The sequence below is a fragment of the Amblyomma maculatum genome, chromosome 11, assembly GCF_055883805.1.
Source record: "Amblyomma maculatum isolate TAMU_Amacu chromosome 11, ASM5588380v1, whole genome shotgun sequence".
Classification (NCBI taxonomy): domain Eukaryota; kingdom Metazoa; phylum Arthropoda; class Arachnida; order Ixodida; family Ixodidae; genus Amblyomma; species Amblyomma maculatum.
The window spans coordinates 100,455,048-100,518,427 of record NC_139354.1 but is presented as its reverse complement, the minus strand read 5'-3'; the positions used below and the strand labels follow the sequence as shown (position 1 = coordinate 100,518,427).

Sequence of the window (63,380 nt, the reverse complement as noted above, 5' to 3'; positions counted from 1 at the left end):
TGCAATCTCAAAAGGGGCTGCTCGAGTTGACAGCTCCTTTCTACATGTGATGAATGCAGCACGCAATCAGGCTGCAATATTGAGCTTAGAACTGCTACACCACCTGATACTGTTCATTTCTTCAGACATAGCCTTGTTGGCGTCGTCATCTGTGATATTCATGTCTTGTACTAGTGACATGGTTTTCTAGTTTTGTAATATCCATGCACAGCAATGTTCAATGAAATACTTTATACATTACACTGCCTATGTAACTAATTTCAGTGCAGTTATGTGCAAAACTGAGGCTTCTATATGTGCATACCATTCTGAACATCTTAATTTACTAGCATTCAAGGTTTCTGTCGAAAATGCGAGTGTTTTTGTGTAATCTCTGCATAGCAGGCTTTCTATTCTGTTGGTATTTATGGCACTCAGGGTTAAGCTGTTCCTGCTAAAAATTTTAAGTCAGAGTTTGTTGCAGAACTTCCCAGGGCATATGCTACTATGTTTTATTTCCTTGGTGTGTTTTGCATTACGAACAGTGATATAAAATGCTACGGCCAAATCAGTTTATTTTTGCACAAATAAAGTAGGTGCAAAAAATGTTTTCGTGTTTCTTGCAATCACACACATACACCCACAGTGGCCACACACAATTGTAATCATGAACAGGCTAGTCGACACCAGAAATGGCGAAGGACAGTGTACGGGAATGCGTTCAACTTGCTGGATGAGCTGTTGCAGCACCTATTTCGACTTGAGAAGGACAAAGTGCAATGACGGAGCGGCAAACTTGGTGACGAACTGAGAGGCATGCTGGCGAACACCATTTTCCATGAAGAGGCAACTGCTAAGTGCATTACATTCCTTGCTACCGCTGGCTTTCAAGCACACATAGGAAAGTCATAATTTGAATACTAGGATGCAGCTGCTCTGTGCCAAGAGCCCATCACACAGGTCTTCACACACCAACACTAGGCGATGTCCTCCACTGCTGTGACACAGTGGTTAGGGCGCTCCACTGCTGTACGAAAGATGCGCGAATGAATCCTGGCTATGACGGCTGCTTTTCCATGGAGATGAAAACCAAGGCGTTAAGGTACTGTGCGATGTCAGTGCTTGTCGAAGAACCCTCAGGTGGTATGCAGCTTATTGCCGCTGACGTCGCTGTTGCCGCTGAAGCTGCCGTCGCACCATCCGTAGGTGTGCCTGCCTCTGTGGACGCGTTGTGCCAAAGAGGCCAATGATGTTGTCCCGTATGGCTCTACCACGCAGGTAAGCCATTCGAGACCCTGTCCCTGTCAGGTACTCGGCAGGCAGGGGTGGCCCGTTGCTGTCATCTTCAGCATCGTCTACGTCGTCGGCAGCTGCGGACTCCCTCAGGCAGATGTTGTGCAAAGCAGCACATGCTCCAATGATAAAAACCGCTCAGTCCGGTTCGTAGTGGAGAGCCCGGTACCTCTGAAGGCACCGGAAGCGGCTTTTGAGAACGCCAATGCAGCGCTCGACGACACTTCGCATTGAAGCATGTGCTGCGTTGTACTGCCCCTTTGCTGAGTGAGATGCAGCATGTCCCGGCACCGGTGTCAGGAGCCAAGGCTTTAAGGGATATCCACTGTCTCCTGCACAGACAAAATATGACGTGCAGTTAAGGATGTTGTTGTCACATATCTTTCAGTTATTTAGTATATTGTAACATCTAGCCCGGCTTAATCTTGAAGCTAGGTACGAGTAAGTGCGCAGCACTGTTGCTTAATATATGTCACTGAGGCAGCCTTACGATTAACGGCGTTTTATGGCTCCTTACCCAAAAGAAACTTCCCGTCTTACAGCAAGCCTTGCTCCACCTCGAGGCGCAGCCACGAGAAGCGCCAGGCAAAGGCGTCGTGACAGGATCCCGGGCAGCGTGGGTCAACCGCAAGGATCCTCATGTTGCCATCGCAGATCTAAAAAAAAACACCATCTCAATCGAGAACTTGCGGCGTAGGGGCCACCGGTTACGAACGATCATATGAAGTCAAAGATGTAGGCTACTCACGATCATAGTGTTCATGGCGTAGAAACCCTTGCGGCTCCAAAATGCTGCCCGATTTCCAGCGTCACCCTTCGGCGCCTTAATCGCAATCAGCGTACCGTCCAAGCAGCCGACGACGCCGGGGATGCTGCCTCGTTGAAAGGTGGATTTGTCCACCGCCTTTTCCTCCGGGTGCGCTGGGAACTGCACCCACCCTTTCTGCGCGCCGACTTTGCAGATGGCTTCGGAAACACGGCGCACGCATGTGCTTACTGTAGGCTGTGCGAGGCCGACGGTCTGCTCGTTCCCTACGCACACTTGGAAACCCCCGGAAGCAAAAAAACGGAGCGTGCACAACACTTGCCGCTGCACTGACAATGCGTGCGCCCGCTCGCCTCGCAGGTCGTCCTCTAGATCACCGCACAACCACTCCACTGTGTCCTTCTCAAGTCGAAATAGCCGCCGGAAAAGCTCGTCCGGCAAGTTGAACGCATCCTCGTTCACTGTCCTTCGTCGTTGCTGGCGCCGACGCTGCCTCCGCCTCAACCACCAATACATCACGGCCACCGCCGCCATTTTCCCTCTATAACTCGCTCTAAAACGTTTTAGACCGTCTCATCGCGCTCTACAAAAATAGTCTAAAACCACGGGCATAATTAGGTGCGCGACGTCATCTGTTTTTTCGCCTCCGCGACGCAATCGGAGCATCCCGTGACGCAACATTTCAAGATGGCGACGGCGACCAATAGGAGCGGGCGTTTTAGAGCGCTCTCAATTATAGAGCGGTCCGTAATACGGCCCCAGGCCGCCGCCGGAAGCCAACTGATTCGCGGCCGATGTCTAGGAGGGAGATAGACGGTAAAAGAGGGAGCTACGTCTCGCCCAAACACCTATACTCTCTGACGTGTGCAAATGAAGTCCTTTCTCTCTCTCTCCCCCCTCAAAAAGGCGTTACCTCGATACTTACAAAATAAACAAAATATAGACAGAATACGAGATATTAGAGTAACAAGGGCCTTTAGCGCGCGTAATAAGGCTTTATGCGCACAACGTGGATGATTTCTGGGCTCGTCTTGTTCCGCTGAGATGTAGACATGCCGTCGGGAATGACTTGATAATTAAGCGGTCCGGTGCGCCGAAGGACTTGGTATGGGCCGGAATACCACGGTAAGAGCTTTTCATTCAGTCGGAGGCGGCTTAACGGCGTTCGAACACACTCTTGGTTTGCCGGCCTGTATTCTGCGTCAGGTTGTGGCAAGTTGTACCGCCGGGCATCGGTGTGTTGCTTGTGTTTGATGCGCAGCCGGGCAAGTCGTCAGGCTTCCTCTGCACGCGGCAGGTAAGAGGGAACGTCGGCGTTATCTCCTGTCACGTGCAGCAGCATCGCGTAGAGCGTCGTTGAGGGCTCCCTGCCGTATACACAAGCACGAACGGGGTCACTGTGGCTCTCTCCTGGATGACCGTGTCATACGAAAAAATCACATACTGGAAGATGGCGTCCCAAGTCTTGTGTTCGGTGTTGACGTACATGGCGATCCTGTCCACGATCGTTTTGTTCAGGCGTTCCGTAAGTCCGTTGGTCTGAGGAGGGTACGCAGTTTGGCGATGGCTTGTATCACTGCATTCCACGGTGGCTTGTATCACCTCTGCCGTAAATGACTTTCCCCTGTCCGTGATGAGCACTTCTTGGGCGCCGTGTCTCAAGGGAATATATTCGACAAAACATTTCGCTAATTTTGGCGCGGTACGACCGCTTTCGCTTCCGGGTAGCGGGCAAGGTAGTCGGTGGCCATGATGATCCACTTGTTGATGAAGAGGGAAAGGGGCTGAGGAGATCCATCCCAATTTTTTGAAAGGGCATGGTTGGGGAAGGTATCTGGTTCAGCAGCCCAGCTGGTCTGATCGGCGGCGACTTGCGTCGCTGACCCTCGCGGCACGTTTTCACCTAATCGGTTACGTCTGCAGAGAGTTGCGGCCAGTAGTACTTCTCCAGGATTCGATGCAACGGGCGCGCCAACCCGAGATGACATGATGTGGGCTCATTGTGCAGAGCTTGCAAAATTTCTTCCCAGAGTCTTTAGGCACAAGATGCTGCGCGGTCCTGTAGGGTGCGAAGTTCTTCATGATGATAAATGGCGCTTGAACACAGCTGGAGGAGAAGCGGTCTTATCATGCAGGTCTTTCAAGTCCGAGTCGGAGCGCTGTTGGTGCGCACAACTCCTGACGCTTACCGGTCCCAAAAAGGTGTCGTCGTCATCTTCTTTCGCGGGAGCGTTGGTGGGAGCGCGGGAGGAGCAGTCTGCGTCGGAATGCTTGCGGCCCGACTTATAGACTACGATCACGTCAAATTCTTGAAGTCGTAAGATCAATCGGGCAAAGTGGCCGGATACCTATATGGATCTTCGTTCACGATCGTGACAGATCATCATTCCTCTTGCTGGCTCATATGCCTACGCGATATCTGTGTTTTGGGCGTTGTACGTTGCGCTTGCAGTAATATGACTTTTCTGTCGTTTACAAAAGACGTCGTCGCCACAGTGATGGTAACTACTTGCCTTCCATTAATTCCCAATAACTACCGAAGATGCAGACTTCCAGGAATTTTGGCCTCAATTTCCAAGCCATTTTCATACACAAAGATCTTCCGTCGAGAGCAACAAAATGACCTCACGCTGCAACGGTTTGCTGCTGCGGCCACACAGGAGCATATTCTACATCGTTTACCATACAAATTGCCTCCTATAAAACAATTACTTGGCTGAGTGTGTATCGGTGCTTTTCGTTTTCCAGCGAAATCTCCGCAATTCTGAGCTACCCGGAAAGCGCAACGACATCGCATTGGGTCACTTTTAGTTCTCTTATATATTGCAAAGACTTCGCTAGCGCTTTTAAACGTGAAAAATGTTTAAAACCACAAAACAGTGCATCTCGATCTCAAGTCTCACACCACTTGTCCTGCTGGTATTCTCCAACCGGTAATGTAACCACCGGCTCCTTTTGAAAGGTTGCCATCAATTTTCGTTGCCCATTTTTCATGTCTACAAAGGAAACGGCTGGATTTTAGTGTGTGTGGATTATTTGACAAGATATGTGAAGATGTCAGCTCTTGTATATGTCAAGGCAAGTATGTGTCGTCGTATATGCTCCATTCGAATGTTCTCCGTCAAGGCACTCTACGTGTGATCAGGGACCGCCGACGGCAGCTCACTGCTGACCTTGTAGAGGAATTAATTCGGCTCTGGGGTTGTAACTACCGCCAAGCCACACCTACACACATTCCACTTGAAGACGCAAGCGAGAATCTGCAATAAGCACTTTATTTAGTTTAGACCTCGAACTGCATGTTGGATACAAGTATATTTAATTCTTAGGAACGCACTCACCCAGAATATCTAATTCAGATGCTTTGTACTAATGTGGTTTACTGCGTGTCATTCCTCATGGAAAATATTGCTCAAGGATAGAGGCACTGCTTTTATCAAGGAAATCACTGATATGTGGGAACATCTCACGATGAGATGTAAATGCTCGCGACAATAAATTTACGGCTATCATGGTAACTGTTTTCCTACAACGTGCAGTTGCTGAATAAGCGTTCCTTTTTCTTACCAATTGAGTATAACGAATAATTCACGAAAAACATATTCTTCTATTTTTCTTCAACGGGTTCTCAACAGAAGCTATCTTTTGATCATGGTATTAAGAAGTATTAAAAAAAATGACAGTGAAAGTACGTCACACAGAGCGCTAGAACTATTGTAATAATGGAATATATATATATATATATATATATATATATATATATATATATATATATATATATATATATATATTATATCTATATATATATATATATATATCTACTTTCTGTCTAATTATCTTCTCCCTTAACAGATTCAATTACTAATTTCTGTGATTATCCAAGTAAACATTAAAAAAAAGACATAAAGTACCATCCCCAACGCTTTCCTTGGCCTCGCCTTCTGTTGGCTTCTTTCCTTCGTATATATATATATATATATAAATATACTGCTCATCCCGTGTCCAGGTATCCCGATATCCCAATTCAAGCTGGAAAGTTATTCTTGCAGAAAAACCAATAAAAGTACCTATCCTACAGCGCACCGCACCTACATATTTAGCACAACTTGTTTTCACGCGATTGCAAGCCATTTTCTTTCATTGAAATGGTTTATATTTCTCGTAGCCGCTGGAAGCAAAAAAACGAATGGCCGTGCTACACTGACGAAACTTTTGAAAACTGAGAGGCAAAAAACAGAAAAGAACCCCTATTGCAAAAACCAGCGTCTCCAGTGCGAAACCAGTAAGATTTTCGCGCTGGTCTTGCACTGGATCTGCTGGGCACGCTGGAGGTCTGCGATATTCACTGGAGCAGTAACGGGAAGACACTGGCTGCACTGGTGCGATGGGAGAAAAACGCTGGGATTAGCCTTTTGACGCTAGGTGTGTCGCTGGCATCCGCGATGTACTGGGAGAAGCGCTGTATGTGCGCTGGGGCCTCACTGGTCCCAGTGCCCCACTATAGCCGGTGCGGCCTGCGGCGTCAGCCGGAGTAGCATCCCTCAGGGGCCAACAGGGCAACAGCGTACTTTCAATCGACCATCGGGGGGCATATGAAAAATATGGTTCAAGCAAGCGCTTTTTGCTGCGAAGTCGTTGCGCATTTGTAAGAAAACAAAGACAGTATCTTTTTTCTAGAGTTTCCATGTTTCGATAGGTCGTTTCGAGCGTTTCGAGAGAGACAACGACCGCCGCGCCTCGATCTCATGACACACTGGCGATTAACGCACAACTAAAGCTGGAATTGAATAATGTTGGCTATCATGCATAACCAACTTCACAGCTGATCTTAAGGGCACTTAAACACAATGATTACTGCCAAAATGTTCACTGCGGGCTCAATCGCAAGCGAGCGTAGCCTGCACCACGGCCCAGTATAAACAGCAGAAAGAAAAACTAAAACCAGGAAGATAGTAGTTTACCGAGCGATGGGCCCATGAGAGAAAAAGCAACAAAATACAGCGCTTGTAATACATAATATTTGGCGTGTTTCTCAAGCTTTTGCGCTCCTTCTAACTCTGCGTATCAAGCAGCCGAGCACTCAGTCATCGCAACGCTTTCCGCAATGTTTACATACAAATAAGGTTTAGTTACACGCAATTAGGGTCATCGCTGCGGCGCTTGCCGGTATTGAAGCTTGGTCGCACTTTTTTCCTTGAAGGCTTCTACTAAAGCTCCGTGTTCAGCGAAAATTACGCCCACGGTAGCAGAGCACCACCCAAGAGCCTGAGTTGGTAAATTTGCCAGCGATGACAAACTCCACATGTTAAAATGATTCCAGTGTACAAAATAGCGCGCATAGGCACCCAGAACATTAGCTGCAGGTCGAGAGAGCAGACAGCAAGCTAAAATGATCAAGAAGTTGCAATTGTTAAAGAGGTAACAATGGCTTGTAGACTGCGAAACATAAAGTCCCAAGCTTATAAGTGCGAGTCATGACATAAAATGCAGGAATGTTTCATTAACATCCAGTTCTCGGTGAGGCCGAGTGGTTATGTGTGCTGAGCTAATGATTGATATGTGCCTAGGGACTTAGTTCGAGGCGCACATGGTGCACTATTTTTGTCTTTTTTTTTACTTCAAATTTTTTTATGTACCTAACTTGTTTCGTTAATTTTTACTTTTTAATTTTTATCCCACGCCTTCTTTTTCTCCGGGCGAACAGTGCCGCCTGTGCGGAGCGTCCCAGTGCGCCCAGTTTCCAGCGTCAAACTGGGACCTTAATCAGGTATGGCGCTGGGTCGCTGGCACCCAGTTGCACTGGTTTTTGCAATAGGGACACAAACTTTATGGAAGCATCTGCCGTGATCAACATCTTAAAGCTTCCGGTAAAGGCCAATGAGTGGCAGAGGAATAAAACGCTTCATCCATAATTGCAAGCTATGGAAGAGTCTCATTACGCCTGCCAAGCACGTGCAGTTCGTTCTTCGTTCTCGACGCAAAAGAAGAACGGACTGCGCGTGCTTGACAGGTGTGCTGAGGCCGCCGCCTTTTTTTGCGCCGAGACCACGATGGCATGCCACACATAAAATCATATTGATAGCGTCACTCGAGGGCTCTGGCTTGAATCATGAGGGCCCGCAAATGCTTTAGAATTTGGTTTGCCTATTCGGTAGGTCAAAGTGCAAACATTCTTTTTCAACATCTGTTTGCGGACGACACCACTCTGAGCAGCATTAACCTTTCAGTAATATATGCTCTCCACCTTTCATCCAATTCATGAATAAGCCATTGTTTCCAAGGGCAGTACTGGCAGTAAAGAGGAGTATAAAACCTATCGTTTAGAATTGTTATAAGAAACATATTCGTATCATTTCAAGACGACCGTTTTGAAAAGAGTTTTGTAGAAAAGGCAGACACGATGGAATTTGTGTGGTGTATTCTTGGAGCATTGTCTAAAACTGAATACGACAGTTGCTAATGAACATATTTTTTAATGTAGAGAGCATATACGTGCAAAGAACCAAAACTACTGAGGGCAACTGCAGTCTTGTAGGCCCTTCTATGCTCCTTGTGGGTACCTATATTTCATAATAAAATTTGAAAAGGCACTATATATATAGACCAATATTGTTAACGGTACTTAGAAATAAGCCTTAATATTGAGAAGACCTTCAATTTCTGTCGACTGTAAAATTACGTACCGGAACGAGAATAAAAATAACGGAAACAAATTTCTTTTATCTTCAACTGTGCCCAGCAATTACCGTTTTATTATGCTTCTCTGAATCCGTTGTAAGTGCACGCTGTGGACATAGCATATGTATAAGAGACAAGGCTAGAAGTCACAAAGTACACACTTTGTTAAGAGAAAGTGAGGTTCATGGCTACAAATTCAAGGATGTGGATACAAACCTATCGATCTGGTGGCGCAAAGTGGTGCCGTCCTAACATGAAAGCAGATATTTGTGAATTGTTTCAACGAGAATAGTGCTGTACATATGTGTATGCCTAACGCAGCCCGTGATTCTTGTTTAAGCTTTGATTGTTATATCAAGGACAGCGTTATAGCATTTTCGTTTGCTATACAGAGCATAAAGTTACCATTAGCTAGGCAACTATCTAATTTGCACTAATAGCTTAAGACGCCACACAGCAGAGCGGGGAGACTGCCGTTTCAGCAACATGAGAACATTTTTCACTGAAATCCTGTATAGCTGGCTTTAAACAGTGGTAAACGTGGTAAAGAGACTAACCGACAGCATTATGCACAATAATGGCGGTTTACAGCAGCAAATTGTTATGCACACATACGTGTAAGATTTCACATTGCACACAAATTAGCGTAAATAGTGACGACGCTGAAGTAAGTGATCTTCGCCCCTTTGTATCAAGTATGCAGTTAAACTGATTTGGGTTTTATTGTCGTCTTGAGAGGAGGCGACAGGATTAAAACACGTGAGAACGGCTTTACGTCTGTCCACACTCTTTACGAGTTGGCTTTTTAACAGGTACTGGCATTGTACCATTACCCCATAGAATAAAAAACATAAGTATTATAAACATGTCAGAATTATTCCAATATGCATCAGCTAATGAAATTAAAAGTTAGCAACACTAATACCATCATTTTAGTCCAAGATTTACACATGGTTATGGCAGTTCAACTCAAGTAAACAAGGAATGTCGGGCTGTACCGCATATTTGAATGGGAGAGCGATAAAGGTAGAAATGAGCCCAAATCAGCGCGAGAATGAAAACACAAGCTAAAAAGCTGCATTTGATGAAGCCAATATAAATTTTAGTGCAATTTCAAACAAACAAAATGCTATCTATTAAATAGACCGCTAAAGATGACATTGAAGAAACGGAAAAGAGTATCGGGCAGTGAGTTGGAAACTGAGGTACATAGTGATTTCTTATAATATGAGCATAATGAGGGTAAAAGCAAGAGAAAAAAGGGCTCATGACGAAAGTAATGTACAAGAACATGGGAAGTTAGAAAGTCACAATGCCAAAAATGTGTAAGCACTAAACTTTGAAGATGCACATCATCACATGATTCACAGCTTGCTTAGAGGAAGTATTCAGGGAGTTGGAATGGGAGCAGTTAGGGATAAGAGTAGATGGAGAATACTTCAGTAATCTGCGATTTGCTGTTGACATTGCCTTGCTAAATAACTCAGGAGATGAACTGCAAATAATGATTGGTGACCTAGACAGGAAAAGTAGAAAGGTAGGCTTGAAAATCAATATGCAGAAGACTATGGTAATGTTGAAAAGCCTCGGGGAGGAACAGCAGTTTACGATTGTTAGCGAAGCACAGGAAGTAGTAGGCGAGTTTGTCTACTTAGGACAGGTAGTAATCGCAGATCCGGACCATGAAAAGGAGATAACAAGAATAATAAGATTGGGATGGAGCGCATATGGCAAGCACTCGCAGATTATGACTAGCAGCTTATCGGTATACAAGAGGAAAGTATACAACATTTGCATCTTGCCTGTACTCACCTATAGTGCTGAAACGTGGAGGCTAACATAAAGGGTTCTACTTAGATTGAGGACAACCCAGAGGGCTATGGAACGAAAAATGGTATGGGTTACATTAATAGATAGGAAGCATGCAGAGTGGGCCAGAGAAATAACTCAAGTTACCGACATTCTAGTGGAAATTAAGGAAACGAAATGGGCATTGCCAGGACATGTATTGCGAAGAGAGGATAATAGATGGTCGTTAGGGTAACAAACTGGATTCCAAGAGAAGAAAAGCCTATAGCAGGGGGCGGCAGAAAGTTAGGTGGGTGGTTGAGGTTAAGAAGTTCGCAGGTGTCAAGTGGATGCCGCTAGCACAGAACCGGGTTAATTGGCGAAATATGGGAGAGGCTTCGCCCTGCAGTAAGTCAGGCTGATGATGATGATGATGACATGAAGGGAGTTTCAAAACATAAATATATTACTACTCGTTGGATTGTCTCATTTTAAGATACAGAGGGAACGATGGTTTAGAATTACATTCACTTTAGAATGCGACTTGAAGGAGCAGTTACAGAAGAAAAGCTTTTCATATTTTGGGTCACAATAAATTTTATATGTTTAAGTTGGCATACATTACCTTTCAAACGTGCAATAATCATGTCGTTCTCAGTGATTTTGTGTCCTCCGAGCTTTTTAGCAATAACACCAGACTTGCTCAACATCGTAATCTGCTGTTACTAACAATCAGGACTAATTATGAAAAACAAACTACATGCTTTTCAGGCATATCTTTGAGGAATTAATTGCCATCCAAAATCAAATATCAGCGTACTCTCACTCATTTTCTCAGTACGTAAAGACTTACATTTTTTTTCTATTTTTGTTTTCTTCCATCGACTAAATATTTTTCTCTGGCTCTTAAGCTTCAGTGTTTATCTCATTTCATTCGTTTATCAGTAATTTCAATTCTCAGCTCGCTGCACATTAGTGGATTTTTGATTGCAGTTCTTGATTACTTAGATTTTCCCCACTGTTCTTCGTTAGTATTGTATTATAAGTTTTTCTCTGCATGCTCATATAATCTTTTCTTAATAACTGCCTAGTATGTTACATGCAAAATTTATTTTTTTTTTATAGGAGATCCCCGCGCAGTTTATACTTCGGGACGTCCTCCGCGATACTGATAAAAAACGAATTGTGTGGTTACCTTAGAATACTCAGGGGCAGAAAGAATCTGATTTACTTAAATACACGTGCTGCACCACAAAGTTCGTTACAAAGAAAGTTAAGTACTTGCTTCAAGCCATGTCTCTTTCGAGCAGTGTCAGCAAGATTTTTGCGCTGATTATGAAAAGTCTTGTAGTTTGCATAATATTGTGATTGAGTTAATAAGACAAAAACATTTAATGCCTCATTGATGTCGACGGAAGGTTATCAGTAGATGTGTCATGCTTTAGAGAGCGAGAGTTGAAATAAATTAAAGAACCTTGCCTCTACCGGAAATGGATCCTCCATCCCATGAATACCCTGCTCAGAGCTGTACCAATCGCACCACGCCCCGGATTTTTTTTTCTGACACGGTATTTATTACACGTGGGTATGCACAGAAAAGGGTTATGTACGCAGACTATTTACAAAACACTGAGCCGTTGCTCAACTGCACAATAGAAAACACACATAAAAGGCAGGCAAAGATAAACACCTTGTCACCAGCGCAAATCAGTCAGGTTGAAAGTCATTTACTTCGTAAATCTCCTAAGTTGCGGCATCATTCGGCTATAATGGAGTCTAGGTGGAACAACAGGTGCAGCGTTCCGGTATAAGATGCGTTTCTTCCGAAAGCTATGGATACCAACAAGGAAAAAACATTTCATATGGTTCGTAATCACATTGTATAACGGCAAGATACCGCAGACTACGAATTAAGAACAATGTTTTTCTTTAGAGTTTTTCGCAGCAGGTCCCAAAAGAGATTTGCGTCTTTGTAAGACGCAATTTACAGACGGCAATATACAGAAGATACAAAAATATTTTTTGTTATGAAGCCATGTGTTAACGGGTAGAGCTTCGTTGTGTAATTTAAAGAAAAATGTTTTCGTGCAAGAAAAAATCTGCATTTTGCGTACCATCTATAGAACACCATGGCCCTTAAGACCAAAGTATAAAGAATGGAACATTAATGGTAGAATGAGCATTGCTATCAATTCCTTGTATAGACTCTTGCGCGAAACAGAGTATAAGTGCTCATTCGAGAACCGTACCGTCAAAAACTGCACTAAAGCAAAACCTTCCTGCATAAATCCTAGTAACTCTGGCCGGTCAGTAAAATCTGAGCATACCCCTAAGTTTGGAAACAAATTCATGAAATTAACTTTCCGGAATACTCCAATAATCAGATTTGAAAAATCATGAAAAAAGAATAAACGGGCAAATAACTGCCTCAAATACAGGTGTACTAAGCCGAGCCCCCTTGCACAAACGGTTCTGAGTAGGTTATCACGTCGAATCGGTTCAAAATTTGATGTCCAAATAGAAGTCGCAAATATTCTGCGAAAACGCTGGACATAATGTCTAGCACAGTGGAGTACCTGAAGCACGTAATAAAGTTTTGTCGCCAGAACATGTTGCAGTTTTGTCGCCAGAACATCACTCGCTTCGAAGAGATCGTCATAAACTGCGCATTGGCACTCTCATGTTCTGGCAAGCAATTTTAAATGCTGAAGATTTCTTTGTCACTAATTATTGAGCAGTGATTAAATCCTATGCGAAGTAAAAAATTGGGGTTAATTCGAAAACAGGTGCCGGATATAGAACTATTCCAAAAGAAATGGAGGTCATCTTATTATTCAGCTATAAAGATGTATTTATTCCCGATCTAAACACTGATAATTAGGCCCGCATGAAGCTGTTTTACTCCACTTGTCAGAAACGATGAGTTCACTCGGAAGACAGCACTTAGACGAAAAGGAATTATAATGATTATAATAGGCTACCAGTAAAGTACATTGATCTAGGTGTATTATCTAATATATATTAAGTGTAACAATTAGGTGCAGGGAAGATGTTTCCCAAACATTCGAGCTTTTCTCTAAAGCAAAACGTGCTCACTGCCACTGGTATGGATGCGCAGAATCCTTCAACAGCAAAAAAAAAAATGCATATTTTAGCACGGGGTTTAACGCATGAAAGCCCATCGGCTATGAAGGATGATTGCAGAGGCTGGTTTCGGTGTCGTTTTTTTTTTCCTTATTACCACCACATCGACCATGCGAGATTGTTTAATGTGCAGTCAAATCCTACAGCGGAGGAACGCTTTTCAAAACGGTCGTGATTGAATCGCCCGTTCTCAAAATCAGCCATCGAGTGCCCTTACCCCTGAGATACCGCGGCAGAGGTTTAAAAGCAAAAAACAAAAGTACTCACAAAACTGTACCATGCATTCGGAAGGTATAGCAGGCATAGAGTGGCCTGTTCAAACTTCATTCTGCTATTAGGCAGTCTGCGGTGGCATATGTTTTAGTATCTGCAGGATTCGAAACAGACAATGGAATATGCGATTTCTGATCGTTTGCATTAACGTTTATTGACGGCAGCGACCTGTTTTGCTTTGACACGGCGCTAACGACAATACCACTTCGTTTGAGACACCGCGTGTCAAAGGATCTCAAGCGCAGAAGACCGCGACGGACGATGTCCTTGTCCAGAATGACATATACTCGATACGGACAAGTATTTTGATTTTTTTTAAATAGAGCTTGGGGTAATAGCCTGTTCATATTTCATTTGCAAAAGGCATATAAGCAAGCAAAATCACACAGGAACCACGAAACAAACAAAACATTCCTGTACACGCAGCATGCGCGCGCGTAAATCACTGCGGGCTGGCACGCGACGCGAAAACGCATCCACACTGAGCAGGTTTCGCCGCTGAGCTGCAAGGTGGTGACTCTGCTCGATCTCGAGGCCAATAGCAAAAGTGCACGACCTCGAGTACTACAGAAGCTACATTTGCTCAGTGCAGAAGAGAAAACAGGAATGAATGACGAACTGGATCAAATGCTTTTGCGAGGTCGACCTAAAGTACAGCAACCTGATCATGGGAGCAGGAGCACGATTCGAGAATTGTGCGCGCAATGTGTACATTACATTGTATGGCACGGCCCCTCAAGCCGCACGTCTGGTGAAGGCGAATGAGAACCGATATTGCCAACTGTTGGAAATTTGATAAAAGCTTGGCGAAAATCATGTAATCCACATTTGCAAGCGTGATTGGTGCATAGCCTTCCATTGAGCGGAATTTTTCTTCATCAGTACTCTGTGGATTAAAGACTGTGAGACATTTCGTAAATGTCTTGGGAAGGGCCTCTATATCAAGCCTCATCATTATGAGATCTAGCAGGATAGGATCAAGAACAGTTTTAAAAGCTTTGTAAAATTCAGAGGAAATTCCATCACCCCCAGGCGTTTTTGAGAGAGGTAATTGATCAATTGCCGCTTCTACCTCATGCTGCGTGAAAGAGCCACAAATTAAGGAAGGATCATCTTTTAATAAAGGGTTCAACCGGGTTGTGAAACGCGAGGTAATGTCAGAATTTTTCACGGGAGGAGTTGCACTAAACTTCGAGTAATAATCCACGAATACGGACGTAATCTCATTCGTACTCGTAACCAATGTGACATTACGCATTAATCCCGGAATCAGCTTTCCAATGACATGATGACGTTCATCAAGCAAAGCTTGCCGCGTCGGGCGTTCGCAGTGCAAAGCACCCTTGACACCAGATCGAATTAAGGCACCCTTGTATCGTTCCGCATCATGCCTTTGTAATTAACTTTTGACACTAGCAATTTTGTCCGTATAAGATCCAGGGGATTATCATTCTAGTTCATAAAGCTTGCACAAGCTTTTGTTAAGTGCCTGCCCCTGATGTTTCTCGTATGAATATTTAATTGAGCCAAGTTCAATTGCTATTGTACGTACTTCCTGCTTCAATATTTTTCAAGCGGCGAACAAGGGCAGACTCCCGGAAAGACATGGCTGGAGCTTTGAGCGCACACGAGTGATAAATTCTTCGTCATTTACCACTGATGAGTGTCAATTCCAAAGTTTCCACTGCGGCCTAAACTTTGAATGGTCATTGCCACCGAGCCGGGCTGCCACAATGCAGTGATCAGAAAACAAAACCGGTAAAGTTTCGCATGCAAACCCACAGGAAATTAATGTACAATATGCGTAAATCCAATCTAGACGAGCGTGAGAACGCCCCTGAATGTGGGTGAATGATCTAGAAGCACGGCAGGACTCTCCTGTATCAGCTAGTCCAGCATCCTCTGTAACACGGAACAAAAGTTCACCGCTACTGTCACTGCGTGCTCCTGAACTAGAACGATTCCTGGGGTTACAAACAAGCAGAGAAAGTCGCCCATTAGCACAAGATGTCGGTTACAGTTCAGTAAGCTGGCTATGTACTCAAAGAAACTTATGCACTGAGTCACAGTATTAAATGCGTAAAATGTTAATTATCCGCCATGGCTTCCTCAAGAGTAGAAGACCGCAACATATCAACGGGCCCTCGGCGTCGACATTATAAGTTCGGCCAGAACAAGGCAGTGTCTCTCGCAGAAACGGAAAACGACCTGCCGACAAGCCCACAGCATGTGCGACAATGGCATTAAAATCTGCCAAAAAGGACTATAGTGCCCTCTCGGTCTCCTCCTGGCTCTTTATCTTCGTCTCTTGGACTGCCACAATTTCTAGACACCTGCTGTGGAAACGTCGGGGAAGTTTCATCTGTCTCTGGCGCCACCTAAGACCCGGTACATTGAGTGTTGCAAGCACTCTCTCTTTAGAGACCGCCATGGTGATAGCACATAGTTTTGCCTACAATTCAATTTGCCAGTCGAAAGTCGGCGAAGCCGCCTCCGAACCACCGCCACGCCCCGGATCGAGAAATGCTCTTCATAATAGCCCTTGTCTACAATGGGGATAATAGTAAGATTCCGCGACTGACAGATACTAGCCTTTCCTTTCCTGTAAAAGAAATATAGAATGCCGGTGAACTTTGATGCGTTCAATGAAATGCTGGTTGTGTTCTACAAGGGGCGCACGATGTACCGTCATGACAGGTCATGACGTTACCAGGCGATTCATGCAATGGAGCGCAGACTAAAGAAGTGAAAATGTAACCATAATCTTAGACGGAGAACAGCTAGACATAACAAAGAATTTGAAAATTATGCGCTAAAATTATGTGCACAAAATTGGTGCAGCAGATGCAACGAGATGGAAGGCGGCATGAGCCTTTCCAGAACGTGTTGTGGCTGTAGGAAGAAGGAAAAGAAAATGCACGGGCCTGCTCCGGCTACTGGTTCTCTAGCTGAGCCACCTCCGTTGCCTCGTGCGGACAGGAGTGAAAGTAGAGAAGAACGAAAAAAAAGAGGGAGAGCAAGAGCGCGCCGCAACAGCCGTCGTCCACCACCTAAGCGGTGGCGGGTGCAATGACGGCCTACAACAGATAAAATGCGGTGGATGCAAAACATTTATTGTGAGTACCAGGGTACATTACAATGGTAGAGGTGGTTCCTGAACGCGGCTGGTGTCTGTCAGGCCGTGCCTGGCAGCGACCGCTTCAGCCCAGCCAACCAGCATCTTTTGCGCTGCTGAGTCCGAGCACGAAACCGCGATCTCCCAACCCTCTTGGTCCGTGAGGGCCCATTGGGGCGGTGACTTCAAATGTTCGCATAGAAACATTATGTGATCGAAGGTGGCTCTAGGTGCGCCACATAGAGGACACGTCGGGTCCTACCGGCACGGGTGTGCCAAGGCCAACCAAGCTTTGGAGGGAAAGGTTTTGGGTTGTAGCTGCCGCCAGGTTATTTGTTGGGGGTTTGAGAGAGAGGTGTGAGGTGGGGATAAAAGAGTCGTTGTTCTCGGTAATGAAGTTTTACATCATGATAGGTGAGAAGTCCGTCTCGCGTGCTTCCCCAGTCTTCGATATGCGCCGCTCGGTTGACGTGCACTCGAGCAGTTGAGCGGGCTGCCTCGTTACCTGGGTTGCCTGCATGGCTTGGTACCCAGACGATGTGAATGGGTCGAGGAGCTGTGGAATCAGAAGGTAAGACTTGATCAGCGAATTGATGTATTTTCTCTCTTGCGAAATTTTGAATGGGCATTTTAGAATCGCTGAAAATGAGCGGGAGTGGAAGAGGAGCTGGCTAGTGCTATGGCTATGTCGACGTTTTCGCTTTGACAGAGGCAGAAACTATGTGTTTGAAGTTATAAGAAATCACACTGATGACGTATACCGTGGGGTGACTGTATTCAGCCGCGACTACGTAGGCCGCTTTGGTGTCAGTCGCGTGGGCTTTGTGTAACGCCTTGGCTCGAGCTTCTCGTCTGGCCTTGTGGTGAGCAGTGTTCATATTTTTAGCTACGGGTTGTACGTTAAGGTTGTCCCGGATGCGTTGGGAGACTAGGTGGCTGTTTTCAATGGGCGGGAAAATTGGTGGAGTTTTAGCGCGGCGTGTGGTTTCGATGCTGCGGATGTAGAATTTCTTCTGAAATCTGAAGCATGATGTTTTGTTAGGATAAGTGGCTTGCGGCGCTGACCTACCGTCCCAGCCCCGTAGGGCCACGAACAGCTACCCTTCGTAGGGTCTGCTGAGATACCTATTAGATCCGACCAACTCAAAATCCCAATCGGTAATCAGATTATCAAAAACCAGGTAAGCGTTCAGGGTACAGACGCGGAATTTATGGACGCACTAATTAACGTGTACATTGGCTATTCTTATAATAGCCCCCTCCCAGAGTACGACGGCGCTTCCAACGAACCACTATTGGAACCACTATCACGTTGACGTTTTTTCGCTCGCTTAACCTTATTTCAGAAACTATATTTTCATTCCATCCTTCACGATGAATTTTTTTGCCACCCTCTGCAGTCTTCCCTCGCCGTGGCCACGATAACAAAGTAAATCATATAGCGTGCCTTTCTTTTTTTATGCAAAATCATTCATCGCTCACACAATAGTAGACTGGAATGAAATACCATCACGCATAGCTACTGACACTAAATTTAGAGTCTTTTCTAGATTTGCTAAAAGAAAACGCGAGCTAACAGATTTTGTATTTTTTATATTATTCGCATTTTACACGACATTTTCGCATATGTTTCCTTTTCATGTATCATATATGTTCTGAATTGCTTTGTACACTTTGGTGGGTTTGGTTTGGTTTGTGGGATTTAACATCCCAAAGCGACTCAGGTTATGAGAGACACCGAGGTAGCGGACTCCAGAAATTTTGATGACCTGGGATTCCTTTAACGTGCACTGACATCGCATACCATACGGGCGCCTTGCTTTCCCCTCCATCAAAATGCTGCCGCCGAGGGCCAGGATTCGATTCCGCATTCTTGAGAACAGTAGACGAACGCCGTACCCACTGCGCCACCCCGGCCGGGGTTTGTACATTTCATCTGCATTCCTTATCCTTTTACTTTTGTGCAACAATAGTGAAATTTCCTGACATTTCATTTTTTAGAGTGATTCTGCTTAGTTTATCATTTATGTGCTTATATCTCCATATGTATTATATCTTATATAACGCTAAAGGCCCTCGTACGAGGGCCTTAAGGGTTATTGTAAAATAAATAAAATAAATTACGCCGGTTGCTATCGTAGGTCTTGCTTGAATGAAAACATAGAGCTCGAACAACTTGACTGTTATATTATACACAGTAAATATTTCGCAAAATTACAATGACAGATCGTGCCTGTTACTAAAATGAAACCACCCTGTGCTTTAGATAAAGTGTTCTGTTTTATAATAAAGCTTCTACATCACTCTGAACTAATTTATGTTTCTTGCGAATTTCTTCATTTGCAGCTCGAATAGAAATCAGTCTAAATAATTCAACTCTTTCAAGTGACCCCGTTCTATGACACAATTGTGTCAAATTTTTCCAACGCGGGGATGGCGGTGAAAACTTTTATTAAAAATGGTTACATGGAGGTTGCTCTGGGGTCAGACTTAGTGCCCTTTCCATCCCAAACACTAGGTGGAGTCCCTAGTACGTGACCTCAGTGGCTTCAGCTGCCGCCATTACTCGTTTGACCTACGTCTTTTGGGCTTTCAGGTCGGAGCAGGTGTGTAGGGTCGCCTGCCAGTCCTCCCGGGTGGGGTTTGAGTTAGGTGCAAAGGCAGGACTGAAGGGGCATGCCCATACCGTGTGGAAGAGGTCCGAGGATATTTCTCCACAGTGCGAGCCTTCCCTGGAGAAGGCACTGTCAAAGTGTTGAAGTGATTCCGGGCACATCATGGTGTTCGTAAGAAGTTGTAGAAACCCGCGTTCCTCCGCTGTCGTTAACCCTTTAGACGTGTGGGGGTAATGATTGTGTCTCGTTTTGCACAGCTGAGTAATTTCTCTCAAAGTGTAGGCTGGTGTGAATTCTTCTGTGGAGGAGGAGGGGGACGAGGTTGCCATGTTAGAAAGCGCGCGGACGGCGGCATCTGGTGCCTCGTTTCCTCCTAGCCCCGAGCGGGCGAGAGCCCAGATTATTAAGCGGAGGGATGGACTTCCAACGTACGAGCTGTTTTGCAGTAGTCGGTAGGAGAGGTGCGAGCTGTTTTTAGTAGTCGGTAGGCTAGGTACGGGACCCTGCCCTGATGAACGTTCCTACACGACCGTAATGATTGTTTTGGAATAGGAGTGTGTTCATGCTAACGCACTGGCGACCTCCTCTGCCTGGGTTACGTTTCGGGCTTTAAATGTGAGTCCGTTTACCGTTTTGGACAGGTGGATCACTGCCGCCGTGTATCACCAACCTTGGTGCGGGAAGGACGCGTCCACATAGTACACTCCGGGTTTCCCTCCATAGTAGTGAGCTAAGGCCTCTGCCCTGGCCATACGTCTACCGTCGTTGTCATCCTTGGATATGTTAGTGGGTAGTGGTTTTAAGTGCAGGGCGTATCGCCACTCCTGGGGAAGTCTTTCTCTTTCCTCGGTAGCAGTTGTGTGTTGTATGTGTAGATGGGTTACAGGCGACTCTCCGACGGTGTTTGCGATAATAGCGTGTATTGGCTTGTGAGGTGGGCTTCTTTCAGCTATTCGAACGAGTTCATCATACCCAGATCTTGCGGTATCAGGTTCAACGTGGTTATAGGGAGGTCGAAGGCCTTTTCTGCTATTCTGTGCGTGATCACCTCGATGATCGTGTTTTTGTCATTTTAGTCGTGTTTTCTGAAGTGGAGATAAGGGGTCGAGTACATTATTCTGCTTGGTACAAAGTCATTGGCCAGTCATAGAGCATCTTTGCTTCTCAGTTCCTCATTCTTGTATGAGACTCTGCGGACCATTCGGCCCACCTCATCTCCCACCTTCTTTAGCTTTTCGAGCGTGGTCGTCGCTAGCTTACGCTGGTGAATGAAAAGACCTAGGGCTAATTTCCCGTCTTTTAGATATCGGGTCTGATCCAAGTCGCAATTCTATCTTGTCTGTGCATATTTTGGAGGGACGAATATGGACGAATTTGAATTTTTTCGGTGAGCACCGAAGGCCACAATTTTTCGTGTCCTTATTTACAGCGGTGGCTGCCTCCTGCAAGCTCTCCTCAATTCCTCCCCGAGAGCCCGGCGTGGAACATATGGAGATGTGGGCGTACAGTGCGTGCTGCTTACCCGAGATTTTCTGCAGGTTGAACGGGAGATTCTTCATTGGCATATCGAAAAGTAGCGGGGATAGCACCGCTCCCTGTGGTGTTCCTCTGGTACCCGATATAAAAGGACCGTGTTCGGCGTTCTGGATTTTTACGTAGGTCTGTCTCTGTGAGAGGAAGCGTTCTATATACTCGAACGTGTTCTTTCCACATCCCGTTTCCAAAAGGTGCGTCAGGATCACCTCGTGCGCCCCATTATCGAAGGCTCCCTTCAGATCTAGAGCTAACACTATCTTATCCCCATTCGGATGTTCTATCGGATTTAGTATCTCTCTGCTAAGCTGTAACAGAACGTCCGAGCAGATTTATTTGGCCTGAACCCGTACATCCAGTCGCCGAAGACTCGCTTGTTTTCTAGATACTCGGAGAATCTCTCTCACCATTATTTCTATCAATTTGCCCACGCACGACGTGAAAGAAATGGGCCTGAGGTGGCCCGTATCTATGGCTTTGCCCGCTTTTGGGATGAATGTTATGAGTGCCATTTGGTGAGAAGAGGAACTTCGCCCGTCCAGATTGATTTAAAGTGTTCCAGAAGGGATTGCTTTACCGTGGTCTCGGCCCTTCCTGGTGCGGTCCCGCGTTTCATTCTCGCTAGGGCCGCCTTGATCTCGTATAGTTTGAAAGGTTCATCTAGCTCAACCTTTTCGTCTCCACTGTACCTGTAAATTCTCTCTTTGGGTCTTGGGTTGTCCTCAAGTACTGGTCTCCGAGCTTCAGTGATAGCTGGGCCGTATTTCCTTGAAATGCGGGTATTGCTCTGTGCAGGTGTTGCTGCGTCTCGGTGCGCGTCTGGTTTGGATCTATAAGCGCACGGAAAAGACGCCATGTGTTTTTGCAGACATCTGGTAAGCTGCCGCGTTGCACCGCTCAACCCAGTTAGCGCCTGCGAATTGCGAAGTGTATTCTGCCGCCTCTTTAGTTATCGCGACGATCCGGTTCTTAGCTTGCGGTTATGTTTCTGCCTGCGCCATCTATTGACCATGCTGCGTCGGGCTTTCTAGAGGTGAAGGAGGTGAGTGTCTTCATCTGTCACCGCCTCTGAGAGCTCTACCCGCCTTTCCGTCAAACGCAAGCTGGTCAGCACCTGTTTCGTCCAGGCTTGGTATCCCTGCTCCTGGATAGAACTAATGTTAATATCTTTTCCGAATTTTGCCCAATCCGGAAGCCTAGTCTGCCTCGTCTGTCTGGTAAGGGGTTTAGTGCGGATCGTTATGTTAATCATGCAGAGGTCGCTACCGAGTGTTTCCTCTGCATTCGTCCACTCCAATCGCCTCGCGTTTTTCGAGAAGGTTAAGTTCGGACAAGTGTCCCTCTGCGCCGAGTTCCCAACCCGCGTTGGTTACACTGGGTCAGTGTGTAGGGTTAGGGCTAATGTAGGCGCTGCCTCCTCTAGCTTCCGTCCTCGTATGTCATCGCGGTTGTAGCCCCATGAGAGGCTCTGCGCGATGAAATCTAACACTAGTAGCGGATCTCGTCCCGCTTCCCTGATAGCCCTGCTAAGGAGTGTGAAGGAAGATACGCGCAAAAAACATAGACAAAAAAGAAACACACCCGATGTGGCGGACGGTACGTCGAACAGAGAGGACGCTGCAGCAGCACAGGTCACCGAGTTACCCAAATTCTCGTTGCTCGCACAAGCCAGCATACAAGGCGTTTTTGAATGAGCGGCATGTGTTGCGCAAGTTTATTACTCAAAGGAGCGGATAAATTATTTCTGCCTTCATATTGCCGCGAAACCTTAAAAACTGCCTTTCTTGGTTTTAGCAGCCGCCCGCATGTGACCTTATCACTCTTATTTTGGCACGCATAAACATTCTGTATTCCTTTTTGATAATGCTCGATGTCGCGAGATGCACCTTTACAGTTTTTCCGGCAAAATGTGCAGAGATCCTTCGCGAAGATTGCGACCAATCGCGCATGTTTCTACAATGTTCCAGGTTGAAATAGTAACGTTTTTCGACGGTATCTTGATGGTTCTGAGCCGTTTTTAAATTGAGTGTTGACGAGTGCGACAGGCATTCTTAGTTCGATGATCGGCGAGCACGTTTGTTGCTATTGCCGCTTAGTTCTTAGTTCTTTTACTAAGTTGCTTAGTTCTTTTGCGGACGCAAGTTAGCCAAATAAATAATTTGTTACAGTGAATTCCAAGCCTCTTCACTTGTCGCCAACAGCATTGCTATCACTATGTGACAGTCTAATAAATGAAATAATTCTGTCAGGCCCCTTCTATGTGACTGATCGAACAAGAGACGAAGTTCCCTAAGGCAAATGCGATGGGTCGGCCATGTATGCGATAGGTTTGCTGATGTGAAGAGAAAATGAAGAAACAAGGGGAAAAAAAGGGACATGACACTGGTGCCTGAAATGTATGAATCTGATATTGTTATCTGGTTGCGGTATACGATTACGGCCTGCCCTCGTTTTGCACATACATGATTGTCTGTAAAATAAATCTCAGCTTTAATCTGGCGTTCACGTGTGTCTCTCCAGCATTGTCCGTGTTTTATGCGTGCGCTGGAAGGGTGTCCCACAATTTTACCAGGAAGTACAGCTTTCTATGCTTACTGATATGACCCTTTTAAGTATTGCTTCAACACATAAAGCGTTAATGATTTAAAAATAAATCAACCGTCCGTGAAACATTTAGCATCTATAAGAACCGAGTGCCAAGCCGGTCTGAAGAAAGTTGGGCAGCGATCCGGAGTAAAAGTTTTGTTTTCGGCACCAAAGAAGCTGATGAGCCTTTGTAGGTTAAGTTGTCCCACACGTACGCAAAAACCAGCATGCAATATCAAACATAGGGATCCCTTGGTATCTTTCCAGAAGGATGTTGTGTATAAGATCCCGCTTTCGTGTGGTAGACACTACATCGGCCAAACTGGACGATGTCGGAACGTTCGGCAGCAAGAGCTGTTGCAGCCGAACGTTCAGACATCGTCCAGACATCGACACTCTAAAGAGGTCGGCAATATTGCCATAGACGGACAGCTAGTTGTGCATTGCAAAAAGTATGACAGCGAGACACCTTGCCAGCCTTTGTTCGACAAAACTATTGCTTTGTATCGCCATCGTATCAGCCTAACTAGGGAGAGGAAGCATCGCAGATAGCACGATCAGGGGATGAATGCGTCAGCAAACCGTGGGTGGCTCTATCAAAAACTGAGCTGGATTTCTTAGCTTAAGCGGCACGTGCTCATGTTTTTCCTTCTTTCTTTGTTATTCTGAAGTGTATATATATATGCTCCGCAACCGCAATAAACATTTGTTGAAAGTGCGCTGTTGTCCTGTCCCCTCCTCGTCCTTTGTGCTTTTGAGCGCTTCGCTGTATTGACGATGAACCAACACGCCCAAACATTTTTCCTTCTGTAATAAAATAGTCGACTTCTCCTTCTTTGTTAGAACCAAAACAAAAGAAAATGGGCTGAAGGTGTGAGAGTGTAATGCAAGTTAGGAAAGCAGACGAAGCTGTGGAATAAATTGAGCACGGAATGTCACAAGTGGATATGGCAGACTTTCAATAAAAAATTGCCGGCAAATATGTTTCTTTTTAAGGCGAAATTTGAGCGCAGCTCCTCAGCTGTTTTATCTTTTTCGATATATTGAGGCAACGATTCGAAGCAAGACGTGTATGTACAGAGACAGACAACTATTTTATTTTTGAATTCCTTCAGGAAACACTCCGCTAACAGTTGTGGGCTGTTTTGAAGGAAGCTTTGTGGTCGGAGAAAGGAAGAGAGGCATTAAGTTGTTGGGACATTTTGGGAGGCAGCGCTTGGGCCCATAGAAACCTGGCGCGGCGAAGAGACTAATGCCACAAGCAGCAGACGAGAAAGAACCTTCGCGAATACCTTAAACTTACTTGAAATCGCTATAGCCAAAGTTATCAAGGTTCTCATTGAATTTCTAGCAGTATGTTTCAAAGGAAAATGAGGGTGAGCTAGATCCGCGTGAAGCCTTCCTCAAAAGCGAAGGGACGATCGGCTAGAAATCCGGACTATCAAAACAGGCGTATATATGCTAACTACATCAAAATATGATGTTTTCTATGTGAATGTGTGAATTATGGATTACTGCACATCTTACCCGGCAGTTCGATGTGGGCGGTTGCATTATTCACGAATTATTGTCTCTGCAGCGAGCACCATGTATGGCCACATCTTCCACTTTAGTTCTGAAGCGTGCCATTAATATTGTTTAACAGAATGTAAAATGCGCACAATCTGTCACACTTCTCTTAAAAGAAGGCAGCAGACCAGATAACAACAAAAAGCATAAGAAGCACACACCCACATACAAGGACACCGCTGCACTGGCAACTATATTAACAAGAATCCGCACATCTCCCTTCATTTCACGTCTGCAGCCGTCTTCCTTGTCTTGAACATCTGCCGGTTCGAGCAAAAATTACAAGTATTTCTTCAACAAAACCACTGATGGCATACTGACACATTGGTCTCCCAAGTCGCAGATTGCATATGCTTCACATATTTCTTTTGCTAACTTGTCCTTCATCTTTTTCATAACCTTAATATTGTGGAGGTCAGCCGGACATTTTTGGTCTCTACAATCAACGCAGCCTTTGCAGTGCACAGCAAGATTAGTGCCAGACTTATCCGATATTGCCATATCGCGCTCTCCTGTCTCAATGACCGGGTTAGAGAAGAGAGCACGCTAGAAGCAATGAAGCATATGGAGATAGAAGCAATGAAGCTCATTTTTCATCGTGCAGTTTGGGACACCTCCATGGAAATGAACGTTCCGTTTCTCATGTGAGGCGTCAAACAGACAGTTTTTGCCGACCTTGCAAGGAACAGCCTCCCCCTAAAAAAATACCAGTGCCGAGTTCAAACAGAAGCATACACTATGGAGAGGACGCTTGCCTCCCGAGCCTGGATGTCACGTGTAGGTTGCAATGGCAAAGAGACTGGCGTTGAAGCGAATGGGCTGTTTGTTCGGCTTACTTGCTAACGCAAAAAAGAAAAAAAAAAGCTAAAAATTTCGGTGTTGCGGTAACCGCAAACATGCTTCGCTATAGTCCATTAGATGGTGCCTGTTTCATATTGCAGTGCTAAATTTACTGTCAGCGCAGAAACATCTAAATAAACTAGGCAAGGTATAGGGGGAAATTCCAATAAAATAAGAAAATAGTTTTTCTTGACTACACTGGTTCAATACTAATCTCTGCGCATCTCGCGTTGTAACTAAACTGAGAAAGGCGCTTTTCACGCTACTTTGCGCACAAAATTGGACTGTGAAATTAAATTGGCCTTGCGCCATACAAGCGGTGAAGAAAAACTTAAAATTTGAATGGTTAGTGGCGATATATCTTGTTTGTATTATAAAGTTTAAACTTCCAAAAGCGCCTCTGGGCATGAGAGACGCCGTAGTGGTGGAGTGGGTGATATTAAAAACTTTGATGGCCTCACATTTTCGAGATATTCGTACCGTATTCGGACAGTTGGACTCAAATTTAGCAATGCTGACTAGCCTCATTTTTGGTGTTTTTCTCTATAATGGTGGTTGTTTTGATATCTGCCTTTACGTCGGTTCAAGGAGACAACCACCTTTATGCTCCAGAATGTTTAGCATTAAACCCACCACCTATAACTATATTCATTACAACCCGTTTCTCGAATGCGCGAAGAGGTTGGCTTAAAACGCACCACCGAAATACGATCAGCAATAATGTAAAAGCGTCCGGGTTTCTGTTCCCCATTTTGCAGGCATGTGCGTTCGAGAGAAGCACCTGCACCACGCTTAAGCTCTGATGTGCGAAGCATAATTTCGAAATGCCTGCTGCCCGCTCGCCAAATTAGAACCAACATGGGCAGTGTTGCAGGGATCATGCACGTCATAGCGCCACTGCAACTCCTCGGCGTTTGAGCATAGGCAAGCCGTTCAACACACACGAAGAGAAGAGAAGTGTAGGTATATTGCGTTGTGTATATCTTTACAGGCTTCTAGGAGCGCTACATCCATGAACGATCTGCATGCACAATGTCTCGCAGACCAAGGGCATAAACGCGGCGAAAATCACTCAGCAGGAATAATGTTTTTTTCTATATGTTTCGAATCGGTGGGGTCTCCTGTTTGAATTCAAAGCCGCTGAGCTCTGTTCGCGTAGATCTCAAGTTTTTTTGTTGTTTTGTCAGGATTGAATAATCTATTTGCTGAAGTAAACAATACAGAAGAAAATCTACCGTCGCCTGTCACTCTCTCTCATTTTCTTTTATATATATATATATATGTGTGTGTGTGTGTGTGTGTGTGTGTGTGTGTGTGTGTGTGTGTGTGTGTGTGTGTGTGTGTGTGTGTGTGTGTGTGTGTGTGTGTGTGTGTGTGTGTGTGTGTGTGTGTGTGTGTGTGTGTGTGTGTGTGTGTGTGTGTGTGTGTGTGTGTGTGTGTGTGTGTGTGTGTGTGTGTGTGTGTGTGTGTGTGTGTGTGTGTGTGTGTGTGTGTGTGTGTGTGTGTGTGTGTGTGTGTGTGTGTGTGTGTGTGTGTGTGTGTGTGTGTGTGTGTGTGTGTGTGTGTGTGTGTGTGTGTGTGTGTGTGTGTGTGTGTGTGTGTGTGTGTGTGTGTGTGTGTGTTGAGCGGAGCTCTTAAGCATCCGCTGCTCGGAGAGATAGAAGTATGAGATTATTGTATGTATTGTGTGGTTGAACGTTTTGACAGGAGCAAAAAACTCGAAGACAACTTTGTTGATGTTGCTATATAAGTAGCTTCTTCCAAACAGCCGCGTTTCCATAAAGCCAGTAGAGTGGGAGGTTGCCCACGTTTATATAATACAGAGAACCAACGAATTCTACTTACGCTCGACACTCATAATCTAACTGTGAGTACCTTTCTGATTTGAATATATGTGTATATATATATATATATATATATATATATATATATATATATATATATATATATATATATATATATATGTGTGTGTGTGTGTGTGTGTGTGTGTGTGTGTGTGTAAGGAGAGCGAGAGAGAGCCTAAGCACCGCAATCTGCATTTCCGGCTTTAGAATAGTGTAATAGTTTAAATCCTGACATGACCTATAATGTTTTGTGTACTTACTAGTAATGGTGTTTCTGCAGTCAGCACGTGCTATAGAGCAGTGCCGTTAGGATGCCTGTCAGACAAAGATATCTTTAGTGCCTTCTATTGTGGTTGTGAATATCAATTTAAGAGCACTGAGCGTTTTTATCAAAGGGGGATCGTGCGGATGTAGCATAATATTGACTGCACGCTTTCTGTATACTTTGTAAGCCTCTATATATGATTAGCTTCACGCTTTACAAGTTATAGGCGAAAATTCCTGTAGATGTATTTTTAATTATCAAAAATGTACAAAGCTTCATTTGTTCTTTTTAATAATTACCTTTTTTTGCGCTGTACCGTTTAACCAAAAAAACATTAGAGCACTGCTCTACCTGCATTGGAGTAGTCCAAAAGACGGATGCTACTGTTCGTTGCTTCTACTTGCTTCATTCCCTTCTTGTTTACTCATTTTACTCTTTGGCACTTTCTAATTGCGCGCCAATCTTTTCCTATGCAATTTTCGGCACTACTTTCGATTGCGTGATGTCTCATTATTGACGTCACATTATTCCACTTCTTGTTTACCCATTTTAGACTTCGGTACTTTCAAATTGCGCGCCAATCACTTCCTCTGCCCTCTTTTGGCTCTACTTCCTGCGGCGTGATGTCAGACCCTTGATGCCATCCTAATTGTCTGCCTTAAATAACTACTGTAGTGTTTGATTCTTCCAAATTGAGTGCCAATCCCTTGCTATGCTCTTTTTCGGCTCTACTTCCGGTTGCATGATGTCACATTCTTGATGTAACAATAATTCACTTCTTGTTTCCCCTTTTTAGGTCTTCCGTACTACGAAATTGCGCGCCAATCTCTTCATATGCCCTTTTTAGCGGAGGTGGGACAGCTACAGAGCCAGTAGCAGGCCTGTGCATTTTCTTTTCTTTCTTCCTACATCCACAACAACATTGACTTTTGCCCCCCCTAAGAACGCTTACTCCTTGCTGCTTTTTGGGTAGGTTTTTACGGCTCCTGTAAGAAACGCAAACGTTTGTGCGCTTGCCATCTTTTAGGTGCTGCAGTTCACAGCACTTAATAAGTTCTAGTGTTCCGTATGGCCATGTAATGTTGCCCGAGCTCGAGTATAACTACGAGGGGGCGTATCCAAGATGCAATATGGCAGCTGATTGGGAAATCCTGCCTCGTGTACAATTAAGCTTTACCTATAAATACAGCGGTGAGGGGGAGGGCAGAAGAGTTCAGCATCTCGCTACAGAATAGATATTCAGCTCTAACCGAGGATGGCGACATTGCTCTAGAAGGAATGAACAGTAATTTCAGAGATATCATTACTGAGTGCGCTGTAGAAGTAGGCGGCAGGATAGTTAGAGAGGATACCGGTAAGCTGTCTAAGGAGACGAAAGATTTGATTTAGGAACGCCAGAGTATTAAAGTTTTCAATCCAACTGACCTGATAGAATTGGCCAAGATATCAAAGCTAATCAATAAGCGCAAGGTGGCCGATATAAGGAAGTATAACATGGAGAAAATTAAGCATGCTGTAAAAAATGGGGAAAGCCTTAAGTGGTAAAGAAGAATTTGGGCATACGCAAAAATCAGATATATTCGATAAGGGACAAAGCGGGCAACGTCATCACGAATATGGACAAGATAGTCCAAGTAGCCGAGGAGTTCTATACAGATCTCTACAGCAGCCAAAGTAGTCAGGACCGTAATGAGATTGACGGTAGAGAAAAATAGTCAGACGTTCCAGCAGTGACAATAGACGAGGTCAAGAAAGCATTACAAACTATGAAAAGGGGGAAATCAGCTGGAGAGGATCAGATAACTACAGCTTTGTTAAAAGACAGGGGGGATATCGTGCTACAAAAACTTTCCACCCTTACACGCAGTGCCTGGTGTCATCGACAGTACCGGAACCATGGAAGAATGCAAACATTATCCTCAATCATAAGAAAGGGGACTCTAAGAATCTTAAAAATTACAGACCAATCAGCTTACTGTCTGTTAAGTATAAGGTATTTACTAAGGTAATCGCAAATAGAATAAGGACAACCTGATACTGCAATCAAGCAAATGATCAAACAGATTTTCAGAAACAGTACTCTACTATCGATCATATCCATACAATCAACGTGGTGATCGAAGATTGCTCGTAATGCAACCAGCCCTTATACATAGCATTGATTGATTACGAAAAAGCATTTGACTCAGTTGAAATTTCGGCGGTGATACAGGCACTGCGAAATCAGGGGGCAGACGAGCCGTACGTGAGTGCTGGAAGGTTTATATATGGCTGCACAGCAACTATAGTTCTGAATAAAGAAAGTAACAAAATTCGCATAAAGAAAGATGTTATGCAAGGAGACATGATCTCGCCAGTACTATTCACAGCTTACTTAGGAGAAGTATTCAGACTTGGAATGGGAGCAGTTAGGGATAAGGGTAGATGGAGAATACCTCAGTAACCTGCGATTTGCTGATGACATTGCCTTGCTAAGTAACTCGGGGGATGAACTGCAAATAATGATTGATGACCTAGGCAGGATAGGTAGAAAGATAGGCTTAAAAATCAATATGCAGAATACTAGGGTAATGTTCAACAGCCTACGGAAGGACCAGCAGTTTACGTTAGGTAGCAAAGCACTGGAAATAGTAGGCGAATATGTCTACTTAGGAGAAGTAGTATCCGCAGATCCTGAGCATGAAAAGGAAATAACAAGAATAAGACTGGGAAGAAGCGCATTTGAGAAGCACTCGCAGATTATGACTAGCAGCTTACCGGTATCGCTCAAGTGGAAAGTAGAGAACAGTTGCATCTTACCTGTACACACCTAAGGGGCTGAAACGTGGAGGCTGACCAAGAGGGTTTTACTTGCGTTGAGGACAACCCAGAAGGCTATTGAACGGAAAATGGTAGAGGTAACACTAAGAGATAGGAAGCGTGCAGAGTGGGTCAGATAAAAAACTCAAGTTACCGACATTCTAGTGGAAATCAAGAAGAAATGGGCATGGGCAGAACATGTAGTGCGAAAAGAGGATAACCGATGGTCGCTTAGGGTAACAAAATGGATTCTGAGGGAAGGAAAGCGTAGCGGGGGGTGGCAGAAAGTTTGGTGGGCGGATTAGGTTAAAAAGTTCGCAGGGGTCAAGTGGATGCAGCTAGCACAGAACCGGGTTAAGTGGAGAAATATGGGAGAGGCCTTCACCCTGCAGTTGGTATAGTCAGGCTGATGATAATGGTGATAATGAAAAACCCAAGAGAGACTCACGCTCCTAAGAGACCCTGCGGTCCAAACCAGATTGGGCAAGTCTCTCGAGATGCCTGCCCAGACCTTGTGCTAGCAAAAAATGCAGATAGACCAAATTGGAGTAATACGGACCAACACCTGGGTAGCGATCACTATATCCTCGCCACCAGCTTGACTACCGGCAGACACAACTGCGCGAACTGCCGAACTGCCGAACTGTGCGAACTGCGGAACTGCCGTGCCCAAGCTAGCATGTTCGGTTAGTTAATAAGCTTCCTTAGGATTTAGCAACACGCTGCCGTGGGCGAAGTTCGACAATACCATCTTGGTGTATTTGGCCTAAGCCAGTATGAAGAAAACTAATTGGAGTTAGTGTTTAAATAAGCAACCGCTGATCTTGCAAATATGACCACGGTTATTTTGGGGGGCGTCACTTCTTTTGATAACCGTTGCACTGAGTAGGCTGGTGTAACTGGCAAGCTGAATGATGCAGGAGAGGTTATAAAAATCTAAAAAGTGTCTTTTCTTTTTACCTAGGTTTATAAGACGCTATTCTGCGTTTTTCTACAAGCATAAGGTTCACTGGATAGGTCGTAGACATTGTTGAAGGTCGTTTTCTATTTTAAAATTTGTACACAGAACATAAGAATGTTTCGACAGGCGCGGCACGCACTGCCGTAGATATTGAAAAATATATTTCCATTTCTGGCAAAACACTTGCTATAAGAGAGCAAAAGATATGAAAACGAAAAATCTTAAGATTAGAGAACTTTTTCCAATGGCCCTGCAGGCGAACTTTCTTTACCGCAGCACGCAATAGGACGTCTCTCCAGACAGGCAGTGGGCAATACATGGAAGACAGTTGATGCTTACATCAATTGCCTGCCTGTACAGGTACGTCTTGTCTTAGAGTGAATGCACGCGATGGCCAATCTTATAAGCGCTTTAAGTCAGAATTGTCCGTTCGTCGAGGAAACATTGCGAAAATACAAAGGAACATTGAATAAAGTGCTGCACACGTCCTGTCACGTTTCCACGATGCGTATATGGGCCGGCCGCACTGAGGCTCTGAAAAGAGCAGCATTGTAGTCACGTGCACACTCAACAATAAACAATCGAGTACTGTACCGCCGCATTCACACACGGCGCTCTCAAATAATCAATAAATGTGATTGGTATCCTTGCGCTGTCATCAAGACATGAGCTTTCAAATCCGAGGCCTGGTCTGTGGGTGTGTTAGTACTCGTAACGGATATGCAGAGAGTTTCTAAACCAGTGACCGAAATTCTCATCCAGACTTAAGCGTAAGCTTCGATTCAACTTTCACTATCAAAGGTGACCTTAGATACAGGACGAGTGCGCCGTAGAATGTAATTTGTAATTATGTTTGCGAGTTTATTTTACCGTAAAACGTTTCTATCTAGATCTGTCTATAGTACCTGTGACGTAAACGCGCAATGCAAATAGGTCTAGAGCGATATAGACTGAACTAGCCTTACCGTGTGCAAAAAATAAGATAGTAGCTAATGTGGAATCGTCAGGATAGATAGTAAACCTGCTTCAGATGAAATAGATACCCTATGGCAAAAACCAGCGTTTTTCAGTGTCTTCCAGTGCGAACCAAGTACGATTTTGGAGCTGGTTTTGCACTGGATCTGCTGGGCATGCTGGAGGTCTGCAATATTCACTGGAGCAGTAACGGGAAGACACTGGTTGCACTGGTACGATGGGAGAAAAACGCTGGGATTAGCTTTCTGACGCTCAGTGTGTCACTGGCATCCGCGATCGATTGGGAGAAGCGCTGGGGCCGCACCGGTCTCAGTACCTCAGTTAGCCGGTGCGGCCTCTCGCGTCGACCGGAGTAGCATCCCTCAGGGGCGACATGGCAACAGCGCACTCGCAATCGACCACCGGGGCGCATGTGATAAATATCGTTCAAGCAAGCGCTTTTTGCTGCGAAGTCGTTGCGCATCTGTAAGAAAATAAATGCAGTATCTTTTTCTAGAGTTTCCATGTTTCGTTAGGTCGTTTCGAGAGAGTCCCCGACCGCCGCGCCTCTGATATCTCATGACACACTGGCGATTAACGTAAAACTAAAGCTGGAATTGAATAATGTGGGATACTATGCATAACAAACTTCACAGCTGATCTTAAGGGCACTGTAACACAATGATTACTGCCAAAATATTCAATGCTGGCTCAGTCGCAGGCGAGCGTAGCCTGCACCATTGCCCAGTATAAACAGCAGAAAGAAAAAATAAAATGAGGAAGAGAGTAGTTTATCGAGCGATGGGCCCATGAGAGAAAAAACAACATACAGCGCATGTAATGCGTAATATTTTGCGTGTTTCTCAAGCTTTTGCGCTGCTTCTTACTCTGCGTATAAAGCAGCCGAGCCCTCTGTCATCGCAACGCTTCCCGAAATGTTTACATGCAAATAAGGTTTAGCTACACGCAAAATAGTGTCGTCGCCGCTGCGCTTGCAGGTATTTAAGCTTGGTCGCACATTTTTCCTTAAAGGTTTGTACTAAAGCTCCGTGTTCAGCGAAACTTACGCCCATGGTAGCAGAGCACCACCGAAGAGCCGGCGTTGGCAAATTGGCCAGCGTTGTCATACTCCACGTGTTAAAAGGATTCCAGTGCCCAAAATAGCGCGCATAGGCATCCAGAACATTAGTTGCAAGTCGTGAGAGCATGCACAAAGCTCCAATGATCAAGAAGTTGTAATTCTGAGAGCGCAGCAATTGCATGTAGACTGCGAAAACTGAAGTCCCAACCTTATAAATGCGGTCATGACATAAAATTAAGAAATATTTCGAAAGGCACCAGTTGTCGGCGTGGCCGAGGAACAAAAATCTACTAAAAATTTGCCGCAAAAAAAAAAGATGCCCTAAGCCCACGCCGCCATCCTTGACACTTCTGAATAAATTCGTGCGGCTGCACTTTTCGCATTTTGAAGGCCACACAAAAACCGCGAAGATCATATGCAGCTTCTGCACACTCTATCTTGCACAGTGTTAAACTTGCATCACATACCACAGCCTAAAAATGAAGAAGAGGTTGCACACTGTGGCTCTTGCAAAAATTGTTAGACCAGTTCCTTTCCACTTATTTGCACTTTTCCGCATGTCATCTGTGCATTCTCTATAATATGTTTCGCTATCACGTTGTCTTGCAAAGGTCAGGCAATAAATAAAACAAGAAGACGGCGTGGCCGAGTGGTTAATGTAGCGAGCTAGTTATTTAGTAAAGGTGCCCAGGTAACCATATTCGGAGCGCGCTAGGTGCCACTGTTTTTTTGTTTTTTTTTTACTTTTTAGGGTTTTTTTGATGTACCTAACTTGCTTTGTTACTTTTTACCTTTTAATTCTTATTCTGGGCCTTGTTTTTTGCAGACGAACAGTGCCGCCAGTGCGGAGCGTGCCGTATGCCGCGACACAGTGCACCCAGTTTCCAGCGTCATGAGACCATAATCAGGTATGGCGCTGGGGCGCTGGGACCCAGTGGCACTGGATTTTGCAATAGGGTATAGGCAGTCATCTTAATCGTAGCTTACATTTCCAATGCTGCCTACGAACTCAGAGAAGAGTTCAGTTCATAGTGATTATGGAACAATGCAGAAATGTGCAGTTCGACAAGGTCAATTGTTGGGCGAGTTGGTGACGATGTTCCATATCTACAGCGCGATAAACAGGACAAGAGAACACAGCGCTGTGTTTGTCGTTATTGTGTTCTCTTTTCCCGTTTATCGCGCTGTAGATATGGAAGAAATGTGAAGTAATTTTTATGCCAAATAAAGCACAAGGATCACACGAGTAACTTGTTTATTGCATATTCAGGCACAAGACATGGGTTCAGCCACTTACTCAATTGGATATACTTCGGTCTTTGTTCCACTCACGGCTTCTCTTAGAATTCTGATATCTCTCAGATGCAAAAATGCACAACCTTAAGCCGCTCTCGCGTTGGTAGTACCGTAATATATTCTCGACTACCGATCATGACTACAAAAAAGTAACATGAGGTAGCTCTGGTAGATAGATTTCCCATCAGAGCGTACACCGAAGATTTCACAACGACATATTTATTTGTGGCATTTAACTTTCAAAAGCAACTTAGGCTATGTGAGGTGCCATAGTGCAAGGCCCCGGAAATTTGGACGACCAGCAGTTTCTCACGGCAGATGATACTGTCCAGTACATGATAGCCTTGCTTTTCACCTCCATCGAAAATCGCCTGCCGTGGCCGAGATTCTACGCCGCATTCTTGGGCACAGTAGTAGAGCGCCCTAACTACTGCAATACCGAAGAGAAAAGATATCTATTCACCTTTTTACTTGAATAAATCGATTGCAATCAATAATGTATTCTTTTCTCGAAACCGCAGGAAAGCAATCAGAAGGAATTTACAGGCGCGACAAGTGACACATGTATATAAAGCTTTTTAATGAAAGGAGCCAAGATTTAGCTAGTTATTTAACCATAGCATAAGCGTCTGCGTTTTGCGTTCTAAGACATGCTGCTAGAAACAAAACTTGACCAATATTTTCATTCCGAACGCTCACGTCAGAATCATGTTGAAGCAATCATTCTTTAATCATCATTTCAGAGTCTTAAGCCCCTTTGAAAAGTGCAAGTGCTTCAATGAACGAATACAATTATTTTTAAACTTGTCATCTTCAAATTTTGTATATCACCTCAGACATCGTCTCTTCTCACTTTCCTATGCCACGACAGTCAGTGTTTGAGAGTAGGCGGAACATCGTTTCTAGTCTCTACATGAAGTTATAACAGTGAACCTTTACTGGCGCCGCCGGTAACGAGCGTTGTATTGCGAATTCGAAATGGGTAAACTGGTAGTATAATTGTTGAAAAGGGTTTTATTGGGTTGTCTGGGGGACGATACGCGACCAGTGACGCAGAGCGATCGTGTTGCAAAGAACGATATCTGGTCCGATCAAGGGAGCCATATGTTCAAGTGAGCGCCCCATCAGATGGCGAACTAAGAAGCCTTCGTCGTTTTTTTCTGTGCAGTGAGGTCATTTTCTTCACATCTTGGCTTTCAGCGGGCGATTAGGTCACTCGTTTTGAGTTACATAAAAGGAACACAATGAAATTTTTTGCGCGAAGTATTTATATCATAATTATCTCCCTTTTCATAGATACGTAATCTTAAGTTGTTTTTTTTTTTGCTCTCGAACTTGATGTAGGTGCCTTACATGTGTGTTGATGTGTGTATCGCCATAGCCAACGCTGTTGTGATGCTTTGTGCACAAGGAGCTCATGTTCCGCCGTGCTGTTTAACGCCCTAAGAACAGCGTTTTGTTGAAGAATAAATTTCAATTCGAATGAGAGCATTGCCGTACGGTTGTTTGCTGTCATTTCAGCACGAATACTACAGTGGCTAAAGCAAAGTTAACAATGAAGAATAACCTGTTGTACGCTCTTGGATTGCTGCTCTGTTTCCAAAGCCTAATCCTAAGGTATGTGCGTATTTTTGAGACTCCGAAAAAGATTAACTATTCCTGAATTTAGAGACAACCGGACGCTTTTGTAATTTACTTCAGGTCTGCTACCATGGGGTATAACATCCTGAACAGCTCTCTGCAATGAGAACCCACCACGTGTTGTAAGGGTGATTGTTTAGTCGATCCTATCTGAGTGCCTGTAAAGGTTGTATTATATTGAGGCAGAGCTGACTTCAAGAACGGTATCATGTATGTAATAGCTTTTGTGAAAAATCCCAGTATGGCATCAAAACGGTTTTTACCGGTGCTTTATTATCCGGTATAAACATCGTACTTGTGTGATCAGTCCTGTATGCAGCATAAACAGGTTTATCATAATCATCATCAGCCTGAATATACCCACTGCAGGGCGAAGGCCTCGTCCATATTTCTCCAATTTACCCGGTTCTGTGCTAGTTGCATCCGCTTGATCCTTGCGAACTTCCTAACCTCATCCGCCCACCTAACTTTCTGCCGCCCCCATGCTACGCTTTCCTTCCCTTGGAATCCAGTTTGTTACCCTAAGCGACCATCGGTTATCCTCTCTTCGCACTACATGTTCTACCCATGCCCATTTCTTCTTCTTGATTTCCCCTAGAATGTCAGTAACTTGAGTTATTTTTTTTACCCCCAATCTGCACGCTTCCCATCTCTTAATGCTACCCCTACCATTTTGTGTTCCATAGCTCTCTGCGTTGTCCAGTTACTGGTTGAGTTTGCAGAGCGTAATAAGTTAAGAATCATGAATACTTTATCCAGCAAACGGAAGAACCGGGAATGGACATGGAAAAGTCCAAACGGGGAGACTAAAATGAAATTTACTTCATACTGTGTTCAACCCCCGCCATTATGCAAGATGTAGAGGTAATCGGGAAAGTGCGATGCAGTGACCACAGGATGATAAGGTCCCAAATTGGCCTAAATCTGAAGAAAGAATGCAACGGATTAGAAACAAAGAAACCCATCAACAAATTAGAGGGGAGGAGGGGGGGGGGGCAGAAGAGTTCAGGATCTCGCAAGAGAATAGATATTCAGCTCTAATCGAGGATGGCGACATTACCCTAGAAGCAATGAACAGTAATTTCAAAGATATCATTGCTGAGTGCGCTGTAGAAGTAGGCGAAAGAATAGTTAGAGAGGATACCGGTAAGCTGTATGACAAGAAGAAAGGTTTGGTTAAGAAACGCCAGAGTATGAAAACTTTAAATCCAACAGACCAGATAGAATTGCCCAGATATCAAAGCTAGTCAATAAGCGCAAGGCGGCTGATATAAGGAAGTATAACATGGAGAAAATTAAGCATGCTGTAAAGAACGGGAGAAGCCTTAAAGCGGTAAAGAAGAAATTGGGCATAGCCATAAACCAGATGTATGCGCTAAGGGACAAGGTGGGCCACGTCATCGCGAATATGGACAAGAGACTCAAAGTAGCCGAGGAGTTGTATACAGATCTCTACAGCAGCCAAAGTAGTCAGGACCGTAATGAGATTGGCGGTAGGGAATAACAGTCAGACGTTCCACCAGTGAGGAAGGACGAGGACAAGAGAGCATTAGGAACAATGGAAAGGGGAGGAAATCAGCTGGAGAGGATCAGATAACTACAGATTTGTTGAAGGACGGGGGGGATATCGTGCATGAAAAACTGGCCACCATGTATACGTAGTGCCTGGTGTCATCGACGGTACCGGAACCATGAAAGAATGCTACCATTATCCTAAATCAAAAGAAAAGAGACGCTAAGGATCTTAAGAATTACAGACCAATCAGCTTACTGTCTTTTACGTATAAGGTATTTACTAAGGTAAAGGACAATCTTAGACTGCAATCAAGCAATGGATCAAGTAGGTTTTCGGAAACGGTACTCTACTATCGATCATATCCGTACCATAATCTAGGTGATAGAAAAATGCTCGGAATATAACGAGCCCTTATACATAGCATTCAGTGGTTACGAAAAAGCATTTCACTCAGTAGAAACCTCGGCGGTGATGCAGGCATTGCGAAATCAGGGGGTAGACGAGCCGTACGTGAAAGTGCTGAAAGGTATTTATAGTGGCTGCACACCAACCAGAGTTCTGTATAAAGAAAGTAACAAAATTCCCATAAAGAAAGTTGCTGGGCAAGAAGACTCCCCAGTACTATTCACAGCTTGCTTAGAGGAAGTATTCAGAGACATGGAATGGGAGCAGTTAGAAAAAAAGCGTAGATGGAGAATACCTCAGTAATCTGCGATTGGCGGATGACATTGCCTTGCTAAGTAACTCGGGGGATGAACAGCAAATAATGATTGATGACCTAGACAGGAAAGGTAGAAAGGTAGGCTTGAAAATCAATACGCAGAAGACTAAGGTAATGTTCAACAGCCTCAAGAAGGAACAGCAGTTTACGTTAGGTAGGGAAGCACTGGAAGCTGTAGGCGATTATGTCTACTTAGAACAGGTAGTAACCGCAGATCCGGACTATGAAAAGGAAATACCAAGAAGAATAAGATTGGGATGGAGCGCATTTCGCAAGCAGTCGCAGATTATGACTAGCAGCTTACCGGCATCGATTAAGAGGAAAGTATACAACAGTTGCATACCTGTACTCACCTATGAGGCTGAAAGCGGTTTATACCGAGCTAGTAATCGTTTGAACAGGACAGACCAGTCCGGTATTTTATTTTTATGTTATTTATTTATATATACTGCGATCTGGTAAAGATGGAGTTTATACCGGACTGGCGACATCCGATTTGAAGGTTGAACTAAACATAACACGTTAGGTTTGATTCTCAACCCAGACGCACCGGTTCGGTATGAAGCTAATACCGAACAAACAATTTCCGTTATGCATATCAAAACCGGATCCCTCTCCGGTATGCATTTGAAACCGCCTGGACCGGTCCGGTGTGGAGCTCATATATTGGATAAATCATGTCAGGTTTGAATCAAAGCAGACTTACCCCTCATTAAGGGAACTAATACTGAATAGAGCATTTCTTTTTGTCATCACAAACTGGACTGATATTGCAGTTCAACGAGAATGACTATGCCGTAGCAAGCCAAAACGAAAAATAAGCATGGAACTGCACTAATATAGGATTAAACTTCACAAATACCTTGAAGATTTGTAGCCATCGTAGTGTGTGCCATCAAGTACATGTGCGCATCGCATTCCTTTTGCACGTGGAGCAGCCGCTCCAGCTCGTATCTTATTACAGTGTGTCTTATATACGCGACTAAGTAAGAGCCTTCAATGGAAAATTGAAAGAACGTAGCGTTTCATTATCGATGGCAAAAATATGCTCGTGCATAAATGAAACGCATCGCCGACAATCGAAATATGCCGAGCTATCGCCATATCAGCCGACGCTTCCTCGGGTGTTCAGAAATACAAGCGCTTAGTCGGAAGTGTTTCATAGACATCGCTGCTCAACTCGCAGCATGTGAAGCTGACACATGCAATGTGACAAGCGTTATTGAGTCGGATATCTGTTTATGTAGGAAAAATTAAATATATTCTAAGATTATATAAAAATGCTTGTAATTAGTAAATAATGATATTCTCCCATTTGCCTCCAGGAAAGCGATGTATTATAAAGATGTAAATTATTAGTGTCCCCTCATGATAGCCAGGAAAATGAATCAGCGTATTTCTAGCAGTAGGTGAAATATGGCTACATATTTTGCACCGAGCAAAAATATACAATGAGCGAAAGAGCAAAGTTCTGTACATACAAAGGAATATAACCACGTATCCAAACGGCGTCTCAATATTTTAGGGCCATTGTAAGTGATATTTTCTGTAGTGAATGTTGTGTCGAATACAGGCAATAAGGAAAAAAAGTGGTGAACCTTAGCTGTCAAAACATGGCTTCATGCCAAAGGGACCCTTGTGCCATGGTCAGTGGACTGTCGACTGTCTCAGTAGTCAGACACTATATATCATTGATTTGTGTGTTACCGTGATGCAGTGTTTTTTTGGGGACATTCTTCAACGGATTCTCAAAAATGACATTAATATTACGTCGTATACCACAATCTTTGACCTACAATAGAAGCTTCCTGAGGGAGGTTCTATGTGATCTTTCTGTGCTCAAGAAAGTGTTTAGTATGTGGAAGAGCCGCATGACAGGTCGTCAGGCAGCGCCATCGCGTTCATCGAAGTCTCTGCTCAGAGAACAGTGCGGTTGGTGCGGGGGGTATATGCTGCGCAGAATTGACCTCCTACTTGGTTACCTATACATTATGCAAGTATGTCTCCCGGAATTGTAATGTGTTGGCAAAGTTAGAGCTGGATGCTGGTGTGACCCTTAAGACAGGTTGCGGGATGCGACCTAGAAAAACTTCAAGACAGAGACGATTCAAATCCGACTTCAACACCAAGAAATCAGAGAAGTAAAAACTATGAGGATACTAGGTATGTTGCTACAGAGCCATGGGGAAAGAACGCACACACTCAAGCTACTGACTCGGGCAACCAGTCGTGTCTGCGGCATGATCCGAAGAATAGCAAACAGGATAGGAGGTTTAAAGAACAAGGACGCGATCAGAATAGTAACGGCGATGATAGTCTCCCGCTGGATCTATAGTCTGCCATACCACAACGTCACCAGAACGGAATCACAGAAAATGATGCACAGTTTCGGAAGTCATGCATCCAATTAGGCGTTTATGGCAATAGGCATCTCGGCCACCTCCTAAGAACACAAAGAAGCAATCCTGTTCTGCCAAGAACCCAGACTAGAACAAAGTCGGACTGGTAGACACCTAGTGAACATCATGGGACGATTCATCGACGAGAAAAGTAACCTCCCAACAAAAACACTCATTCCCGAAAGCAGAGCTGAATACCAGGTCCTTCCGATTCCCAAATACATGGACCCCCTACCCAAAAGCGAAAGATGACAAGCGGAAAGCAAATTTGCCGCTGCAGACATCTTCGTATACAAAAAGCCCGCTTTTAAAAGTTCATTGTCACCTTAAAAACTAAGGTAGTGAGGTATCGCGTCTGGTGGAGTGACAAAATATTTTAAAAACAAAAAGAACTCAGACCATAGGTTTTGACAAACGTTTGTTTAGGTTTCCATACGAAAGTAAAATTTATTACAAATTACGCTTGGAAAACGGCGTTTACGTTCGTTTCAATAATCGTCCGAGGCATCATGCATACAGTAATTTTATGCTCGTTCGTTGCCAGTCTTCGGAGGGTTGAAGCCTCTTCAAGCGTGGTCATTCGGCAGGGAGGAAGCAGTAGACGATGATCAGATGATGGTGAGGAGGAGAGTTATATTTAGACAACAAAAATAGTATACATTGCGAAACTGTAAGTTACAGTAACAAAGAGTCACACAGACAACTGTAACTTAAAAGAAAATAGACACTCACACAGAGAAGTCCCTCCGCAAGACCTTACTTTCCTACCGAGCGTTTCGGTTAAACGCCTAGGGCCTGTAGATACGTGCTAAACACGGATGCTCAATCTTAACTGCTCAACCTGGCCTGAGGATCGCATTTTGTTGAAAAACATCAACAAATACCCGATAGCGGTCATATTAGACGCTCCGCCTCGAAAATGAAGCAGCCAATCAAATTATTGAAAAACATGCCAAAACCTCAGTGTGTTGGGAATAATCTTGGACCCAGGTTCTTAACTACATGAAATGAAAACACAACATTCATAACACACACTCTCTCCCCTCGCCGGTCTTCAAAACCCTCTCACACGGCGCCTATCTTTCCTTCCCCTCCCCGGCTTGTTTGCGCGCAAATCTTGCAGCTGGCGCCTTTCTGGAAGAAACGCCGCTGAGAGTCTGGAGACTAGGTCACCAAGCAGTCCTGTTCGAGAAAGTGAGGGGGGGGGGGGGGGGCGGCACTGTCCCGGAGAAGTGTGCCGTCGCCGTTGCTGGCACCCGATGAGTCGCTGCTGGGGGGGCCAAGAGCCGCGCCCACTGCCGCCGTCTGCCGGACATTTAGTGAGCGCTTGGTGCAGGGAAAATGGCTTCATTAGCGGGGTCTCCCTGCAGCAGTATTTGGCGACACAGCGGGAGATCGCTGGGAGAGCTGAACGTAAAGGACTACTCAGAAGCGTGCTGCTGTTGTTCCCGGCCAATAAGGGTGCGTCTGCCGTCGTTTCCTCGCGACGCCTGGGGGGAGGGGGCGAAGGGAAGAAACAAGCCAAGCCTCCTGCGCGCCAAGCGGGGCGCGGGCAGCGCCCGAGTAGAGGGGAGAAAAAAAACAGCGCTGGCTCCTTGGCCTCTACGCACGGCGGTTCGACCGCCAGCTCGACTCCATGCTCGAGTACCTTTTAAATGCGGCTTTACACATACGTTGCCGAGAGATGCTATCCCTGCGATGAAGTTTTTTTTTTTTCTGTTTGTAATACGAGTGAATCTAGATACTGGCGTGGAAGCGAATTCCTATTCTATGGCTCTAATGGAGGCTCCTTCGAAGCAGATATTGTCCACTGCTGATACGGCGTGCTAGGCCATTGCGTTGGAGACATCTTTCTAACAGCTTCTTCTCGACATCATTCATATCATCCTTCAAACGTGTTTTAAAATTCCCGCTTTCACCTATGTAGACATGATCGCAATTTTTGCAAGGGATCTTGTACGATCTTGTCACGACGCCTCGAAAGGTTTCTTTTCTGTTAAAAAAAAATGTGGCAGTCAAGTTCCATTAACCCCGAACAGCACGAAACAGCAATAAGCGCCTCCATTTCAGTCACGGCCGCGAAGCTCACCATGGAAGCCATAGAAACCCGGGCTCTGGCAACTTCAATTCCTCCAAAAGTCTTCTTCCCATACATTGATGACTCCTTTTGTATAATAAAAAGTAGCCACTTACCGCCTTCACCGAGCCTGTATAAAGTATGGAAGAGGCCATCAAGTTTACTCTCGAATAGGAGGATACCAACTGACTCTCCTTTTGTTCGCAATAGTGGAGCTTGACGGCCACATCGTTTCCTTCAAAATCTTTATCAACAAGACTCACACGGTCAGGTACGTGCATTTAGTTCTGTAAATCCTGCATGCCAAAAGCATACTGTACCGGCGTCACTCTTTAAACATTCCCAGAAACTGCTTACGACCTCAATACCATAACATATACGACGTCTTGCAAGTACGCCACGAACTGACCAGTTGCAGCTACCCCAAAACTTGTTTGGATTCAGTGGAGGGCCACTCGCTGCAACAAGAAAACATGGTCCGGAACCATCGTAAATTACGAGGTGCAGATCGTTATATACCTGACGTTAGCGAAGCGCTGGGACAGGTGCTACACTTACAGTGGTACAATTTATGTACGTGAACACGGCAAAGCGTGCATCACTGTACAATCAGCGCAGCCTAGTTGACGATGGCAGGCAGTTCACGTTGGAGATGCGCGCCCGCAAGGCTTTTAAATGAGCGGATGCACTCCATGGCTTCAATGCAACCTGTTGCCTCGCCTAGGCGTGCAGTCTGCGTTAGTTAACCTACAACGCGTGGCGATATCAGTTTACGAAAAGCGTACCGAGACCTAGGCTCAATTTTGACCGCGCTGCTACAAGTATTGCGACATGTTATCAAACTTACGTTTCCGCGTTTTGTTTCGTTCATACGATCAGGTTACCGCTTTACACATTCATGGAAAAGCTTCTAAGCCGTTGATTACCCACGCTTTTGTTGTCAGTGAGCGCTGTTGAATGAAGAGAGGAAGCGGCTGCTAGCAGTGAGTTCTGCTCATGTAAAAGCCTTAGCCGGCCGTATATCGCACGCGAAGATACTGCTAGCGCACGCTACGCTGCGCTGATTGTATTTTTACGCATGCATTATGGTGTCCACACGCATAAAATGTGAATGTATGACGTGCCAATTGCCCACATATCCCCCAGCACAAAAATAAATTCTGGCACGAGGTAGTTACTGTAAAAGAAGAAATGAGAAAACAAAAATTTCTGCGCGTCGAGTACCAGACCCACTGCAACCATTGTGATCATGTTTACAAGGCAAAAGCGGAAATTTGGATAGACACTTGAGGGATCATATAAATGAGGTCCGTAACAACAAAGGTGTCTCCAAAGCAAATGCCGAGCGCCTAATATCTGCTAGAAGGGAGCCTCGATTATAGCCAAACAGAGGAACCGGCTTTCATGCCAGTATGTTGAATCACTCGTAATAAAACAACAGAAAAAAACACTTAATCGCAAAGATGGCGATATATCGAAAACGTATGAAAGATGCCTCGGAAGATTTGAAACGAACTGAACCCGCTCTTCAAGCGTAGTTGCTAGTGAACAAGGCTTCCGTATGGAAGCCATAATGACTTGTTTTCATGATCCAAACCATTGGTCAGTGTTTGCTTGGTTGATGAAATAATTACTGGCTTCAGCGAATTAGCTGACAGCAAAAAGTGAAGTCCCCCAAATTTCAACCACATATTTAACCTCCTTATTCTAGAGTATGGTTAAAAAACCGCATATCTAAAAACCGTATTCAAAAGTCACTGAGTGGGCTTTCTGCTAGTACACAAGACCAAATGGCCTCTGTAGCAGCTATGTTATATCAAATACAGACGTCACTAAAGTTTTCGATAGTGTTGAAGAGGGTCGCATACATTTTTGAACATCCTACGCTTAAGATGACATTTTAAGAAACGAGTGAAAGTCACAACAAGCTATTTCCATACCACATACTGACTTCCCACATTTTCATCACATATGCTTTTAAGAAATTTAAAAAATGAGGCTAGAACGTAATATAGAGAGTCTTCAGTTAACATATTTTAATATTACAGCTGAAATAATACATAATGAGGTGATTGCTAATGTTAGTAAATAGATCGTCTAATCATGACACTTTATGCCGCACATAATGCCCGCCTGTCTGCAAAACCAAACTGCACAAGCCACACAGGCGTATTTCACGCAGATTTTAAAATACAAGTTTGTAAACATTGACTAAGATGGAGTCTAATGTCACGCTCTTCCCGCACCACTACTGTATCGCGGGTATAGAAAGATGCAGAATTGTCGATATAAATGATCATGCCCATCCGTACAAAAGTTTTAATATGGACAGCGACCCGCAGCAAGGTGTACAAGCCCGGAGGTACTCCCCTGATCTCCCCTATGAAGTAGCGGAAAGGGATGGTAGAATAGGAAATCGGAAATAGGAATATGGGGTTGGGTTATGGGCAGTTGGACGGAAGCTGGGGACAGCAAATTTTTACCATGGCTTTCTGATATTTCTTGGCTCCCCGTAATGCCTTTCTTTCCGAGACAGGTAGGGCACCAAGATCCTTCGAATATGCGGCCTCACTTTGTGGAAATTCCACTCACTCACCGGGTGCAATCAGGCATCGACGCCGAGACAGGTGAAAACCTAATGTGGAGGTGGCGAATCTGGGTCACCTCCAGAACACACCCGGTTTCATAGGCCGTACCAATAACCGCGGTCTCGGGTCGTTCGTTCAGTCAAATGAAGGAGATCGTTTTTTTCCGCGGCTCGTTGGCCAAGTGCTTTCATGGGTTCCATCTGCGAGTTTTTTTGAGCGAAGATGCTTCCTCCTAAGGCACAACCCTAAGGAGGAAGCACCCAAGAGACATCACCTGAGCTTACCAATCATCCTCCTGCCTTTATGTCTTCATCAGAGACTACTCAACACCTACCCAGGTGCGCTCGTGCATGGCCTGGCTGGCGGGCCCATAACTATGAACCGGGCTCATTCTGAGGTAATCTTGGGACTACTAACCGTTACTGCCTTAACTCGGCTGGTTTTGCACTATATTTGGGCAACTACTTGAGTCTAAATTCTCGGCGTCCCGCCACGACACCTAAGCCGCCCGGCTGGCCACCATTTATACCGCTCCCCCCCTCCCCCCTCCCCGCGAAGACCAGGGTTCCGGTAGCGCAGGGATCGGGACCTCGCAGGGGGATTTAAATCGTGGCTGGACCCCCGCGTGCCGGAGGGAGATTTCGAATTTTGGGCACTTTCTGCCTTTTGTCTCGTCGGATTTCTTGTGCTCAGCCTCGAAGATGCACTGGTGTGGACCCAGCCCTACCTCCACTCAGGCATCGGAAATCATGTTCACAGCTCGCCCTCACAGCTGTGTGAGAGTTCCATGCCATCTTCCATGGGGTTTTGCATCCCCAGAGGGTAGGTCCCGGCAGCCCACCCCCACCGCTGGCTGTTAGTGATTGAGCAAAGGGAGGCAGCCATAACCACCTTGACCCACTCAACGTGCAGAGAGGACCAGGTGCAGTTCGCCAGATCTAATTTGCTTCCCAAGTTTGTAAACAGCGAAAGTACCACTATATCAGTGCAGTAGTAAGTGAATGTCAAAGGAAAAGTAAAAGAAAACAAATATTTCTGACAACCGCCATCAGTAGAAACCACCGCTGTATACGCACTTTCTGCTCACCAAACTCGTTGCAAGAAGGTTCCGTGATCACATTACCTATAAAAGACTACAATAAAATTTCATTTTTAAATTTAATTTCGAACTTAAACGTAATTGCTGATATATTAAGTATAATTTATTGACTCTTAGTTACCAGCTAAGAAAAAAAGTCTAAATGCCTAGCTCTGATGACTGGCACTGAAAGTTGCAATGTTTCAAGTTATGTGTTTTGTGAAATATTCGCGGGGGATTTTGGTGACATATTGTCTGGGCTATGTTTGTGACCTGGCTTAACGCTTAGCATTACGAGGAGCATGGTGCCTAACATATTAATTATTATATTTGTATCTTATTTAGCGTGAATGGCTGCCTTACAAATCCACCGCAAAAAAAGGCCGGTGCCCCGGAGTGTTTCGGACATGTAAGTTATATCACTCATTTTTAAACATCGTCAGCAGTGTCTCTTTCACCTAACTGAAGTCACTTTAGTGCTGCTAGGATTTGATCTGCTTATAAAATTTCGAGACATTTTTGAAGGATCGTAGTAAACATTACCAAAGTATCATCTGTGAAATTACACAAAATAAAGTTATTCATAAAAATCACAGCCTACACACACTCACACAACCATAAACATAGTACCATAGTGGTGCATGGATTAGGCCGAGTAGTGAAGCTGGGGCTAGCTCGAATCGGCCTTCACTTTGGTACAGCGCCGAGTCTTAGGGTTCAGTAGAAATTGAGGCTGCGATGTCGGTGAAACGACCACAAGCTGGCTGAATGCGCTATAAAAAACTTATTTACATGTGAAACTCAACACAGCAGCAATATGAAAAAGATTTACCACTCTATCGAAAAAAGCAACTGGATGCTCTATTTATTGAGTGCCCAGGGCAAAGTTTCTCGCTCCGCAGCGTCCTTAAATTCATTTGCTTTCTTTCCGTCTCCGATGACGCCAAACAATCAAATATCAAGAAACATAGCTTAGAGATCGGCGACCAGGTTACACACATCAATACTCAGTTGGAACGATGCAAGGGCTGGCCATCTATTGTTCTACTAGGCAGGATCACTTAGTGTCTGGGAGACCTCGAAAGGCGAAGAGGTAGCAAGCACCGTTTCCTCAGTAAAGAGCTGTCTCAATGGTGCAGGTGAGTTCGCTTTTCAGAAGCTTCCTAAGGGTCAAAAGAAGAAGCGGCACCAGCTCCCAATAACCGCCTACTTCTTTGCATAATACACCTAATGTATAACTGCTTTCTTCCTCATCCACCCTTCTCAAACTTGGCTACGATCCGTTCACGTCGCCATTCTGTTTCTCTCACTAGGCGCTGCTTCGCCGGGAGGGTCAAACTCCAGATAAAGTGTGGAAAGACTCCTCGGACTGTTTCTTCGAAGGAAGTAGCGTTTCCTTCTTCCTCTTTACTTCAGTTAGTCATACGCCCCGCTGCCGCTTCGCCGGCTGTACGGTAGTGACAGCCTCCTCCCCCGCCAAAGCTACTCACCGTAGGTAGCAGTCGCAGCTGCTGCGCGGACAGGCAACTTAATCACCTGCTGATTGAGGCTCGAAGCTCTCTGTCGCTCGACGTGACAGCTTCATTGCTGTATTCGTTGTCGCAGCTCACATTCTTAGAGTGAAAAAATCAACCATATATGGAAGTAAGCACTCTGCTCTCATCCGAAAAGGTTAGAATAAAAAGAGGAACCCCATCAGTTTTTCTTCTTTTCTGAGAAAATCTTTCACTCAAAGCCTATGACGCACGTATGCTTTGAAAACCGAACGTGCCAACTTACTGTCACAGCCTGGCGCATTAAACAAAAAAATATTTAACAATTTAGGGGCATGGTGAAAATAACCTTGGACCGCTAAGAAAAAATGACTAAGTGTGTCTGCATTCCCAAATAACTAGCAATCCTTGTTCTTTATGTAAAAATATATTGCTGTAGAACCAAGCTCTATCTTAGAAGTTGACTGTTTCTTGATATCGCACTTTGCAGTCAGGCCAAGGGACAATGGTCCGTCTCTACAGTGAATTTGCAACCCACAAGAGAGCATTGTAATTTTTGGATGGCCCATATAATGCAAGCGCACTCTTTGACCTACGAGCGGCTTACCTGATGGCACGTTCAGTGAGCGATATTTACCAGTATGCTGAGCTGAGATCCAGCGTAGTTGATAGGCCGCTCGACTGACCTGTTCCTCTCCATCTTTAATGTTGGGAATAAGATCCACTAGAGGCCCGGGATCATTATTTCAAGCTTCTACCAAGACCATTGGCTATGCGAGGTCGCTTTTCGCTGCATTTATTACAGCAACTTTGAGCATTCGCTTTACTTGTCTATCCAATATTTTTTCCGCCTTGCATAAAATCAGTAGCACCGTTCACTGCACTGAGTCGCTAGAAATCAGCTCCTTATCGTGCTCAAGTCAAATTATTTCTGTCTTGTCTGTCCACGAAACACTTCTCAAACTCAGCTATCATCTCGCTAAAAGCAGATAACTTAGCGTTTTCAGTTCATCCTCCGCTCCATCTCTGATGAGGCCCTGAGTGTTGCGCATCTCTCCGCTAAGACAAAGCACACTGTCATCCATCTCTTGAAAAATGTTTAATGTTAGATTTACCATGGCTTCTCTCTGCACGTAAGGCTTCATGAGGTTGCAATGATGCGTGCGGAAGCCTTAATGCCTGCGAGGGATTTTCACCGCGGAGTTAGTGTCAGGCCGCTTAGCAACCACTTCAGCAGGTCCTTCCCACTGCACTTCGAGCCTGTTCTGCCCTAAAGATCTCAGCAAAATGACTTGCTCCGTGACGTGAATGGTCTTCTGACGGGCTCTTATCATAGTACACTTTGAAACAAGGTTGGAATGACTTCATGCTGACCTCTACAAGCTCTTTAATGTTATGTGAGCAATTGCAGATATTCAAAGCAACTTCTACCATTGTTAGTTCTTCTTCTTGCCCCTCCCAGACTTCGCCTATCACAGTGACGTTCCGCACACTATCTCAGCCAGGATAAATTCAGTGGATTCATGTGGCGCCGACTACAAGGCGAAAAGAGTTGCAGGTAGGCAGCCATCCCAGTCACGCTTATTTTCGTAACTTTGTGTCCTGCACGGACGTGCTTGAGAACAGAATTCACTTGCCTATGCTGTTGTCCTGCTGACGGTCGATTGAGCTATGCACTGTCTTAAGGGCACATCCTTCGATAAATTATGTAGTGAGGACAGTTGTAATATACGCTGCCCTGATTGCTTTTGATCTCGGAAGGGAATCTAACTCGTGCAAAAGCTGACAGCAGCGAATGCACACCACTCTCAGAGGTCATCACACGCCACGTATAGCCTCGGGAAACTTTGTGGCTGGGCATAACATAGTGAGTATGTAATGGTATCCTTTCTCTGTCATAGGAATTGAACAAATTACGTCTATCACTAACCGGGGAAGTGAGTTGCCCATGAGGATATTAAGACTATCGGTACGTTTCACATATCTTACGCCTTCCTGATCTGCTGGCATGTGTCGAATGAGCATTAAAAAGCTCTATAGATCTTGTTAGGGTATTCAGGCCAATAGTATACCGGCAGTAGCCTTTGCTTTGCTTTCCAAACACCAAGGTGACACGACCCTACGCATGCTGGGAATGTCGCAGTAAGTCTTTGCGAGGATTTTGAAGAACGACCAATCGGTGTTGCTCCATTCCGGGCTTATCGTAGAATAAGCGATACCGCACAGAGTTTCTCGTTTAGAACGAAATATGCTTTGCTGCCGTATTCGGGCTGCGGCGGAGCTCTCTGATCTCCTGTACCGTGGGATCATTAACCTGTTGAATCTCAAATGTCATATCGTTTGCCACGTAAATGTCATGTGACATTATGAAACACTGGTGGCAAGACGTTACCGTTAAGTGCGTCCTGCACTGCAGTTCGTCAATCTCACTTTCATGCTGACTTGTCGTGAGGGTTTCGATCTCAAAATTTTTTGATCCGCTATCCTTCAAATCGGTCACAGTTTCAACTCCTGTTTTAGCCTTTAAAGGAGTTTCTGAAATAAGCTGTGTCGCTATTACTCGCTAAGGGCAGAGCAACTGTCCCTGAAACAGATGCCCCTAACACCTACGAGCATATCAGATTTGATCAAGCCAAATACGAATAGCATTTAAGGAGCTTGTCGAACACGGCAGTTCGGTCTTTATCTGACGAAAAGAACCCTCGAGTACCATGTTCACGATGGGCAAGCGCACGTTCTGCTCTTCCACAAACTGTCGTATCTACGCTCACTGGCCTGCATATTGGAAGGCGACACAAGTTTCGGTTGAACAACACTCATTGTTGCGGCAAACTCACGTAGTACCATGCCAGGCTTCCCTTTGACCCCTAGATTTTGCATAGACTTATCTTCTCCTCGTAGTCATTCAGATACGAGAAACAATCGTTTCATTTCGCAAGTTGACGCCAATGTGTCCTGGATCTTTACACCTGTAGCAAGTGAAGGTCTTTGTACACTCTAATTGTTTCTTTGCATTTGGCGCTTCGGTCGCTCCTGAATCGTTATCACTGCTATCATTTAGCGGGAGTTTGCCGGAAGAAATCTTTCCTTCATATTTTCTTTACTTATGGCTTCCGCGGGCCCAATCGTGACGATTACTGGCACTGATTTTTGGATTACGGGACATACCCGCCGCTGGGCTGAGCAACTGTCGGCGCGGAGCTCACTCCTCAACGAGTTAAGTTCATTCCGTTGCAGACCTAATATCACTCCGGTTCACTAAACACTTCATTTTCTTTTCCAGGATGCAGTTATAAAGCGTTGAGGTGCCGGCTAGTTCGTAATACATTTTGGAATAACAGCGCGAAGGACGAGGACGAAGATCAGAAGGACACGCGCTGTGTTTGTGTCCTTCTGATCTTCGTCCTTGTCCTTCGCGCTGTTATTCCAAAATGCAGTTATAAGCTGGTCCGAAACAACTCGTTCAACTGCGGACCGGATTGTAGGAGTAGGTGCTTTTTAACCCCTCGATCATATATACTTAAGGTGTAAAGGAAGTGAGGGTAACTCTAATTTCTTTAATTATTAGCACTTCAAGACGTCTGAACATTGTCTGAATCAAACCTTTAGCGATTGACTCAATCTTCATCTACTGGCTCCAAAATATGACCATGTTTGAAACCTGGTGCTTACCAGAGCAAACACCGAGCACTTACCCACACATTTGATCGGTGTCTCGAGATTTTCTGTCTTCTGCCTACTATTTCCGCAAGTTTCTTCACACCGGACACCAGTTGTTGTGGCTTGTGACCTCAGTTCTAACACTGAGCACCACTTATCGTGATGGTGAGGCTAACTCGACCCGGCCGTCACTTTGTAGCTTCCTGAGTCTAAGTGTTGGGGAAAGACGGAGGCTCCCATCTTGGTGAAACTAAAACAAGCAGGCATATTGCAATATCACGCAAACTTATTCACACGGTAAAAATGGACAGAGCGTGAATATGGCAAAGAGGTAAGAGTTCATTGCGAAGAGCACCTCAATGAGCCGTTTGCTCAGGGCCCAGAGGGATATGGCTCGCTCACCATCATCATGAAATCTTTTTGCGTTCCTTTCCCCTTAGAGGACACCAACCAATTAAATCTAGGACACATACCTAAAAGATTGCCTACGATTCACACATATCATCAGATGGTTGAAACATTTCTAGGGCTGGTCTTGCATTGTTCTGGTAGGCGGGGTCACTTGGTGTCTAGTAGACAATGGGATGACGACGAGGTAGCAAGCACTGTTTAGTCGGTGAGAAGCCATGTGCCATTGCAGGTGAGCCACCTTCTCCGCAGCAGTTATTGGTAAAAAAGAGCAGTGCAGGATTCCAACAACGGCGTACATAGTTTCATAATGCTAATAATAAATAGTTGCTTTTTTCCTCATCCACCTTTCTTCTCCCAATTGGCGGCGGTGAGTTCACATCGTCAGTTTGTTGCTCTGAATAGGCTGTCCTTCCCCGGAAAGGGTTGAACGTCCATATTAAGCGTCGGAATACGCCTCGAACCGTTTTTCGAACGTGGCGGGGCTTCTTTATTCCTACTTACGTTCGTAAGATTACAGGCGCTCGACTGCTGCACCCGAGAATGCGGGCTTGCATCCCGACCACGGCGACTGCTTTTTGATGGTGGCGAAAAGCTGGGCTCCGGAACGCTGTATATCAGTTCACGATAAGGAACACACGGTAGAAGAAATTTCCGGAGCCATGCGGTAAGGCGTCTTTGTTAGCCCGTGTCGCGTTTGGAAAGAAAAATAATCCCCATAACCAATACGCACGCACACACAGGTATATGTACAGGCACATAAATTTTATATTTGGCAAACTCGGTAATTCATTTTAAGGGAAAAATGTTGTTAAACATTGTTAATTTCGTGCTTCTTCGGTTCTAAACTCGATAGGACATTTTTATGCCTACAACAAGCACACGACGTATATATACATAGTACATTTCATTTCATTTTTATTTCCTTAAGGACCCCCTTTTTTGGGAGTATTACATAACATAGGTGCATAAACCATTTTCATGATGACAAGTGCGATGCGACTTTGCATAGGAAGGTGATGGCTGCAATTTCGTGGGCAAGGTCGTTCCATTGACTTGCTGTTAAAAAGGAAGAATGACTTTGAAAAAGTAGTTTTACGAGCACGTTGGCGTTAAACTTTAAACGAATGACCGATGAGATGAGACGTGCGTGATGGAGGCGCGCAGATGTACGGCTCCTGTTTCAGATCGGAAAAGTAGAATATATATATATATATATATATATATATATATATATATATATATATATATATATATATATATATATATATATATATATATAGGTTTACTTGTCAATAAGTGTATAGCGGGTAATATAGATGAATTCTATAATTTTGGAGAGGGTGGCAGGCATTGTAATTAGCCTGAAGGTTGTACAGGCCTATGTTGTACAGGCCTAAACTGAAGGTTGTACAGGTCTGTGCACCTACTTGTAGTTATAATGACCAGGCAGTTGAAAGCTTCTACGAATATGTAGAATCGGCAATGCGAAAAGTAAAGACGCAGTATACTCTACTAATGGGCGACATCAATGCCAAGGTAGGGAAAAAGCAGGCAGGAGACCAGGCAGTAAGTGACTATGGCATTGGTTCTAGGAATAGCGGGGAGGAGTTACTAGTTGAGTTTGCAGAGAGCAATAACTTAAGAATCACGAATACATTCTTCAGCAAACTGAAGAACTGGAAATCGACATGGAAAAGTCCTAACGGGGAGACTAAAAATAAAATTGATTTCATAATGTGTTCAATGTGTTCATAACGTGCCATTATGCAAGATGTACAGGTAATCGGGAAAGTACGATGCAGTGACCACAGGATGGTGAGGTCCCGAATTAGCCTAAATCTGAAGAAGGAAAGCAGCAGATTAGTAAGAAAGAAACCCATCAACGCTTTAGCGGTGAGGGGGAGGGCAGAATAATTCAAGATCTCGCTACAGAATAGATATTCAGCTAAACCGAGGATGGCGACGTTACCCTAGAAGCAATGAAAAATAATTTCAGAGATATCATTACTGAGTGCGCGGTAGAAGTAGGCGGTAGGATAGTTAGAGAGGATACCGGTAAGCTGTCTAAGGAGACGAAAGATTTGATTAAGAAACGCCAGAGTATGAAAGCTTCCAATCCAACAGATCAGATCGATTTGGCCGAGATATCAAAGCTAATCAATAAGCGCAAGGATGCCGATATAAGGAAGTATAACATGGAGAAAATTGAGCATGCTGTAAAGAACGGGGGAAGCCTTAAAGCGGTATAGAAAAATGGACATAGGCAAAAACCAGAAGTCTGCAATAAGGGACAAGGCGGGGAACGTCATCACGAATATGGACAAGATAGTCAAAGTAGCCGAGGAGTTCTATACAGATCTCTACAGTAGCCAAAGTAGTCAGGAGCGTAATGAGATTGGCAGTACGGAAAAACAGTCAGACGTTCCACCAGTGACGAAGGACGAGGTCAAAAAAGCATTGGAAGATGTGAAAAGGAGGAAATAAGCTGGAGAATATCAGAAAACTACAGATTTGCTTAACGACGGGGGGCATATCGTGCTAGAAAAACTGGCCACCCTGTATACGCAGTGCCTGGTGTCATCGACGGTACTGGAACCATGGAAGAATGCAAACATTATTCTCATTCATAAGAAATGGGACTCTAAGGACATTAAAATTACAGACCAATCAGTTTACTGTCTGTTGCGTAAAAGGTATTTACTAAGGTAATCGCTAATAGAATCAGGACAACCTTAAATTGCAATCAAGCAAAGGATCAAGCAGGTTTTCGGAAACGGTATTCTACTATCGATCATATTCATACCATCAATCAGGTGATAGAAAAATGCTCGGAATATTACCAGCCCTTATACATAGCATTCATTGATTACGAAAAAGCGTTTGACTAAGTTGAAACCTCGGCGGTGAGACAGGCATTGCGAATTTGGGGAGTAGAGCCGTACGTGAAAGTGCTGGAAGATATATATAGTGGCTGCGCAGCAACCATAGTTCTGCATAAAGAAGGTAACAAAATTCCCATAAAGAAAGGTGTTAGGCAAGGAGACACAGTCTCCCCAGTACTATTCAAAGCGTGCCTAGAGGAAGTATTGAGAGACTTGGAAAGGGAGCAGTTAGGGATAAGGGTAAATGGAGAATACCTCAGTAATCTGCGATTTGCGGATGACATTGCCTTGCTAAGCAACTCGGGTGATAACTGCAAATATTGATTGATGACCTAGACAGGAAAAGTAGAAAGGTAGGCTTGAAAATCAATATGCAGAAGACTAAGGTAATGTTCAACAGCCTCGGGAAGGAACAGTAGTTTACATTAGGCAGCCAAGTACTGGAAGTAGTAGGCGAATATCTCTACTTAGGACAGGTAGTAACCGCAGATCCGGACCATGAAAAGGAAATAACAAGAAGAGTAAGATTGGGATGGAGCGCATTTGGCAAGCACTCGCAGATTATGACTAGCAGCTTACCGGTATCGCTCAAGAGGAAAGTACACAACAGTTGCATCTTACCTGTACTCACCTATGAGGTTGAAACGTGGAAGCTAACCAAGCGAGTTTTACTTAAGTTGAGGACAACCCAGAGGGCTATGGAACGAAAAATGGTAGGGGTAACATTCAGAAATAGGAAGCGTGCAGAGTGGGTCAGTGAAATATCTCAAGTTACCGACATTCCAGTGGAAATTAAGAAGAAGAAATGGGCATGGACAGGACATGTAGTGCGAAGAGAGGATAGCCGATAGTCGCTTAGGGTAATAAACTGGATTCCAAGGGAAGGAAAGTGTAGCATGGGGGCGGCAGAAAGTTAGGTGGGCGGATGAGGTTAAGAAGTTTCGCAGGGGTGAAGTGGATGCAGCTACCACAGAACAGGGTCAAGTGGCGAAATATGGGAGAGGCCTTCGCCCTGTAGTGGGTATAGTCAGGCTGATATATATATATATATCTATATATATATATATATATATATATATATATATATATATATATATATATATATATATATAATAATGAACGCTTCTAAAGCAACTGAATCAAAGAAAGATGTTCAGAAAGTTGCATTAAAAAATATAACACAATTATTTCGAAGTAACGGTCGTGCACGCCCTCTTCCTGAAAAAAAATATATATATATATTGTAGGGGTGTGTTTATTCGGTAAACTCAGATGTATCCAGCCGCTTAGGAGGAACTCGCTGCGGAGCGTCAGGCGTGGCGAATCAGCAAGGCAGCGACCAACTTCTTCGTCCTCGAGGGCACCAGCACGTGATGAATGGCAGTGGCTATGAAGACGAAGATTACCACACTACATTTTCCCCACGGGTAGAGAAGGAGCCATCCTGGCGACTTATGGAGCCGAAAGAACAGACGGATCCTAGTAGGGCTTGATTCGGTTAACATGAACTGTTTCACGTCCACGGCGACGCAAGTCCTCAGAGGGCGTAACAAGCTCAACTACTTAGTTGACAGGAGATGTTTTTTGAAGGACTGGGTATGGACCGTGATAACGAGCAAGACGCTTCTTTGAAAGGCCGGTGGTTGTGGTAGGAACCCAGAGCCACACCAGGGAGTTGGGCGCGTATGAAGGCGCCTCGCCAATGTGACGATGGTGTTTTTGTTGCCACTGGTTTTCCTTTGTAAAGCGAACGAGCGAGCTGACGGCATTCTTCTGCGTACTGGGCGGCGTCCGAGAGTGGCGTCGATTCAGAAACATCAGGGCGGTAGGGATAAATCGGGTCCATTGTGCAGGTTGGCTCGCGCCCGTATAGAAAGAAAAAGGGAGAGAATCGAGGGGTTGTCTGTATTGCAGTGTTGTACGCGTAGGTTACGAAGGGACGAACTTGGTCCCAGTTGGAATGAGCGTCGTTGACGTACATGGCCAGCATGTCACTTAGAGTACGGTTGAAGCGTTCTGTCAGGCCTTTCGTCTGAGGGTGGTAAGAAGTAGCGGTGCGATGAATGATGCGGCATTCTTTCAGTAGGGCCTCAAGAGCGTCGGAAAAGAAAACGCGTCCGCGGTCACTGAGCAGTTCCTTCGGAGTCCTGTGGCGAAGAATCACGTTGTTGCGAAGAATCAAGAATATATATATATATAAATATATATATATATATATATATATATATATATATATATATATATATATATATATATATATTTATATATATATATATATATATATATATTTATATGTGTGTATGTATATGTGTGTGTGTGTGTGTTTATATATATATATTGTAAGAACGAGCTTGCGGCGACATGGGCAAGGCACTGCTAAGTGCCGCTCCTTTAGGAGCTCCAAATGCAGGAGGTAAGGATGTGATCTGGGCATACGTTGGCAGTGGCAAGGTGGTATGTGCCCGGGTGGTGGCGGACGAAGTCTTATAGGCCAACTCTTCTAAGAACTGCTTCGCAGGCCTGGAATTGAAGGATGTGGTTCAGGTACAAATCGCCTTGCGCTAGGAGCACTTTCCGAATTGGTACGAGGATAACCACAAGGAGGTCGGAGTCACCAATAAAACCGAAGCAAGACCGATTGAATGAAGTTTATACAGGTGATGGCAAGTGGAGATAATGGCATCAATTGTGGTACGGTCCTGCACGGCCAGGTCATTGAAGGCGAGTGATCCGATATCCTTAAGGACGTGCCCGATGCGCTCGGCCTCTGGCATGGTCTCATTTATGCACTGGCGAAGAATTGGACGTTCTATGTAAGAAGTATAGGTCTCACTGGGTTACTGTAATCTGCCACCAAGCTTCTTGGCGAATTCTTTTCGAACTGTAATCTCGCAGAACATATGAAGTAACGTTTGTTTGAAGATAGTGTAGTCCAGAACCGTTGATTTGTGGTTGAAAAACCAAGTTTTAGCGATATGTGTAAAGTAAAAGGACACATCCATCAGTTCAAGGGAGTCACCCAACCGGTTGAAAGCACTGCTCTGGTCGTAGCTGAGCCATCAGCGTCGTCGCCGCGGAGACCGGTAGCATCTGGAGATCGCGTTGACGGCTGCTCACACTCCAAGTGGCAAGGGGAGCTAGGGTGCAGTGGTAAGAATTTGAAACAGTGAACGTGCTTGGAGCAGAGACCAGTGGTGTGAATATGACATCCATGTTATTACGACTTACAGTCTGTAAGTCAGAATCCGGTCTAAGTTTAGCCATGTTCAAACACATCTTGTGGGTTTTATGCGATGTCGGGGTAAGATTCGCAGCTGGTTACTTTTGCTTCAGCGTCAAAGTGTCAAACGAAAACATATCTGTGGCTAGGAATAAAGAACTGTCTGGCATGCGGCGTGGAATATATGGTACCGGGAAAAGTCAGGAGCAAAATCTAGGTGATGTATTGGGTTATTGTTTTTTTCAGTTCTGTGGCTTCTGGGGATCCTGCTGGGGACGCTGTTCCTGCATTGACCGAAATCCATGGTGTAGTGGGTACTGCATCGGCTGAAGCATAAACATAAGTGAGAAATTTTCGCTCTTTGTGCTGAATTCCATGGCTTTCTCGTTTGTCCTTTATTTGCTTCTGAAGACTTGAAACATGCGCTGGGTAATTTATGCAGCCCACTACCTTAGACGAAACATTTATCGGAAGTCATTTAGGCTGCGCGGTGTGAATCTGAAAGCATTTTTATCTAATTTAGTTTTGATGTTTACAGTAAAAAAGACGTATTAAAACAACCTTGTTGAAGAGGGTTACAAGTGTGTGTTGCGTGTTATAGTCAGAAGTATGTTTCTAATTCAAGAGTCGTGGGTATGAATCTCGCATATATATCACAATTTTCCAGTCAAAGATCAACCACTCTTCAATAAAGAATCAGTTTTCACCTGTGGAGGCCGATAAATGAAACAGCTTGTTACATCTTATTAACATTAATTCCCCGTTTAATTGAAACTTACGATATCCCCGTGGGGTTTTTACAGAATTGGTCGAGGTCGTGTGGATACGCCACTAATTGTTTTACTGGCCAATTATCACGATACTGGCATATGTTGTCATATACAATGTGATAATTCCGCATTGAAACGTCCAAATGGCGCTATCTAATTAGTGAGTGGCAAGTTGTACTACTAACTTTGCTTAGAAATCATTCGAGCCGAGTTTTTGAATTAGATGCTTAGAAGAGATGAAACAACGACGTGATCATCTAATGACTACACTGTCGTAGAAACGCTGCAGTGTGGCGTGATACTTATGCAGCTTCTCGCTTATCACCTGCAGGTATGCTGAAGCATTATGGTTGGCTAGTTGCTTGAGCACCATGCACCGAAGAGATAGAACATCACGCACCAAAGATACATCAACATCTTTGGTGGCGTTTTCATATGAGTTTATGTTTGTATGTTTCTAGACTGGAGTCGTCTATGCCTTTCCTCTTTAACTCACAGAAATAAAAGGTTCAGTTCATGGTCATCCCTGTGTTCGTTAGTCTCTCCGTTTCTTGTTCTTGCCTGTGCACGCCCCTAGACGCCCCATTCGATATATGATGCATGTAGCCGCGCCCTTCGAAATATGATGTATGTAGCTAAGTAAAACTTGCCAGCAACGCCGAACATAACGATCCACCCTTCATGAAAGCTATTCAGGAACTTCACGCAAGGTTGACTACTTATGTGAGCAAAGAAAACACATTAGTTGTAATTTCGGCAGCCAGCCAAGGAAGTTGAGGACGTGAAAATAAAAATGAAGAGGAGCAGGTGGCTACCTCCCTGCCCAATGAATCAGGTAAAAGGACTGCGTCTTGAAGAGTACGCCATGCGCTCCTAGAACATTGCTTTCTTTGCGGAAAAAAAGCATCGACGCCACTTCATAACTGCTGAATCATGCACGAAGTTTCTTTTGGTGGACCGTTCCAGTTATTTGACCCAGTACAGAGCATTCGATTGCTGCTTCGCTCTAGAGCTTTTGTCTGCTGCCGCAATACAGAACGTTTGATGTCAGCCGATGACTAGCCATGCTGGGCGTATTCGCTCGTGCACATTTTCTGGTCTTCGCCTGGACGACAAGTCCACTTGTCAGAACGTTGCGTCGACTTGCGAACTGAGGCTTCCCCTCTATTCGTGCTCTGTTCTCTTTCATACCGTGTAGCATCTTTTTCTTATTCTACACTCAATACTGTATGTTTTAGCCATTTTCTAATATTTTGTAATAAAATGCTTAGGTTTTATATGATTATGATTACTCTCAGAACAAATTGCTGCGTGGGTGGCAAAAAGTTTTTTTTTATCTTTATCAAAATAATAAGGGAACAGTGGCTGAGAGCCACCGCTTCAATCAAACAAAAGCTTTATTTAATAATTCATTCATTCTATATAAATTAGCAGTGAGTATTTACGAATCTCTCGTTATCATTATCAGCTTGACTATTCTCGCTATGTAAGGGCCCCTCTCAAACCTTACCATTCAACAACGTTAGGAGTCCTCTGTTCACACTCTACCACCAAGCGCATTACTTCGTCTACCCTTCTAACTTCGTGACCTCCCCAACCCATGCCTACCTTCCGTCGATATCGTGCCCATTGACATAAATGAAATCCGCGTTACATACTAGCTAAGTTTTTTTTATCTTAATGCACTTACTAGTGTATCAGAACTCGCATTTGCTGATTTATTTCCAAGGCTTTTCAAGTATATAATTATTAGACCTTTCATTTCACAAAATAAAATGTCTGCTGAATTAGTTCTCTAACCTCCAGGCTTTAATCTATAGATGCCTACTGGTGCAAGAAATTACTTATTATATTCTTTATGAATACTTCTTTTTATTGCAGTTACGACGCTCACTGTAAGGAAGGCAAAGACTGCTCTTGCTGCGATATCTTTGTCGTCGTCCTTTGTATGCGGCAAATTATCTCTCGCGCTGAAGCTGTATCCTGCTGCCGGTGGTTTTATCATTGTGTCCGAACTATTGGCAACGTAGGGCATCAGACCAAGTCAGTAAATCTTTTCACATAGTGGATGTGCATTCGAGGTCCCCAGCAAAGTTCTCGGCCTGGAACATCGCAGCCGAACGCTCATCGCAACAATGACGAAGCTCACATCACAACGTCCAGCTCCACCAGTCACCTGTGCTGCTCCCCTACGTCAGCGAGGCCCCGCTACCTTCAGTGGTAGCAGCGACGACGACGTCGATTATTGACTGTTCGCCTATGAACAAGTGAGCGGTCACAACTGAGATGTCGATCGCAAGCTCAACAACGTCATCTTCTAATTGAGCGACATGGCCAATCTGTGGTTCCGAAACCACGAGCTCGACACCACCACCTGGCTTACCTAAGACCACATTTTTTGAGGGTTTTTTTTCGCTAACGATGTTTTATTGAGGACGTTGTTGAGTTGTGTCGGCTTGCTCACCGGACTATGACAGAGACCGATAAAATACGTATGCCCTTAAGGGAATCGATGAAGGCACCTTCAGCATGTACTTCGGCATGGAGCATACTATAGACAAGGCCGCCTGCGACCTAAGCGAAAGCTTTGACTGAGCTGCACAAGCAGGGTGTTCTGGTTCGCCGCCCACCTGATGCTTCGCTCGCTGGACTGGCTGCGAAGTGGGAGCATCTGTCTTCTCCGCACGAATGAGCTTTTGTGATTGAGGAGGTAGCACGACAGCTGCCTCTGCTGCCGTCTGTGACGGAATCACCATGTGGCCTCCGGAGCTTCGCTGTGCAATCTACGGACAAGTCTAAGAAGCCCTCCCCAAATCCTGTCCTTATCCACTCCGTCGTCTTCTCATTGCTATTCACAGCCCCTACAATTAAATCATTTGGCTCTGCGCAGCGCAGTTACGCTCCAGCATTCGCGTCGGTCCCTGGTCAGGTACTGCGTAGCACATATTAAGAAGTCGCTTTTCACCTACTTTTTGGTCTGGCATATACCTTTTCTTCGCCCACCGTGCGTTCAGCACGCACATCTTTTGAAAGACCTTAGCCTCAGACCTCACCTCCATGGCGCACTTCGCACAACAGGCCTATTTTGTATTTGCGTGGCATTCCTGGAAACAATACACGGCAATGCCGGAGGTGCATCGTTCACCACGTCGCCTCTACATTTCGCCCATACGCCGACGACCCGCTTCAGAGATGGCAAACTAACCGCCGCCGTTTCGGAGGCACGAACTGTATATTTAAAAGAACTCCAAAGGTAGTGTGGTCCTTCCGATATTAATCTCAGCACATTTCAGGTGTTTATGCTCTTGGGTTCATCGACTCCATGCCGCTGTACCTTTAACAAGCAACACCTTCGCCTCTCCTTCCGAAAGGTCACTATTGTTGTGCCGAAGGAAGTATTGCACGTAGCTTACGTCACCCGTTTCGTGAATGAGAGCTGGCTGCTCCTTGGCGGTAGCGATGAAACCGAGCCAGCTACGAACAGATGAACACAAAGGCATCTTTATACATATGTGCAGGCATATTTTTAGAAAGTCGGCCTGGGG

General features: G+C 44.7%; 2 long non-coding RNA genes across 4 annotated transcripts; both read left to right on the top strand.

Annotated features, from left to right (window-relative positions):
- The first annotated feature begins 3,112 nt into the window (after nucleotides 1-3,112).
- On the top strand, nucleotides 3,113-11,342 carry LOC146174497 (uncharacterized). The gene is made up of 3 exons (XR_014701907.1): nucleotides 3,113-3,163; nucleotides 7,743-7,805; nucleotides 11,276-11,342. It is a non-coding gene; the product is annotated as an uncharacterized LOC146174497 (long non-coding RNA).
- Nucleotides 11,343-27,912: 16,570 nt separating this feature from the next.
- Nucleotides 27,913-60,358, top strand: LOC146174496 (uncharacterized). 3 transcript variants are annotated; one of them, XR_014701819.1, is made up of 6 exons: nucleotides 27,959-28,046; nucleotides 34,910-34,991; nucleotides 36,901-36,996; nucleotides 47,745-47,808; nucleotides 59,312-59,408; nucleotides 60,167-60,358. It is a non-coding gene; the product is annotated as an uncharacterized LOC146174496 (long non-coding RNA). The 3 variants fall into 3 exon arrangements; XR_014701820.1 differs by lacking the exon at nucleotides 27,959-28,046 and adding an exon at nucleotides 32,305-32,408; XR_014701821.1 differs by lacking the exon at nucleotides 47,745-47,808 and having other exon boundaries at nucleotides 27,913-28,046.
- Nucleotides 60,359-63,380: the final 3,022 nt, after the last annotated feature.